We start from the raw sequence: 62,092 nt of genomic DNA on the forward strand, positions 1-62,092 counted from the left end.
ATTGACAGTGTGTCACCCAAAAGACACTGGGGAAATTTTATTGTGTAGTATCAATGAAGTTGTGTTATTACTATGTCTGTAAATGCAACAGACAGCCTTCTGTTCGGAGAAGCTAGAACTATATACCGCCTATTTCCCAACCAGAGTTTCAACATGAATTGAACAGTTTTCAGTGATCTGACTGTATGTAAAGCATCCGTCTAGCAACTACCTTCTATTCCAAACAATTCCTTTGGATGCAGAGATGAAAAACCAAGTCACAGTCCAGCAGAATGTCCGGGCTGTAAAGCATTAGCGTTTCCTGACAGAAATGTTGAGGGCAGGACAGTGCCTATGGCCACACCTACCCTGGGGGAAAGTCTCACAAGATCAGGTGATAATTAAACCATCTCGAAGGCCTAGGAGGTGTCTGTCACGTAAAGAAGGTGGAGCAGGGGTGGTTCCAGGACTATAAAGAAAGGGTGGCATTGTGGGCAGATACTCACTGGGGCCACATTCCAGGTGTGGCTGCTCCAGGAACCTGTGCGTCATTCTCCCTGTGGGGTCAAGAGTGTAAGTGATAGGAAGGAGGAAGGTGTGGAGGATTCTCTGGAAGGAAGGTGAGGTGCAGGTCTGGGAGGGACCCTGTATTCAACGCTGCTCTCAAACCCCCCCGAAGGATTTCAAGCAAGGAAGAAGCAGAGTTAAATTTGTATCTTAGAAAACACAAGTTGCCCTGGCTGCTGTGGCTCGGTGGATGGAGTGCCAGCCTGCAAGCTGAAAGGATGCCAGTTCAATTCCCAGGCAGGGCCCATGTCTGAGTTGCGGGTCAGTCCCCATCTGAGGACCTGTGAGAGACAACCCAATCAGTATGTATCTCAAACACTGATCTTTCTCTCCCTCTCTTTCTCCCTCCCTTCCCCTCTCTCTAAACATAAATAAAATCTTTCCAACAAGCAAACAAACAAATACAAGCTGGCAGTCATGCACCCAAGAGAAAGCTGATGCTGGAACTCACAAAGATGAAGAGGAGCCATCATGTGCTCCAGGGTGTAACAGGGTATAGCCAGGTGAGTGGAAAGCCCAGAGCTTGGTTATCAGTTTGCTTAAGGAGAGCAAGGGAAACATTTCTGTGTCAATGGCAGGAAGGTGAGGACACACTGAGATAGGAAGCTGGATTGTAGACAGGTGGGGTCACAGGTTGAGTCACAGAGTGTCTACGCAGGTGGAGCCTCCGGTTGGCAGTCAGGTGTCTGTGCTTGAAGCTCAGCAGAGAGCCCTGGGTTAGAGCTGGTGACTGGGAAGGTGCCAGTGAGTGAGCATCAGTGAAGCTACACTCAGCATAATGAACAGCTACCAGTGATTGCTTCTTCAGTACCAGGAGCCACAAGAAGGAGGCCGTCATATTCACTATTGAATTTGATCCTTACAACAGTCCTGTGGTGCATATTGCAATCACATTTCACAGCTGAAAATCCAATGCTTGGAGTGGTCATGTCACTTGATTTATCCACATCACAATGCTTACAAATGGCAGAGGTGCAACCCTTATCTTGTTTAGCAACATTTCATACACTGTGCAATCAGGTCACAGTGATGGCCGCTAACTAGGCTTTTTGTGGTGATTGTTTTGCAGTGTGTGCAAATACTAAGTCACTATGGTGTACACCTGAAACTAATATAATGCTACATCTCAATTACATCTCAATTTTTAAAAGCATTTTAACTTATCTTTATAACCAAAGTGATAGGTATCTATTATATTAATGAACTGATTGACAAAGAATGGAGAATAATCAGATGGCCATGCACATTTAGGTGAAATTTCTTTTCATTTATTGAACATTTTCCTTTTGCTGTCTATGAATTTTAAATGGCAGATTTATATGCAGAAACCATCCGTGGCCCAAGAATCAAAAGATCTAGGTTCTAAATACTGTGTTATCTTGGTTACTCACTTGACTTCTCTGGGTCTCAATTCCTTGATTTGTAAAATTAAGAGGTCAGACCGTAGCACTGCTGTGGAAGTCCCTCCCTGCTCTAAGTTCCCTCTATCTGTGCAGGTTCTCATCTTTAAGGCTTAAAGAGGCATTGGCACAGTGAAATAAATAAGGAGAGTGAATTAGGGCATGCTGCACATTCCAGTTCTGCAGCCTTCAAAAAGTGATTAACCACAGTTTCTGAATATAATAATATCCATCCTGCAGACTCATAAGAAAATTATACAAGAAGCACATTCAGTTGTTATTACAAATGAAGTTTACTTTTTACCTCTGACGGGTCCTATGACCTTTCTTTTAAAGAAAATTGTAAAATAATACATAATAGTCTCAAGAAAAGTGAATCTTTGTCAGAGTTTTTCCAGAGAATAAATTCCAGAGAATTTACCCTCCACAGATGTAAGGTTTTATCATTCATTGATGTCTCTAACTTAGTCCCACCCAGGCAGGCAGAAAACCACATTTACTAAGATTTGCCCTCTTGCGAAAAAGAATGTTAAGTTGAGAATTTGGGAGTCCTTTTGGCTCATCAAGTAAAGGGTAGGAGGGGCAAAGAGAATTACTATCAATTGATAATTTATATCTACAATTTCATGACTTTTGTTTCAGCTTCCATTCAAAGAGGCATTGTCATTAAGATTGAGGGAACCAGCCCTGGCTGGTGCAGCTCAGTGGATTGAGCACGGGCTTGCGAACCACATGATCGAGGTTCGATTCCCAGTCAGGGCACATGCCTGGGTTGCAGGCCAGTTCCCAGCAGGGGATTCACAAGAAGCAACCATACATTGATATTTCTCTCCTTCTCTCCTTCCCTTCCCCTCTAAAGATAAATAAATAAAATCTTAAAAAAAAGATTTAGGGAACCAAATGTGGGAAGTGAACCCATTAATCTGATAGGCTATGAGAAGGCTCACCTCAGAGAATTTTGCTATTGATTCAGTGCACTTCTAGAAAAATGGCATGGGAGAAATAATTTTCCCAGATATTTTCCCCACATAGACCCTAAACCCTGAAGTCCCATGCAAATGCAGGCCTGCTCCCTTCTGAATAACCAGCAGCAGCAGGGGTGATGCTTCTACTGGAATAGGGAAAACTAGACTTTTGAAGACAATATTTTTCATTCCACTGCAGAAAATACAGATACAGTTTTTCCAAATTTTGAAATCAAACACTTAAATCAGGACTTTTTAATTCTTAAAAAAAATTTATATTTTATTTTTTAGACAGAGGGGAAGGGAGGGGGAAAAAGGGGGAGAGAAACACCAATGTAAGACAGAAACATTGACTAGCTGCCTCTCGTAGGCACCCTGACCAAGGACCAAACCTGCAACCCAGACATGTGCCCCAACCGGGAATTGAACTGGTGACATTTCGCCTTTGCAGAGTGATGCCCAACCAACTGATCCACACCAGCCAGGGCAAAACTTTTCACTTTTTAATTGCATTGCTTTTACTGAAGTTATCAAAGTACTTCATTATTTATTCCACTCTTATTTTGTTATAGCACTAGCAGAGCCAAATTCTAACCACCAAGAACTGCAGTGGAGAAATATTGGCAATTTTATTAAGAAAGGTGCCACCCAGGAGAATGGGAAGCATGTAGGTTACAAGGTATTTAGGGCAAAATCACAAGACACCTGGGTTAGGGGGTTGGGAGTTGTGCTGCAAGCTGATTGTTCAGAGGTGGGGTAAGGGTGAAGAATCATTTCTTCAGGTCTTGAGGAAAGCTTGGAGGTCACTGCACCTTAAGGCCTAGGTAGAAACTGAAACATAAATTAGGTCAACATGTTATCTTTAGCCTGTCAGAGGTCCGAACCACCTTGTGACCATTGTTAGGTGCCGGCCACTGCCTTCTGCTACCTTGAGGGGTTGCTGATCATCTGGGGCAAAGTTCAGGTCTCTGAGGGGAATAGAGACAGGGAGAAGGGTACAATTTCTAGGACTGGAATTTAAAATTCTAGACTGTACCACAATTATATACAAAGGCATAATTAGGCAATAGTAATAACCAACAATTACTGAGTGTGTTTCTTTGTCAGACAGTTATCTCGGCTCCATATACATATTAAGTCATTTAATCATTACTGGAAACCTACAAGGTAGGTACCTTTTCCAGATGAGGACACTGAAGCATAAAGAAATCAAATCACTAGACAGCAGAGCTAAGCACATGTTCTTCAGCACAGTGTCGGAGGGGCAGCTCCAGCTGACCTGGCCGGAGCTCCATCCCTGCCCTCTTGTCCCGGAGCAACGGGGCACCTTTGAGATAGACCGTGGAAGCCCAAGGGCTGGCCGCATAGAACACAGTTTGAAATTTACAGAGTAGGAAACACACAAGCACATTTGGGGGAATACTAGAATTGAGGATTTCATTTGATGTAGGTTTTCTTAAAATCAAGAAAAATGGAGGGGGGATACCATGGTTTAGGTCGGGAGTTCTTAAACTCCGGAATTTTTATTGAAAAATCTGAAATCAAAGTTACACTCTTGGGCATACGTGTCATCTGAATGCCCCAGATGTTTTTGCCTGTGAAATCAAATTTCCCTTTCATGTCCAATTAACAAGGGCTCGGGTGTCCCTGTTACCCGACGTGTTTGGCTAACCAAAGTCTAGTCTTTTCTGGCTGCCTGGCATGAGGCGCCTTGGAATTTCCAGGCAGCTTTGCACGTGCCACAGATTGTCCCGGTTGTGGCTCAGCACTTCACCCAGAACTGTAGCTCCAGAGCAAAGCGCCTCCCTTCTGCAGATCACCCCTCGCCATTTTATAGGAATAATCGATGAGTGGAATCCTTATCTTAGGGAAACTGGGTAGCTTAACAACAGTGCAAAACATTGTTTAAAGCCACAGGCTCTGAGATCAAACAGACCTGGGTTTGAATTATTAGCTGTAGACAGGTTGTTTCCGTTGGACTAAGTTTCCTCGTCTATAAAGGGAAGATTACAATCTGCACTTAGCAAGATTATAGTGAGAATTAAATTCAGTAAAGCATGCACCTGAAACAAAGTGTACTCTCTGAAACAGCCGCTCTCACTAGATTACTAATCCTTGCAACAGAGACATCTAAAATGGTGCAGAAACCAAAATTCCACAGGACCATTTCTTTTACATGTACATTCAAGAATGCCAAGCCCTGGCTGGTGCAGCTCAGTGGATTGAGCGCGGGCCTGTGAACCACATGATCGCGGTTCGATTCCCAGTCAGGGCACATGCCTGGGTTGCAGGCCAGTTCCCAGCAGGGGGCTCACGAGAGGCAACCATACATTGATATTTCTCTCCTTCCCTCCCCCCTCTAAAAATAAATAAAATAAATAAAATATTTTTTAAAAAAGAATGCCAAAGATAGCCATAAAGTTACATTAGCAAAGGCAATTTTAATTTCACAGAGTTACACTAATTAAGACCAGATAATTTAATTTATGGTGACCTAATATGATAAAGGCCTAGAACTGAAATCCTACAAAGGGTGAATGGTTGATATTTTACTTACACTGTTGTCACCTATCGGTTACCTCCATTGAATGTTTTTGCATGAGTTAATTAGGTGGACTCCAAACCGAACTCCCTGGTGACTTCATAGGGTACAAATATTCTTCATTGTTCACTGAGACTACATCCACAGATTTAAGGTTCCAGATGTGCGCATGGCAAACTTCACTCCTTATTTGGAAATTATGGAGTATGTTTTGCTTGTCAAATAAACAGGGACTTATTTCAATCTTGCAAGGAGGTAGAAAAGAAGGGTATTGAAAGTTCACTTCTGGAGAGCACTTCTCCTATTTCTTTCTAAAATATCACCCAGCAGGACTTTACATTTTCTTTAACACGGGGTAAGAGAGTTTTCGCTTCGTGATAAAAACTTCTGCATTCAATTTTGCAAAGCTCACTCACAAACAATTGGTGATATTTTGGTCAAAATTGAGAAGTTAACAAATTTTTCAAATGACGAATCCCAAACAACTACTAATTTTTTTTTAAGATTTTTATTTATTTATTCATTTTCAGACCCAGGGGAAGGGAGAGAGAAATAGAAGGGAGAGAAATAGCAATGTGTGAGAGCAAACATCAACCGATTGCCTCTCTCTCACATGCCCCCTACTGGTGACCTGGCCCCGAAACCCAGGCATCTGCCCTGACTGGAATCGAATCGAACCTATGACCTTTCAGTTTGCAGGATGATACCCAACGAACTGAGCCACACCAGGGAGGGACCCAAACAATTACTAATCTTGTTAAAAGATTTGGTGAACACTAACCTGAAGTAATCTCAGGTTAGTTTCTCTTCTCTCCCCACAAAGCACAGCAGCTGCAGCAACTGAAAACAATGCTACCAATGGGGCCTGTGGCCTGCTGCGATTGCTCATCAAGTTAATATTTAAACAGTGGTCATTTACTCAGTAGTTCTTATATGTTTCCTCATACTAGTTAAAGTTGGTATAGTATATGTTTTTACTGATAATTCTCAAACATAAGTGTTCCTCCTAAGAAGCAGGTGAGACAGGTCAGATCAAGGCTGCTACAAACATAGCTTAAGCCACTATTACCTGTGAGGAAATTAAGATGCATAAGGTATTCTAGTTCCTCACAAGGTGATAAACTAACGTTGCCATTGTTCCACCCTAAACTGACCTCCGAAAGGCCATAGTGAAAAAAAGAATTGAGTGGACAGTCCACAAAGAGTCTGAGAAACCCCAGGTGAGACAAAGGGGCAGGACCCACGAGGTGGAGCAGAAAACCATGTGCTACAAGCAGAGAACTGACTGCTTGGAACTTTCCTGTGGCACCTTGTTCTGTGCCCCATGTTCCTTGGCTGGATATCGCCAGCCAGGGTCCAGAGCTCTTGTCAGGGGCTGTGACATCACATCAGGACAGCTGAGGAACCAGTTGCCATGGGAATGAAAGGCAGCAGGAAGATAGGCTGCCTTCTGATCCTTGTCCCTCAGCTCTGCCCAGGACACCCCTGGGAGCCAGGAGACAACAGCCCAAGGAGACAGCTTTGGGACAGGGCAATGCTGGACTGAGGTTCAAAAAGGTCCCCTGAGAGATGAGGTAATGGGAGTTGGGAACACAGTAAACAGAGCCTCACCTCGGAAGTCTCCACGGTGAGGAAAGTCCCCCCTTGCTCACACCTTAAATGCACTTGGAAAGGCAAACGCCAGAAGCCCAGCCTTTGCCTCCTTCCCCAGTGCACACAACCAGCTCAGGGCAAATAAACAGCAAGAGGCCTGATGAGCCTTAGGCATTTCTCCCCACTGATCAATTTGTTGTTTATGTGTCTTGATGCTAAATTGATTGGTACACATATAGTTTTATATCTTCTTGAGTTTTTCTTTTTCCCAAGTGTAATGTCCCTATTTTGACACTTAAGATGTTTGTTGCTCTAAGTTCTTAACCTAAAATTGCTACCTTTGGGTCCTTGTTTTCCTGGTATGTCTCTTTTCATTTATTCCTTTCAACTTTTCTGTATTCTTTTTTTTCCTACAAATTTTGTGCATTTTGAAGCATAAGTTTGAGCCTATTAAATAAAATATAATTACTATTGTATCGTTAACCCACACAATTCTGTGATTGTATTTTATATTCCCTATTGATACAGGGTGCAGCCAAGGGGGGGGCCAGAAAAGATTTGGAATGGTGTCTAGAACTCAAAATGTACAGGAATATTGGAGGAAATATTAAGGTATCCTCACCCTCCCCCCCCCACAAGCTGTCAGTTGGGGGAAGGATGAATGGAGCAGGGCCATTGAGAGCTGTTTTGCATAGCAACAGTTTTGCAGCTAACCTCTGGAATGGTCATTTAACATATCTATAGCCTTTAACTGGTTTCATAGATATGTTAAAGAGCTGTGGCCAAGTTTTGGGCCAAGGAGAAGTGAGTGGCTGCCCAGGCTGGAACTGGGGGCTGCTTCTCTGAGAGTGCCTGCGAGAGAGGCATGTGGCTTTAGCAGAGTGAAGACCCCCTCTTGGCCAGGTGAAAGGGAAGACCATGCAGCTTTGCCAGAATGGAGATCCCTGCGGCCAGGTAAAGAAGAAAGACGCGCTTTTGGTGGAGTGCGGCTTTGGTAGAAGAGGCCCACGGGACTTTAGGGTGCTCCCTTTGGCCGAGTGGCCTGGAAACCAGGAGAGACTTTGACTGGAACTTGGTACAAAGAACTCTTGCCGGTGAAAGGTGCCACATGACTTTGGATTAATTGGAGATCCTGCCTGGACAAGCAGGCAACACAGCTCACAGTGCCAGCGACCTGAAAAACGGACATGTGCTCTTTTCCTGATTTACGGTACCCGGAGTTGGGACAGTGGGAGAAGGGAGCGCTGTGCGTGTGTGTGTGTAGGTGTATACCCTTAAAGACTTTAATATTTTAAGGAAGGCATTATTAGGCCTGAATAGCATTAAATAAACATTTTGTTTCCTTTTCACAAATCTCTGGCATTGAGAGATGTCTTTCCAATTGGCGGCGGACAGAAGAGCCCTACAGATATTAGTATACTGTCCTTGGGAGGGGCCCCTGTTTTCTGTAGCAGTTTTTGGCATCCCTCGGTGGGCCAAGTATTGCCCCCCCCTCGGACCCTTTGTTCGGTAACACTATGAGTCATACTTTTTGTTTTTTTCTGTTATACTCCTCATTAGAGAGTTCAAACCTTCTTGTCTTAAAGTTCACACAGTTTAAATCTGTCCACTGAGTACCTCTTATTTTTTAACATTTGTGTTTACATTTATTTTTTTCTCTTTCAATTTCCTTGTCAAGATCTATTCGTTTTCCTACAACAAGTTACTCTTCTCTCCTCTGACTCTGCCCCTATATTTTACTTCTTCCCGTAACATTGGTTTTACTGTACAGTTAACAGGAAAATAATGGAGCAGAATACTTTTGCACACTTAGGGGAGGAATGGATACTTTAAATGAAATCCAAATACTAAAAGTCATATGGTTAAAAAAAATAGATTAACTTACAGTTAAATTTAAGATTTCTTTCCAACAAAGAATATCACAGATAAGATAAATTCATTGGTGACAGATTGGGAGGAAATATTCATGATACCTGAAGTCCAAAAGGGATTTGTGTCTAGAGTAGAGAAGGAATATGGATGAATCAACAAAAGGCAAGAAACACAACAGAAGAATGGACAAAGGATATCATACGATTTATAGAAAGGAAATACAAAATCTAGCAAGCATATAAATACATGCTCAACCCTACCATAAACTGGAGAAATTAAACAAGATTAAAGTTTCTATAAATTAAGATAAACTAAACATCAGGTAGACAAGAGTAGGTAATCCAAACAATGTTAGATTTCAGTAAAAACAAAGGGAAATGAGAATGACTATTACACTCACTGCAAGTGGACGGTTGTGTTTTAGCAATTCAAGGTAGTTCTCAGCAGATGGACAGACTGTGAATGGCAATCCTACTCCTGGGGACATTCCTAGAGTGACCTCCATGGAGGTCCACAGACATGTGGCCTGCGCTCAGGAACACCTGTTCGGACAGAGCAGGAGGCTGAAGGCACTGCAAGTGCCCAGTACTGGGGGAACAGGTCAGCAACATCGGGCATGAAAATGTTATGCGGAAGTCAGAAAGAACTGAATATAATCTTAAAAAACAGAGCATTGAGTTTTAAAAGTAAGGAAAAGAAGATCTCTAGCACAATACTATTTAAATAAATCAAAAACATGTCTATGTAAAATCAGCAAAGTAACTCTTGTAAGCTATACCTATCTGTACATCTAGATTTTGTAGGGGACCGGTTTGTCTTGGCCTGGCAAATGCGACTCAGCTCTGTATGGAAAACCTGCAGATGGTGGGCAGGAGCCAGATCTTCAAACTGAGTTTTCCCGTGGGAATCAGACCTAGAAAATACTTACAGACTGTTATGGCTTGCTCTTGCTAAAACTCCCTCACCCTGGTCTAAAGCAACAAATGTATATTGTTTATCTTCAAGGTAACTACCAAAGCCTGTGTGAGCTCTCCCAAGGACAGAGCTAATCAGCTCATTGCCATCCCCCTCTGCATGCCATTTTTATTTCCTTGATTGTACCTAGAGTGTAGACAATAATGTTCTATGTGATAGATAATAAATCTTTCCATGATATAAGATCCCAGGAAATCAATAAAACCCTGTCTAGGCAAGGGTCGGAGCGCTCCCCTCTTGAGGGAGTGGCCAAGGCACCAGAGACACTCTCCCCTTGAGAGAGCAGCCGTTCCTGTTCCCTTTTTCCACACAGGATCGTTGTCGTCTGTGAATTGATTCTCGTCTTCAGCCACAACAGGCAGACTCTGCTGGACAGGGTCTGCAACAAGATTTACCCAATTTTTTAAAACCAGGTAAAAGTGAAAAAGAACATAACCTAAGCCNTCCAAAGCCTGTGTGAGCTCTCCCAAGGACAGAGCTAATCAGCTCATTGCCATCCCCCTCTGCATGCTATTTTTATTTCCTTGATTGTACCTAGAGTGTAGACAATAATGTTCTATGTGATAGATAATAAATCTTTCCATGATATAAGATCCCAGGAAAACAATAAAACCCTGTCTAGGCAGGGGTTGGAGCGCTCCCCTCTTGAGGGAGTGGCCAAGGCACCAGAGACACTCTCCCCTTGAGAGAGCAGCCGTTCCTGTTCCCTTTTTCCACACAGGATTGTTGTCATCTGTGAATTGATTCTCGTCTTCAGCCACAACAGGCAGACTCTGCTGGACAGGGTCTGCAACAAGATTTACCCAATTTTTTAAAACCAGGTAAAAGTGAAAAAGAACATAACCTAAGCCACCACAGTGAAGAATGTGGTCTATCATACACCTTCCAGATCTGAGCCATTTATAGACAGAGTTCCTTGAATGAAGAGTACCAGAATCATGGAGTATCAATCTACTTCCTAAACCTTCCACAGAGAAGCATTTAGTCCTTTACCAGGCTGACTCAGCAGCTTTACCCAGCTGACTAAGCACCGGGGGGGAAAAGGAAATCCCCAAACTTTGAGGATGTTATTAGACACTGACTCTGAGCTGCCCCTGTAACCAGAACCCCTTGTTCAGGTTTCCTATGTAAAATTCTTAGAAGATGTGTCTATCACATCCCTGTCTTTTCGTGAGTACAGGGAAGATGCAGGAATGTTCGGAACCTTGTTCAGAACCCTCAGTTCTCACTCAAACCCATCTTTTAAACATAACACAACATGGCAGGCCCTTTGACGTCCGCAGGAGCTACAAAAGAAGGAAAAGACGTCAATTCATTCGGGGGACAAATTACTTTCCTGTCTTTGATGTGCCAGGTACTGTTCTAGGTGCTGAAAATACAGAAGTTTGTAAAAATGGACAAAACTGAAGGGAAGAAAGACAATAATCATAAGTAAAGTATGTGGTATACTGTGACTTACAATAAAACAGGCCAGCACGTGCCTTGGGCCTTCTACATGTTTTCAAATCTTACTTTTTAATAAAAAGTAGTGTTTGGATATAATTTTTAAAGTTGGGATTTGTTATAACTGTGTTTTCTGTAAATCCAACCTCTGAGAAAGGGAGCTGTGAAGAGACTATTCAATATACACTAGAAAAAAACAGGGGAGTTGAAGCTGAGAGAAGAGAGAAAGTATTTCCTGATCAAACAACGTCTATAGAATTTTATCTAGGAAACTGTGAAGTCCTTTGTAGGCAGATACAGTCTCTCTTTTTCTGTCTTATGGAAGAAAGAAAAAATCAGTGGAAAAGAATAAGAACCTCTGAGCCCTGGCTGGCGTAGCTCAGTGGATTGAGCGCGGGCCTGCGAACCAGACGATCTCGGTTCAATTCCCAGTCAGGGCACATGCCTGGGTTGCAGGCCGGTTCCTTGCAGGCTGGTTCCTTGCAGGCCAACTACCAGCAGGGGACGCACAAAAGGCAACCATACATTGATGTTTCTCTCCTTCTCTCCTTCCCCTCTAAAGGTAAATAAATAAATAAAATCTTAAAAAAAAAAGAATAAGAACCTCTGAGAATGATCTTAGAGTCAAACTTGGAAGAGAGCTAGAAATACTGCCAGGAATTTCAATATTGAGCAGCCAAAAAGTTGTAAAAAAATGTTGGGAATTTGCTCCTGACTGAGTAGAATTCTCAAAGCCCTGAAACTATCATAATATGGGAGAGTTTGGGGCATGGAGTATTGAGATTTAATAAGAAATTAAAGAAGTATTTTTTACAGTGAAGAAATGAAGAATTGTTATAGACTGCTCTCTGCCTGGTTCTAGGAATTGTATCTGGACCCCTTGTGGCCAAGGGCGAGGGATGACCTTTGGAGTGCCAGCCACAGGAGACAAAGCTTGTCTCTGGTGGCAAATGCTGCCTCAGTTTCCTCTCCCTGCCCCAAAGCTTGGTCGGAAGTCAATGACGGGTAAGACCCCCCACAATGAGGGGCAACCTAAGCCAGACTCGATCACTTGGGAGGCCTTCATGGAAGGACTCAGGGGGACTGCAACAAAGAGCAATGGACTCTCACCCCCCAGCTTTGACATAGCCCAAGTCTCCACGTTCTCTGGGAGAAGTGCTTCCTGGCTCTAATCCCCTTAAGCCTGAATACCTGTTGGGGAGGAGTGCAGCTCCTCGCCTTGTCCTGGGGGAAAATCTAGCATCACCAAGACTTCCTGATAAACCTGCGAAATCTGCTCTGCTAAGAGTGCTTTCATTTATATGTTAAGGATTCAAGCAGGAAACCCTAAACCTCTGTTCCTGACAGACTCTGACTCATAGTAAGCCCTCAGATTTCTTTGAAATGTTATCTACTGTTTGATCCTTGCCCTGTATTCCTGTGTATCAGAACCCAATAAAAGGCTCTGGAGGACGGGGCTTGAGGCTTTTTTTTTCCTCGGAGAAACTGGCCGCTGCTGGCCTTTGTCTCCCCTGAGAAACTGGCCCCCCCTCATTCCCAAGCAGATCACAGAATGTCTCCGTCATAATTACTCTCATCTGTGGCACACAGGGGGACTTGCAAGGAAAGTTGCCCCACAAAGAATGAATGTATAACCAGTACTTAATTAAACTGGTAAGGGAACATTAATTAATTATACATTTATGTTTCTTTGATTCTTGTTCTAATTTTTTAATTATACAGATAGTAATCATGCTATGATTAGGCTTTAGGATTTCCACAGAAACACGACAGAAAGAAGGCAGAATTCTTATGTGAATTTTAGCTCTAATTATTAGAGCTAAATAATAGTAGCGGCGTCCCTCATGAGGGTATAAAATGATTATACCCTCATTTTCACCGGGGGCCACATCAGCCTCAAGGTTGCCTTCAGAAGGCCAAAGATAACATTAGGACTGTATAAATACAACTACTCCTTAACCGTTAAGTGAGAGCTTGGTGCTGTCTCCAGGTGGAAACAAGGTGGAGGGCCGGATTTGGCCTGTGGGCCTCGTGTGTGTCACCTGTGCTCTGATATAATGATTCCTCATTTGGACCAGGAACCAAGGCAAAATTGGTTCTGGCTTCTCATGCTCATTTTTAATAAACACGTACTGTCAGCACCAAACTGGTAAATTCTTGCAAACACAGAGTGAACTTCCAAGAAACCACCAGAGTTCTATGGCTTCTTTCCCTCAAACACTTGACTGATGCACACTAGAGACGGCAGGGGCAAACAGTCCCACAGCGTCATCCCTGCCACACAGCGAGCTATTTTGTTGCCCCCTCTCTTCCCTTCCAGGGTTGACATTCTCGTCCATGTCCTGACCAGCTGCTTCTAGCAGGCCGTCAGTTTTCCCAGAGTCCTGGGACAAACTTTTTCTCTTTAAAATCATAACCAGAAAAACAACCCATGTCCTCAGGATACTGAGTCAATAGACTTTTTTTAGCAGCTGCCAGAACATCTATGTGGGACATTATTCCAAAATCTAAGCTTTGTATCTTTTGGAATGAAAAAATTAAGCAAGTATGAATAAGAGCATTTATAGCCTCTCTTTATCGATATTTATGGCTGATTTTATTTTATTTTTTTAAGATTTTATTTATCTGTAGAGGGGAAGGGAAGGAGAGAAGGACAGAAACATCAATGTATGGTTGCCTCTCATGCGTCCCCTGCCAGGAACTGGCCTGCAACCCAGGCATGTGCCCTGACTGGGAATCCAACTGCGATCATGTGGTTCACAGGCCCGCACTCAATCCACTGAGCTACACCAGCCAGGTGATTTTAAAATAACAAAAAAAGTTCTCCATAATAAGTCTTTCTATCAAACAATAAAAAATAAAACCATCCTCCAGTTCTTGATAAATGAGCCTTCAGTATAAGGATGCGGAGCCTCTCTTTAGAGGCAAAGTAATGGAGACAGCAAATCTTGGAATACTGATGTCCTAGTCCCAACAATTGGAATGGGCTGCCAGTTGAAAGCATTTTTCATTCTATTGTAAACTGAAAGAACAGCTAGGCGCCAATTCAGAAACATGCTAGTTATTCTCAATATCAAAAAATTCCCATTTTTAAAGCATGCTTTAGGTTATTCAGAAATGCTTAACTCCTAGTAACAACAGAGAAATTTTTCCAGTAGTCAGCATAAATAAAGCACATTGTGCAACTTCCCCTCCACCAAACCACAGTCTCAGCCTGAAGACTCACATCCTTAAAATGGAGCAACTGAAAATAATACATTCCAAGCTGGGAACTATGGGAAAAGGGACATGCTTTCTGAAATGTAGCTTATGTATTTTCTGATATGGAATACCTTTTGATAAGTTATAGACATAATAAATAGTAGTCACTTATTGCTTATTATACATGAGACACTGTACTGCTTTATGTTGGTTATCTTATTTATTCTTCCAAAAATTCTATGAAAAAGATGTTATTATTATTACCCTCTCTTCACAGGTGAGGAAAGAGTAGTTTGCATTGCTCATAAATGAATCAGCCAAGAATAAAAACCAGGTCTATCTGATTCCAGGAATAGTGCTTCTGTTTATTTACTTTTTTTAAGCAAATTCTTTTTCCTCTTAACTGTAGGTATTTTCAAAGAACAAGTCCATAGCCCTTTGCTCTTCCCCCTATATATTCCCTCATTTGTTTTAACTACTTCCTTTAAACACCTTCCTCCCAAATGAGCATCTTAGAATCAGGACATTTCTTATCTGCAAGTCTTTCCAGATTGGTAAGCCTGCCTATTCCTCTCTGTATCTTTAAATTCTAGCTGAGGCTGTCTATTCTGAATGTTGCACTCTCAACTCAACAGGTAATTGTGTAAATATAGATAAGCCTTTAAATTTTTTTTTGTCCTCAGTTGTTTTTTTTGGTGGTGGTGGTTGTAATCCTAGAAGGAAGCATATTTAAATGATCCCTAAAGTTCAAACTGCATGATTCTGTGATTCTGTATATAGGACTAAACATTCTCACATTATCCCCCCAATCTCTCTCCCAAATTTACCCATGTCTGTGAATGGACATTTGAGCATAAAGGAAAAACAGATATGAGCTGTCCCAATCTCTATGAAGGAAAAACAGATATGAGCTGTCCCAATCTCTATGATGGACTTAGTGAAGCAGAGTAAACAAAATGTGAAGTTCAGCCTCACAGGTATGTTAAAGAAGCTCTCAGAAACCATTATATCAAACTATATTACAAGGCCACTGTAATCAAAACAGTTTAGTACTGGTGTAAGAACAGGCATATATATCAATGGAACAGAATAGAGAACCTAGAAACAAACCCAGGTCTCTACGGTCAATTAATAATTGACAAAGGGGACATAAGCATACAATGGAGTAAAAATAACCTCTTCAATAAATGGTGTTGGGAGATCTGGACAGATACATGTAAAAACATGAAACTAGGCCACCAACTTATACCATATACCAGGATGAACTCAGGATGAAAAAAAAGACTTAAATGTAAGCTGGGACACCATAAAAGTCCTAAAGGAAAACATAGGCAGTAAAATTTCAGATATCCCATACAGCAATATTTGCACCGATATGTCTTCTATGGCAAGGGAAATAAAGGAAAGACTAAACAAGTAGGACTACATCAAACTAAAAAGCTTCTGCACAGCTAAAGAAAACATCATAGAAATAAAAAGGAATGTTCATAGCAGCACAATTTACAATAGCCAAGTGCTGGAAGCAACCTAAGTACCCATCAGTAGAAGTGGATCAAAAAACTGTGGTACATTTACATGATGGAATACTACACAGAAGAAAGAAAGAAGGAGCTCCTACCATTTGCAACAGCATGGATGGATCTGGAGAGCAGTATGCTAAGTGAAATAAGTTAGATGGTGAAAAGACAAATACCATATGATCTCACCTATAAGGAGAACCTAAACAACAAAAGAAACAAGCAAGCAAAATAGAACCAGAGACACTGAAATAAAGAACAAACTGACAGTACCCAGAGAGGTGGGGGAAGGGGGAATGGAGATAATGAGGAAAATATGGGAAAATATGGGGAAAATATACAGGTTCATCAAGGAACTTGTGTAAAGGACATATGGACAAAGCCAAAGGTGGGTAGGATTGAGGGTGGGAGGTGGGGATGGCCAGGATAACAGGGAGTGGTGGGAGGAAAGTGGAGACAACTCTTCTTAAACAATAATTTTCTTAAAAAAGAAAAAATGATAAAGGAATCAACCATATGGGAAAACATACTTGCCAATGATAGCTCAGACAAGAGTTTGATCTCCAAAATATATAAAAAACTCATATGGCTCAACACTGGGAAGACCAACAATCCAATAAAAAAATGGGCAAAAGACCTGAACAGACACTTCTCTGAGGAGGACATACAGATGGCCTATAGACACATGAAAGTATGCTCAGCATCACTAGCCACCAGACATACAAGTCAAAACCACAACCATTCTGGCCAGATACAACCTCATACTGGTCAGAATGGCCATCATAAACAAATCAACAAAAAAGTACTGGCAAAGATGTGGAGAAAAGGGAACCCTAGTGCACTGTTGGTGGGAATGCAGACTGGTGCAACCACTGTGGAAAACAGTATGGAATTTCCTCAAAAAAACTAAAAATGAGACTGCTTTTTAATCCAGTGATTCCACTACTAGGATTATACCCTAAGAATCCTGAAACACCAATTCAAAAGAACCTATGAACCCCAATGTTCATAGCAGATACATGTAAATACATAGCAGATACATAGTAGATACATATAGCAGCACAATTTATAGTAGCCAAATATTAGAAGCAACCTAGGTGCCTATCAGTAAACGAGTGGATCAAAAACTGTGGTACATTTACACAGTGGAATACTTACTACACAGCAAAAAGAAAAAAGGAACTCCTATCTTTTGCAACAGCATAGTTAGAACTGGAGAGCATTATGCTAAGTGAAATAAGCCAGGCAGCAAAGGACAAATACTATATGATCTCACCTTAAGAGGAACCTAATGAACAAAACAAACAAATGAACAAAATAGAACCAGAGGCATTGAAACAAGGAACAGACTGACAGTGGCCAGAGAGGAGAGGAGAGGAGAGGAGAGGAGAGGAGAGGAGAGGAGAGGGGAGGGGAGGAGGAGAAGAGAGGAAAGAAGGGGAAAGATCTAGCCAGGGAATATGTACAGCAGGGCAGGATATGAACAACATGGATATGAACAACAGGGCAGGGATTGACTGTGGGATCTGGGGTGGGCAGGGCAGTGGAGAGCAAATTGGGACAATTGTAACAGAACAAGAGTAAAATTTGTTTTAAAGTACCATTTCTAAATTTATTTCTAAGCCACTTCTCTCCTTTTTTTCTCTTTCAGGGAAACATGTGGGGAATTATGGGTTACTGGCAATGTTCTGTTTCTTCTGAGAGCTGTTTACTTAGGTATATTCAGTTTTTTAAGATGAATAATTATGTGCTTTTCTGTGTGTATATTAAAATTCACTAAAATTGTTTTAAGAAAATGTATTATAGTTCTTTTCCAGAAGGAGACAAAATTGTATATTTTAAAGATCCTAGACATCTCACTAAAACTATGTGCAAACATAACATTGTCCAGTTATGGTGGTTCCCAGAGAGAAGAGGGTTGGGGGGCTAGGTGAAAAAAATAAAGGGATTAAGAAGTACAGCCCTGGCTGGTGTAGCTCAGTGGACTGAGCGCGGGCCTGCAAACCACATGATCGCGGTTCGATTCCCAGTCAGGGCACATGCCTGGGTTGCAGGCCAGTTCCCAGCAGGGGATTCACAAGAAGCAACCATACATTGATATTTCTCTCCTTCTCTCCTTCCCTTCCCCTCTAAAGATAAATAAATAAAATCTTTAAAAAAAAAAAGAAGTACAAATTGGTAGTTATTATACAAAACAGTCATGAGATGTAAATTACAGCACAGGGAATAAACTGTTTGACATCAGTACCCCAAAAGGCAGCTTTAGAGTAGCAAAACTTTGTTCCCCTCCAAGGGCATGGTATAGAAAGCAAAACACAATGTTGGGAAATAAAATTACTTTTAACTGATGAGCATTTTTAACAAAAATGTGGTTAAAATTAGTAAGAAACATGGCCAGTGGTAAAGGTACAAGGAAGTACATGCATCAGAAGGGAGAAGGGAAAATAAAAACTCGGTGTCTATTTTCCTTCTTTCTTTCGCTTGTTTTCGACATCAGGAAATTCTCATTACCCTCTTGAAAAATCCCCCAAATATAATCTTGGCTTCCTCAGTCTTGAAACAATGACTGATCTATTTAGCAAAGCTTAAAATTTCCTCTTCCCATGATCCAAGTAAGGAAGGAAGCAAAGTGAATTGGACATTGTTGAGCATAATCAACCAGGGATCAGAAGCCTGTTTGCTTCAACAGACAGCTACAGCTTCACACATTGCAGGGATCAGAGTATTGCAGGCCAAGGACTAAGGTACCTCCCTCCCCACCTCCAACCGGTTTGTTGAGGGGAGGGAGAGGGAGGCAGGCACATGCGCAATAGAAGTCAAAATGGATGGGATGGGAGTAATAGGCAGAAAACTGTACTTGAAAAATAATTAAATAAATTTTTTTAAAAAGAAGTCAAAATGGAGCAAGGGAAGGTGCTTGACCATAGAGGCCCCTCAGTCTAAGTAGGGGTAGACCCATCAGAGGCCCACCAAAGTTTGGAAAGTTAGTTATTTTTAAAAAGCTCCTGGTCCTTCCCAAGCAAGCCCAAGGTAATTGAATCCCAGGGGAACAAAGAAGCTCTGTCTCTCTCTCTCTTACTCTCTCAACAGAAATTACAGAAGACAATGCAAGGACAACGTGAGACCATGCCGGAAGAGGAAAGAAAAGGGGTGAAAGGACTTTGCTAGTGGGCCATGAGGAGGCGCCACATGGTTTTGGATTGGGAACTGGAGATCATGGCAGTGACACAGCTGATGGTGCTGGGGACTGCGGGAGACCTGCGCAGTTGAGCACAGATTACTGGCAGGAACCAGGGGTCTAGCCGAGCTATGGACTTCTATTTCTTTTTCCTGAGATACGGTACCCCTGACTGGCCCAGTTAGGCAAACAGGGGATGGGAGGACTTGTCGGTGTTTTACAGGGACTTTGAGATTTTCAACAGTGGCATTCCACCATTACTCTAAACCTGTATAACTTTTGAATAAATTGTTCCTTTCCTTTTTACAGCATTGAGAGCCACAGTTCCTAATACCTGGCGATGGGCAAGACCAACCTAGAACAGAAAGACTCTGGGGGAGAGGGACTTGTCTCAGTAACAGTATCTGGGCTCCCCCATGGGTCCATTTGGTAACAATCCAGTGGCCTCTGAGAGGGTGCATAGTTTTTGCCGCTCCAAAATATTCTTTTTGGAATACTGATCATTTTAAGCTGGTTATTTTTAAAAAAACAAAGACTCGAAAGAAAAAAAACCTTTGAACCACCCCCCCACACACACACACACTTACATGCCTAAAGAAATTCAGATAGAAAAACCTGTCAGGGGGCTAAAGAAGAAAGCTGTCACCTTAGCACCATAATCTAACTGAGTGTGGCAGACGAGGAAGAATCTCGCAAAATCTATTTGACTTCCTTCTGGGTCTCATTGTTTCTAAGTCTCCTAGCAAGAATTCATCTACCAAATGTTTCTCCTTCTCACCCACCTGTGAACTACTACCTACTTTCCCTTTAATGTCTCAGCTTCCTGACTTCCTCTGCTGAGTCCAGAATGGTACATAAGCCTCAACTGCCTGATTTGTCCTCAGGTTTCATATTTTTAGGAAATCATCATAGGTAAATATGTAATAAGTTTGGTTATTTTCTCCTGTTAATCTGTCTCATGTCAATTTGATTATTAGACCAGCCAGAAGAATCTAGAAGGATAGGAGGAAAACTCTTGTCTCTCCCCTATAATGGAATGAGGTGGGAATGAATGTGGTGTCAGATGGCAGGCTGTTGCAGTACCAGAGAAGAGCCTGACACCAACAGGTGACCCCAGGGATGCAGAGAAAGTGGCAGACATGAAGGACATCATTTTCTGGTCTAGTATATTATAATGAGTCACATACATCATTTTAATTTCTCTCTCCCTCTTTTTATACTTAAAGTAGCCACATTAAGTATAAAAAGAAATAAAGAAACAAGTATAATTAATTTTGATAATACATTTCATTTAATCCATTATACCCAAAATATAATCATTTACATGTAATCAGTTTAAAATATTAGCAATGTGTTTTGCTTTTCTTAGCACTTAATCTTCCAGATTTAATTTGTATTTTGCACACACAGTGTATTCTATTTGGACTAGCCACATTAAAAGTGTTCAGTGGCCATATGTAGCCAGTGGCAAAGTACAGACTTCAGAAACCTCTTTAGATGTTTTGCTCTTTCTCATTTCCTAACCTCCAAACCAGACTTGGATTTTTAGATCTAATTCTTCATCTTTAAAGAGTAGATTGTGTTCCCAGTCCATTTTTTCTTCAAAATCTTCCATTTGAAAGAGAATTCTATTTATATAAATGTGAACCAAAGCAATGTTTACAGTGAGTTTTCTAGCTGAAAACTACAACCAGAGCTCCACAGCTCAACAGCCCCCACAGCTCAACAGCCCCCACAGCTCAACAGTCTCCACAGCTCAACAGTCTCCACAGCTCCTCCTCACTGCTGGCCCTTCAACACACACCTTTGAAGCCACAAAGTTGAAAAACCAGATCTTTTGAAGTGATAATGAAGTAATGATTAGAATTTCACACCTTCTAAAAACGAAACTCGTCATTATAGCTATCTAAACTTCTAGGCTCTCATTCAAAACCTCCCTTATTTTTTGACAGAGAAAATGAGAACAATGTTTATCGTCAAAAAATTCTTCTGTCTTTTCCTAGAAATATATAGATAACATAAATTTAATATAATCACAACTAACAACCATTATATAATGAAACTTCTAATTTGTTGGAACTGGCAAGGCTATAAGACATAATCTCAGAACCTCTTCCTCGTGAGATTGGACACAGCCAACGGGAGCTGAAGAATTGAGGTGGGGTGGAGGGTAGGATGTGTGGCCCTCATCCTCATCTAGTGAGAAATGAAGCCCATGTCCTGCAGGGCAAGTTCATGACACTACTCACCCTTCTAATTTCTCCTACCTCAATTTCCAGTTTTCCTGTGTTATCACAACCAGAATGTCTGGTGTTCCAGACACCAACTATCTTCTTCCTGAAGTTGATGATACTAACTCGTTTTCCACTGGATGTTTTCTTTCCAAAGGTCACTGGGGGCAATTTCAGCTGTGTGGCTAGACAGCCAGGTCTTTTCTCACTATCCCAGGCCTGCTTCTGTGTCAGTCTCTAACTCCTTCCTCAGCCTGCTCAGGGACAAGTTCTCCCAAACTGAATAGGAAGATCCAGTTCTGCCCATGTCATCAGCCAACACCTGAGTGAGTAGGAAAATCTATGTGCCCATGGATGGTATTATCCTGAGAAAGGGCTCAGAATCTATCTTTATATTTAATGTCTATCTTGACAAAAACCAAAAACATCTTTTTCAGTTTTGCAGAACAAACAGGATAGTTGTGATGGTTAATTTTAAGTCAACTTGAGTGGGCCACGGTGCTCGGATAGTTGGTCAAACATTTTCTGGACATTTCTGTGACGGTGTTTTTTGGTGAGATTTGCATTTAAATTGTCAGGCTTTGTGTGAAGCAAAACCCCCATTGGCTAGGCAGCAGGGAGGCCTGGGGTGGACGTTACAGGAGACAACCACAGTGGTCACAGCAGATCCTCCTCACACTTTCCTAGGCTTGGCCAGAGAGAGCTACCTAGCATCATAGTCTATTAAGTCACTAGTTAAACCTGTGAAACAGTAAGCATCATTGTATAAGTCAGGATTCCCCATATATCAGAACCAACAGAGGGGGGGGGGGCGGGCTTGGGTGGGGGAAAGAGAGCCAGAGATTGGTTTCAAGGAGCTAGCTCATGTGACTATGGATTCCAGCAAGTCTAAAACCTGCAGGGCAGCCAGCAGCCTGGAGATCCGAGGAAGAATCAATGTGCAGTCCAGGTCCAAAGGCAGTCTGCTGGTAGAGTTCCTTCTTGTAGCAGGAGATCAGTCATTATTCTATTAAGACTCTCAACTGATTGAACGAGGCTCCAATAATGTCCTGGCCGTGCTGCCCATCATGGACCTTCCGGCTCCCGTGTAAGGCTCTCGAACATTCTGTGACGCACCCAGCAAGCCCTTAATATGTTGTGATCATCCAAGGCTTATTTTCAGGCAGTCCCATGAGTCAAGTGCTTTCACCTCCTACCACCTGCCAGTCTCAGTTTCAGCCCCTCTACATAATGAAAGTTAATGGCAGGAAGGTCAAAGTGGGGTGGGCTTGCATACAGAGTGTGCTGGGAGTGAGGGCCAGAGCAAAGAGGATAAAACTGTTACCAGATGATGCTGAAAAAAGAGAAACACTGGATGATTTCTAAAGCACTTCCTCTCTGCCAGGCACTGCCTTACACTCGCACACACTCACTGAATTCTCACCTCTGCCCTGTGATGTGAGTATGACTATTATGCACATTTCACAGATCAGAAAATGAGGCACACAGAGGTATAAGAACTTATCCAAGGTCACAAAGCTATTAAATGATGGGGCTGGGATTTGAACTTAGGCAGTCCAGTTTCCCACACCCTTAGTTAACCCCTGTATTCTCTGGCAAAGAAACTAGGTATATGCATAACTAGGAAAGGACATCTTTTATGGGATTCTGCTGGAGACACACTGAACAATTTTGCATTCCATGTTTTTTCCTGTGTTTTCATTGTAACCATTCCTCTCCTTTTGATGCAGTTAAAAAATTATGCTAATATCTCCACTTAGGTCATTACTAACTTATTCTTCCCTCTCTCAGCCTAAGGGGTAGTGTTGGCTTCATTATATCTCGATCTCAATAAGCAAGCTCCTTTATAGATACAGGAAACAGACTGGTGAAGAGTAGGCAAAATTGGTAAAGGGGGCAAATATACAAACTTCTGGTTGTAAAATAAGTAAATCATAGGGGTGTAAAGTACAGCATGCTGGCTATAGTTAGTAATACTATATTGCATATTTAAAAATTGCTAAGAGAGTAGACCTGAAAAGTTCCATCACAAGAAAAAAGATTTGTAACTATATATGGGGATGGATGTTAACTAAATTCATTATGGTGACCATTTCACAATACATACCAGTATTGAATTTTCATATTGAACACCTGAAACTAATACATTGTTATATACTGATACCTCAGTTGTTTTTTTTTAAAAAGCAACCTTCTGTTATGGTCTTCTACCAGGCTGCTAATGTACTTGACTAAGGAATATGGAGTAGGGGTGCATAGCTTGCAGGTCTGTGGGTGCAGGGGCTATAAAAGGCAAAACTGGGGGAAATGCAAGCTGATGATGCTGATCGATTTGTTACTTACAATCACTGAAGTCTAAGGTAGTAAACATTTTTTTGGATCAGAGACAGTCATTTCTTATTCATCTATAGAAAAAGACATGCTGTTAAATTTTTTGTTTTCTTTTCTTTGCCACCGCTTGGTGGTTGCTAGGAGCCCTGGGTGAAAGTAGAAACTGGTTTCAGGATTTAGCTGTAAATAATTTCCTGATTATTCTTCATCTTTTCAAACAGGACTGGAAACTCTCTGCTGGGTTCTTTTTTTTAAAAAAAATATTTTATTTATTTATTTTTCAGGGAGAGGGGAAGGAAAAAGAGTGGGAGAGAAACATCAGTGTGTGGTTGCCTCTCATGTGTCCCCTACTGGGGACCTGGCCTACAACCCAGGCATGTGCCTTGACTGGGAATTGAACCAGCGACTCTTTGCTTCACAGGCCCGTGCTCAGTCCACTGAGCCACACCAGCCAGGGCTCTGCTGGGTTCTTACCTGAGCTGACAAAAGTTCTATTTCAGGACAAAGGTATAATGCCATTTTTAGTCTCTCTCAGAGTAAATTCCTTCAGAGAGAGAACTATAGCTTATTTTCTTTAAATTGCTGTGGTGGAACTATCTAGCAAATAATAATACACAACTAATGTTTATATGCTTACCCATCAAGCCTGGGGCTAAGCACTGGTCACAGTCACCTCACTTCATCTCTACAGAGATCCTGGGCAGCGCACATCATTCTGTCTCCACGCACAGGTAATGAAGTGGGGGCACAGAGAAGGTGAGTAACTTCCCCGAGGTTACAGTTAATCGTGGCAGACACATTAAACCCAGGTGGTCCAGCTCCAGAAGCTTCCTGCTTATTATTGCACTAGACTGTCTGTCTCATAAAGTGTCTGCTGACGGACGGCCTAAAGGACAGGCTGTCTCGCTCACTCCTAACCTGCGGCTGTAACAAGATGAACACACTTATCCATGATACATTTCCACGTAGGGAAAATTTTTCTCTACGTAATTTGAAATTGTGCCTTAGTCTGTTCCGGCTTCTCTAACAGGATACCATAAGCTGGGTAGCTTATAAACAACAGAAACTTATTTCTTATAGTTCTGGAGCCTCAGAAGTCCAAGATCAAGGCACCTGCAGGTTCAGTGTCAGGTGAAGGCCCACTTCCTGGTTCATAGAGAGCCGTCATCTTCTCACTGTGTCCCCACACAGTCAAAGGGCAAGGGAGCTCTCAGGGGTCTTTTTTATAAGGGCTTCACCCTCATGACCTAATCACATCTCAAGGGCCCCAGCCACAAATACCACAATTGTGGGAATTAGGACTTATATGAGTTTTGGGAGACACATTCAGTCCATAGCAAGTAGTAAAAATTATGTTTTCATTTGGATTTTTAGTCTGAAAAAATCATGCATTCTTCATTCACACACTTAACATATTTCAATTCTATTTAATGATAGTCTGGTGGCAAGTTCTCATTAAAAGTTAACTTTAGTAAAGGACAATGTGAGGTAGTGGTCCTGAACTCAAATGCCTACAGAAAACAAGAAGGCAGCATAAATTAAGCAATGTGTGTAGTACTCAAGACAGTGGCCTCTGCTTCAGCTGGGGAACTGTGGGCTCTAGAGAAAATTTTCATTTCTGTACAGTTAAATTTTCTGAGCAAATTTTACTGACATTTGGGATCTAAGCCAAAAGAACCACCATGGACTGAATTTAAGAATGACTACCAGATAGGAATTCCAGAGAGACTTACCCCCTCCCAAGTCCTGCGTGCGTGTGTGTGCACACATGTGTGTATGTGTTTTATGTCAAGGAGAAATGAGGACTCTCACTCCTCCCCATCCCGGGACAATGGAGGCATTTCCTGGGATGTAAAGCTGGATACTTGAGTCTTGTCTTCCCTCTGGAGAAAGGTATTTTTTTTTTTTGCATCTGCCTGCAGATTACAGATCTGTATATCTAAATGTTAAACGAAGATCAAGATGGAGAGAAGCCTTAAGCTGAAGCCTGATGAACCAGTGCAGTTCCAGGTTCTGAAACCAGGCGGAGTCTGGGTATGTAAAAAGCAGCAAGAGGGCCCTGGGCATTAGGGTGGTGAAGGAAAGCCCTTAGACGAAGAGGAAGAAGCCCCAAGAGAGGAAGTGTGAGCTACTGAAGACAAACTGCCTGCTTCTCCATGTTGCTTAGTCCTTTTTTAGTAACAAGTTTCTCTGGACCAGTGTTTCATGTGATGTTAAGAGTGTTTTCTAGAAGAACATGGTTGCAGTCCTTTATGAGACTGACCACACGTGGCTAGAAATGATTGGGTGGGCTCCTTTGGTTGCAAGGACAGAGACACTCAGGTTACCTTTAGTGACAGGTGAGTCTGGTGAAGCTGTGTGGGAAAGTCAGAAGAGGAAACAGTCACCTGTGAGCTTGTCTTCTGGGGCTGCTGCTCAGGGTACACGAAGTGCTGCCAGGTTTCTGGCGACAGCTGCAGCTCCAAGACATGGCGACTTGTTTTCTCCTCAACAGGGTTCTTCTTTGCTTACTATTCTAGTGTCCTACTTCCTGTCCTTGAGTTGGCGGTTCTTCTTTCCTCTTTCCCCCCTTCCCCTCAGCCATCTTCCCTTCCACTGTGGTTTACATTCCAGCTCTCTGAAAGAGAATTTAGTTAGATTGGCCTGGCACTGAGTGAGAAAAATTTCACCTCAGTTAATGGAAAACCAAACTGCCCGTGGCTTAAATTAATAAGACTTTATTTTTTTGTTCTATACCAATAGTCCAGAAGTAGGTCGTTGAAGACATTGGCACAGCTACTGGAGGCTAAAATCAACACCTCAGGCTTATCTTTCTATTCTTCCATTTAGCTGTTGATATTTTTATCCTCTATCATGTTGCCTCCGGGTTGCAAGATGGCTGCTGCAGATCCAGGCAGCACGTGTCCACATTGAAGGCAGGAAGATATGAGAAGGGGTAAGGGCAGCAAGCTCTCCGATTGTATCTGTTGCACATGCAAACATGCACGCAGGAAGACTCCTGCTTAGGTCTCATCCACTAGAACTGTGTCATAGGACTATGCTTAACTGCTGTAAATACTGAGAAAGTGAGTACTGAGCATTTAGAGCCTCTATAGTGAGAAGACTGCAAGGTGCAAAGATAGTGAGAAAGGTTATTAGTGGTCACCTAATGGAAAGTGTCTGTCACAGTCATTATCTTGCACATGGCATCTATCTTCGGCAGTGCTCAAAGATAAGCCATGTACGAGAAGACTTTTTGCAAAATATTGAACACTCATTCAATATTCATGGAATGATTAGGCCCTTGTCTAGGTGCAGTTGTTCTCTTTGGGTAATGCTGACTGCGATATATTACAAAGATACCACACATACTTGTGAATGATAGTAAGTGCTATGGCAAAAGGAGAGCTAAGAGAGGGACAGTGTGGAGGTATGGATAGAGTGAGAGTGGAGGTCATAGAGAGTGAGAGGGGAGTATTGGCTATAATTTATAGAACATCAGAATTTAGAGCTAAATGGCACAGACTTTTCAATCTGCCTCTCTTGAAGGGAAACTAGCAGGCATTTCTGCTCTAGTGAAGAGGAGAAGGAAATGCACAGCACCAGGAGACAAACATACACAGTTTTCGCTGCACACCCAGACCTGTCCCCATTCGAACAGTTGTCCTTTCAACGTCTTTGCTCTGGGCTGTGTTGAGTGTGGACTACAAACTGTAGCCTTGCCCCTGAGCGGCGCTTCAGTTTGCACGGCTCTGGAATTATCCACCCCTGACCCCACGCTAGTTTGTAAAAACCCGACAGAGGATATAGTAGGACCAACATATATTGGAATGGTCTTTAGCCGTTAGGCACTGGGTTTTTACCAAGGAAATGGGCACTGCTCATTTGCCTTCTGTGCAGTTATATAAAATCTATATATTAATATTTAAAATACATTTTACTGATCATCCTTCTGCCTCTCTTACTAGGTTACGACCCCCACCCCTACCCCTCAGCTTTATCCAGGCTAATTCTCCCTTATCCTTCACCTTATAACATAATTGTAACTGCCTTAAGAAAGAATTTTCTTAAAACTTAGACTAAGCTAAGTCTCTGTTTATGCTCCTGTAAACTCATTGCCCTCCTTGATATCAATGACCACACTCAATAATTACTTGTGTAATAGTTTGATTAATGCTTGTTTAATCCCTCAGTAGACTGTAAGTTCTAGGAGGGCAGGGGTTTATCTGTCTTGTCCAGGTCTGTACCTCGGTATGCAGCAATGTTGGACAAGCACACAGTGGCACCCAATAGTACTTAGTGAGTTAATAAATATCTTTAGTCTACAAGGGACTAGCACAGTGCTTCAAAAGGATAGTCTGCTGTGGGAGGGGCTGATTGTGAAGCTCTGCCCAGACCCCCCTTCAGAAATAGAAGGCTTAGCCTCTCAACTCCCCATAGTTGGCAGAAACCCTCAGCTCTCAGCACTCTTTGGAGAATGCCTCAGTTAAAACAAAGAAAAATGGACAGCCCCAAATCATGTCCACGCTCAGGAATGATTTGCATCCAATGTCTAACCAATGCTGGCAGTTGTAGGCCCAGCTAGTCATAGCAACTCAAGATACCTCTGAAGGGCCATTGCAGGCGCACGGGCCTCTAAAGGCTTTGCCGCGATGACAGTTCAGCTTCTTCCTCTGCCCAGTCCTGTCTCCTCCACCTCTCTTTCAAAAGGCCGCCCCAAAGAGCATACATAGGCATGTCCTGTGTCCTAATCTCCCCTGCAGACTCTGCTTCCTGGGCCACCCAGGTTATCCCATGGCGGCTACTACAAAAATGTTGACTGAACTGAACTGAGTATTATGTTCCATCCTACTCCACAAACTCCTAAACAGCAAAGATCAGCTCTTATTTATCTGTGCATCCTTACAGTGACTGGAAGGGCCTTTCCTATAGTGAGTGCTCTGATGACCCAAAATTCAGATGTTGAAATTCTAACTCTAGAAGGTGATGGTATTAGGAGGTTGGACCTCTGGGAGGTGCTTAAATCATGAGTGGGATTTAGTGTCTTTATAAAAGAGGTCCTCGAGAGATCCCTTCTTCTTCCATCATGTGACGTTACAACAAGAAGACTGCTACCTAGAAGAGAGCCCTCAGCGGTCCATGATAGCACCCTGATCTCGGGCTCCTAGCCTTCAAAACTGTGAGAAATAAAATTCTGTTTTTTCCTAAGCCACCCAATCCATGATATACTGTTATAGCAGCCTGAATGTACTAAGACAGTGGTATCATAATCACATCTGGCAAAATATTCCCCCAAATACAGACTAGATGGAGCCAAGGTCTTCCGATTCAAAGTGTGGCCCTAGAACCAGTGACATTGACAACCCCAAGTATCTTGTTAGAAACATAGTGTCTCAAGCCCCAACCTGAATCAGACCTGTGCAACCCGAATCTGCATTTTAACAAGACCCCCAGGCAGTTCACCTGTACACTGAAGTTGGAGAAGTACTGAGCTAAGGGATTTATTAACAGAAATAAAATGATCTAGCTAAAAATTCCTCTCGAGTTTGCGCAGTACTTTCATATGGTTTTTCTCTCTAAAATGTTGCTTAACGCTGGTGTATCGTGCATTCTTTCATCCAACAATTACTTATTGAGTGCCAACGGTTTCAGTCCTATAGATCCTGAGAAAATAAATATCAATATGCATATTGTAGACTGCAGGGGAAGGTACTAAGTGCCGTGAAAAAATTAGTAAGCCAGGATAAAAGGAAAGGAAGGTGGCCTGTAATTTCAAATTTTTGCAGAAGAGCATGATAAGCAGAGACGAAGCAGGTGAGGAAGTTAGCTTTATGCACATCCACTGTGGCTGGATAAGAATGGGAAAGACGGGTAGTTAATAGCATATGTGAACGCGGGCAGATCTCATGAGAAGCTACTGAATAAATTGCTATTTGATATTTAGTTGCTGCAAAGATAAATACAAGCTGTTTCCTGCCACTCTTCCCCCCTACTCCCCACCCGGGCCAGGAATAATGTAGATTTTGGCCAAGCCAAATTGACTTGGGCTGTGGAAGTTTGCACAAAACATTTCACCAGTGAAGCTTCAGGTTCCTCAAATACAAATGCAGGGATTAGAGAAGGCACGTAAACTCTTTCTGTTGTAAACCCTCGGGTTCCCAGATGCGTTGACGGTTACATCTAACGCAGTACAATGATTGTGGCTGGGTTGTGTGGCCTAGAACAAAGTTCTGCAACCCAAGGATACTGAGGATATAGGAAGTCGAATCTCAGGACGCGGTGCCAAGATGAAAAAAACCTTTGGACCCACGTTCCGCACAATCCCGTCATCCCAGGAGGCCAGCCTCTCATTGGGTTCTGGTTCTACTCTCCCGCCCACGATCCAGTGCGGTCCGCCCAGCCTCGCCCAGGCTCTCCTCTGGCTGCTCCTCGCGGCCTGGCTGCTCCTCGCGGCCCCGCCCTCGCCCCGCCTCCCTCCTACAACTGGCCTGCGGGGGCTAGTCCCGCCTCCGGCTTCACTGTCCACCCCCTGGCTCGATGGGGAGCTCTAGTCCTCGGCGGCGGAAGTGACGTAAGGCCCAGGAGAGAGGGCCGCGCCGGTGGACCGCCGCTCCAGGCAGCTCCCGGCGTCTCGGGAGCAGGATGGCTCTGCTTCTGCTCGTCTGCATCACTCAGGTCCTGAGCTTGGCTGAGATGAGCGCCGCGCGTCCGAAGCTGTCCCCGGGTACTGTCTCTTGCGGCAGGGCCGTGGCTGGATGGGGGCGGGGAGGGGAGCGAGGAAGCCGCCCTCGCCGGGAACCCCCGCCTGGCGGTGCCGCACCCGCACTGGCCGGGTTCGCGGACGCTCTGGGGCGTCGGGCCCTGTGGGGGCGGCGGCCGGGAAGGCGACTCCGGGTCTCTGCGGTTTGCACTCCTCAGTTCCCTCTGGGCTCTTCTGTTGTTGCAGAAACAACAAAATACGCCTCTCTCGGTTCTTCAGTTCTTCTCATTTATTTTTTAAACGTGTGGGTTTCTTGGTCAGCATTTGTAAACTGTGGCCACAGGTCTTGACTTGTGGCCACAGGTCTTGACTTAATACTACACTCTTAGGGGGAACCCAGAATCCTTAGGGATGGTAGCGAAGTGGTTCTTTCGCTGGCTGAGAGTTAAGTGGCTGTCACTGGCCATCCTTGCCTACAGTGTGAGCCGGACTTGTCAGGTGGTAAGTCTCTTCGCGTAGCTCAGTTCCTGGAAGCAGTTTATTTCTGCCTACTTATTGAGATTTCCCAGGAAACAGATGCTGAGAATACGCTTTTCTAAAGCTCGGTGTAATGGTGATTTATTCGGACCTCTAATAAAATCAGTAAACCCTTCAGCAAAAGGAATAAACCTAAAATATTAGAGACTCCATTAGTCTTGAGTGTCTCCTCGGGGTCCACAGATAGCACTGGTCCGCAAGGGGTCAGGGAGGCCCACCTCCATCATTCTTAGCAGACTGGCTCTGAGGCTCTGTATTCGAACTTACTCCGTGAGCTCCTTACTGTGTTTTAGGTGTGCCGCATCTATAGCCAGCTCTCCTTTGGCTTGTTCTTTAAGAGTCAAGCAAACACATAGTCATAGTCTTTGGGGAACGCATTGCACCAGGTATTGGGAATACAAAAATGGGAGTTGCATAATTTGTTTTCAAGGATCATCATTATTTAGCTAGCGGTTAAGTGCTAGCTAGGCACTATTGTTTTCCTCGCATCTCATTTTCAAGGCAACCCTATAAAGAAGGCGCTCTTGGTATCTCCATTTATGCACTAGAAACCGAGGCACTGAAAAGTCTACCCAACTTGTGGAGAAGTCACCTATGCACAGTGGGGAGCCTGGCATTTGGGCCCCAGGCTCCAGGTTCTTAACTACTCGGCAAACTGCTATTGACAGTCAAGTTCGTCATCCGTAAGAGTAGCTGTACTACGGAAGAGCTTGAACATACAGGTACCTGGCTCTGACCAGGGGAGTCAGAGAAGACAACCCCAGAGTTGGACCTGGAGATTACAGAGAGGCTTGTTGTGCAGAGAAAGAGGTGTGAAACAGCATGTTGAATTAGTGGAATATTGAGCATTTTATTGAAGAATATGTGTGTGAGGTGGAGAAGTAGGAACCAGTTAATGAAGTGCCTTGTCATGGTCACGTGTAACAACAAGGGGTAGAAACACAGCTTTGCCTGACTTAGGCAAAAAGAGGAATTGATCAGCTCAGGGGTTCTAAGCAAGAATTTAACAGAAAGGTAGAGATGCCAGCCAGGCCTCAGAAAGCTGAACCAGGAAATCGAACTGCCAGGACTCTCTATTTCTTATTACTGACTCTCAGCATTGACAACTTTCCCTAGTTGGCAGCAGTCGTGGATGTTAATAGCTTTTGAGCTTTGAAATTTTGCAGCTTCTTCCACCCTAACAAAATCCCAAGCAAAGGCTGTGATTTGCCCAGCTTGGGTCAGGTGCCACCTTAATCAGGAAGTACATTGTTTCAGAGGATGGCAGTAGGGGAGTTCCTAGAAGAGAAGGAGTGTTTCTGAGAGAAGTACAGGTGCTAAACTAACAAAAGAATATGCTCAGTATACCTTGGTCAAGTCAATGGGCAGCCATTGGGTTATTTTAAGAGGAGAAATGATTTTTGTGCAGGATTAGATGTGCCACTTAGAAAAACCATTCATCTGGTAAGGGAGTTTGAAGGCAGAATCAAAGAAGGGAGTCCAGTTTGGTAGCTGCTTAAGCCTGGGAGGAGTCGATTAGAGGAGCAGTTGAAATGGAGAGGACAGTTGGGCAAACATATAGCAGAAGGCTGAGCCAGCAGGACTCAGTGACTGGATGTGCAAAAGAGGAAGAGGGTGACTCAAGTTCCTGGCAGAGTGTTAAACCAACTGTCAGGCTCTCCCTTCAGAATATAGGGCCTTCCTGAGCATGGTACCTCTCGTTAACTGCACTATTTCGACATTCTTGAAGCAGGCCCTGGGAGTAGAATTGCCTGCCCCTCCGCCATGAAAAGATCTGCTGTAGCCTTCTGTACGCCAGCATTTTGTAAACACCGCTGTTTCTCAGTGCATTTCCAGTACAGTCTCATCTGGTTTATCCAGTGCATTTCTCTAGGTTCTATTGTGTTCTCTCTGCTTTTAAAGTTAGTTTAAAATGCAGAATCTTCAGAGTATAGGAGGAAAACCCACAGGGCCGACCTGCATCAGCCTCACAGCCTCACTGACTCCTCAGTGCCTGGAACTTAACACACACTCAGTGTGTTAATTCTTATTAGTGCCAAGTTTGACTGTGTTTGGAAGTTCATCTTAGATGAGGGAAACTGGTAGGAAGAGGGAAACAAGCAAGGGATTATAGCCAGAGTGTGAAAAATCCAAATGGCTGAAAATATATTACAGTTATGGTCTTTCGTTAATATTTCTTAAGTGCATTTATAGGGAAAGTAAGTCCGTGTGTGCCATGTAATATCTAGTAGTACTTCACTTTTCAGACACTTTACATACTAAAGTAGTGTATATATTTTAAGTGAATCAGTGCCTCCTAGTGGTTAACTTCTTCCAGTTTGATCTCCCGCTCTGAGTATTATCTGAAGACACTGCACTTGAGCATGAATGCGGGACTGTTAACTCACCTTTTCCACTTTCTCAGTTACGCTTCTACCCAGTCTCTGACTTGAGGATAATGCTCTGCATGTGTTGAAATTTTTCATTACTTTCTTTAGATTCTGTTTTTATTTATTTCAGAGATTCGAGATATTTAAGATAATACATTTTCATTATACTTAATGAACAAATACTACTAATAATTTTCTTTCTCATTTTATTCTAATTCATGATTCATATGGACTTTGCAGTTTCCACATTTCAGTTCTATATAAATAAATACCTAAAGAATTAAAGAGAAAAATAACCCATTTAAAGAGCTATCTTGTAAAATTTGGCAGCACACAGCAGTAATGCAGTTGTTGTATGAACTAGATGAGTAATTAATGGTTCCATTGTAATGAATGAGAATGAGAGTTGAACCAGAATTAAATGAATTTCTGACAGGAAGAAGTCAGTTTACTTATCATTTTCATATTAAGGAACTGTCCATTCTAAATGTGCAGTCTAAAGAAATGATTTAATTTAATGCACTGTTCAGATTTTGCAGTGGCCACCATTTAATTGAGATAGTACAATAAATTGGGCAAAATTACTTGGAGCAGGTGCTTGTGAAGTCATCAGGAAACAACCATCTCCAATTCCTGTTTGTATATGGAGGTTATTTCCTCCTTACTTTATTAGACTGTCATAAAAATAACACTTAAGCAGCTTTTTTTCACTTCTCTTTCCAATAGCAAATATATTTTAATATAATGTTTTAAAATTATATTTTACTGATTACACTGTTACAGTTGTCCTAATTTTCCCCTTCCCCCCAGTACCCCCCTCCCTCAGGCAATCTCCCCACCGTTGTCCATGGGTTATGGTATAAGTTCTTGGCTACTCCATTGCCTATACTGTAGTTTACACTCCCATGGCTATTCTGTAACTACCTGTTTGTACTTCTTAATTCCCTCACCTCCTCACCATTCCCCCACACCTCCCTCCCATCTGGTAACCATCAAAATACTCTCTGTATCCATGATTCTATCTTTGTTCTTCTTGTTTGTTTATTTTTTTAAGATTCAATTGTTGATAGATTTGTATTTTTTGCTACTTTGTTGTTCACAGTTTTGACCTTTTTCTTTCCTTATTAAAAAATCAATGAAAGTTTACATATTGTCAAGACTTTTTGTAACTTCTCTAAGCCTTTGTTTTGTCATTGGTAAAAAAAAAAAACATGTATAATAATATTTCCCTCATAGGGTGGCTGTGTGCTTAACTGAGATGACGCATAAAAAAGTTGAGCACTTCCTTTGTCATGTAGGAACTTTCAATAATATGCATCATTATTTTCACAAATATATTTTAAAGTATTAAATTATTTAGTTACATCTGAGAAATTGTGTTGAAAAGAAACCTCATCCAAATCAATAGGAGAAATTTAAATAGTCTCAGCAGCTAACTTGTTCTTCTTCGTTTTCCTTCCATAGACTAAAAAGGCCTATTTTATTTTTCTAGTTCCTAAATTATTTCTCAACTTAGAATGACTTAGTCCAAATTAGTCTTGAGAAATGACTTACTGCCAGAGACTAGGTATGTCTCTTCCAGTTAGAATTCATTAGCATGCCAAGCAAACACAAGCAGATGAAGTTGAACAAACAGGCAAGAGTAAAACCCTGTGGTGTGCTCAGGTCAGAGTGGATGAGCAGGTGTTTACTGGGTAAGCCTCCCTTGGTGGTGGTTTGAGTGAAAGGTCTGGGGGGATGGGGTTAGTTAAGTACAAGTTCACTATAACCCACTATCCCATATGCCTGTCTCTTTAAAAAAAGAGAGAGAGAGGAAAGAAAGTATTTCATTCACATCTGTTGCATCACATCTGGGCTCAATATTTTAAAAGATGGAATGAATGATAAAACCAGAATAGGTCCCCAGACAGACAGGAGTAGGAGAAGACCGCCGGGGGACTGTGGTTCTTGGCCCAGCTGAGGAACTCTTACATAGAAGGTGAAGTAGACTTGAAGGCTTTTTGGTGTCCTCACTCAGAGCCTTAGTTCTGAAACTTCTGCAGGTACAAGAAAGTCATATGGGGGTGTAATCTACAATACGATGACTGTAGCTAACACTGCTACATGGTCCATTAAACATTTTTGGTTTGGTTTTTTAAATTTTTTTGTTTTTTTTAAAGATTCTATTTATTTGTCTTTAGAGGGGAAGGGAAGGAGAGAGGGAGAGAAATATCAATGTATGGTTGCCTCTTGTGCGTCCCCTGCCAGGAACGGGGAACTGGCCTGCAACCCAGGCATGTGCCCTAACTGGGAATCGAACTGCGATCGTGTGGTTCGCGGGCCTGCGCTCAATCCACTGAGCTATACCAGCCAGGGCCCATTAAACATTTGTTAAGAAAGAGAATAGATCCCAGATCTATCACAAGTTCTCATCACAAGGAAAACATCATTTGTTTTTTCTCTGCCTTCTTGTAGCTGTATGAGATAATGGATGTTAACTGAACTTACTGTGGTTACCATTTTGCCATGTATTTAAGTCAAGTCATGTTGTATGTCCTAAACAATGCCATATGTCCATATATCCCAAGAAAACAGAAAGAAAAAAATAAAAAGAGAAGAAGTTGGGAAGCATTAAGAAAAATAGCCATTTTACCAACATTATAAAACCATTCAGGAGGTAGATTGTGAAAAATATATATTCTGAAAAAAGCGAAATAGTCTTGATTTGATATTTTTCACTTTTTTTTTCATCTGGATTTCTCATGCCATTTCTCGGGTTGCACTGTAAGAAGAAATCTCTGTGGAAATATCCATGGCCCTGCATCTTCAGTTTGGGGGTGTTAGGTTTTTTATCTGCGAGTTACTCATTCAGGAAGGGGTCTGGATGCTTTAACTTGGAGCATTTATTTTTGAGTTGTGGTGTCAGGTGACTTCAAATCCACAAAAACAGTTTACTCACTGGCCCCTTTATTCTGGCCCTTCCACTTCTTTTTACTGCTCAGTTTGTCCTTCCCATAGAAAGGTTGGTAAGCCAATTGTGGAATGTCGTACTCTGTCTATAGAGTACAAGGAGGGACCCCCCCCAAAACCTTGCAATTTATTTATAAAAAATTGCATACTTATTTGTACGTGCTTTAAACTTCTGTCGCCTACAAAGTACTCTCCATTTGGTGCAATACGTCTCTTGAGACTTTTTTCCACTGCTCAAAACAGTTCTTGAATTCGTGCACTTTGATGCCTTTCGGTGCTTCTACTGTTTCTTGTTTCACCTTTTTCACATCAGCAAAATGTTTCCCTGTGAGGACTTTTTTTCATCTAGGGAAACAAAAAAGTAACTCCAGGAGAGATGAACAAGATCAGGTGAATAGGAAGGGTGGGGCACCAGGGTCATGCCGTTTTTGCTCCAAAACTGCTGAACACTCAGCATGGCAGGGGCAGGTGCACTTGTAAATCACCCATCATGACGTGGGCAAACACTTTGAAAGTGTCTTCAAAATATTTTCGCTGAAGTTGAACACAGCCTCTCACAACAACACCAACAGGTACAATGATAGAGATGGATTCCTAGAACACTCACCTAATGGGAGAAGCCTGTACTACAAGGGGCCTGCCCTCCAGAAGATAGTTCTGTTTTTTTGGAGTCCCCCTTTGTATATGGGCAAAATTAACACCTTACCTGACAGATGAGGAAATCTGAAATAACTAGGAGTATAGCAGAAAAGAACACAGATTTCTTAATGCCTCACCAGGGCGTATTTCTCTTATTAGAACCAGTCCACTTGATATAAACCTGAGTAATCACCATTATCGTCTAAGGTGCTTTAAAAAGTATGCTTGTAGCTCTCAGAATTTCTGAGGATGATAAGTTATGTTAGGAAGCCACTGAACCTCGGCCATGTTGCCATTCGTTGATTTACTTTAATTATAAGTAAATCATGTTTCATAGAGTTTTCCTTTTTGTATTACATTAGTAACTGTATCTAATACCTTCATGTTTATTCATATAGAAAGGAAGGAAGGGAGGAGAAGCAGAAGGGGAAAGGAGGAAGGGGGAGATGTGTGTATGTATGCATTTTCCTAGGATTGGCGGACAATAACCTTTTACACTGACCAGGAGGCAATGGGTACTTTTAATAACCAGGTTACAATTTTGGTGATGTCTGATGAAAAGATGTTCAAGTGACTTAATATGGCTCACATCTTACTAATCTAAGTTTTCTGAAATTGTGTAAAAGAGCACATGGATTTGTTTTGTTAAAAACCCCGCACACCCAGAGAGCAAAATGTGGACGAGATAGGAACGGGCAGGGGCTCCTTCAGTCAGTCTGTAGGTGTCCCTTCTTGCACCATAGAAAAGGTACTGAGGGCGTTTCATAGAACTGGGTGTGGGGTTGAGAGCGGAGGAGGTGATGGTATTTTAGAGTAAAATTAGCCATCTCTGGTGTAGCCAGTTCTTCTCTAGACATCGAATACAGCCTGTGGCATCATTTATAGAAAATTCTAGTGATTGAGGATTATTATTACAATAGGCAATGCATTTCTACATGAACAATGGTGTGGGAATTGCCTGAGGGAGTTGGGGTGTTGGGTGGAGAGGGTTAAAGGGGGGAAAATTGGGACAACTGTAATAGCGTAGTCAGTAAAATATAAAAAAGGAAAAAAGCTTCTCTATGGACTTTGTAAAAAAACAAACAAACTCCTAAAACATAGGAATTTATTACTTCATGTTAGATTTGTGTTCCTCTTATACTACAGTACTGCTTCAGTAATTTAAAATGAGTCAGAACTTTCCTATACCTTTTTCAAAAAATTAGAAATCTCCCAATTTAAATACTTTTTTATTTCATTTATTATGCCATTACAGTTGTCCCATTCCCCCCTTCATTCCCCTCCACCCTGCATATCCCCTCCAACCCACATTCCCCCCCTTTAGTTCATGTCCATGTGTCATAAGTCCTTTAGCTTCTACTTTTCCCATACTACTCTTGCCCTTCCCCTATTTTCTCCCCACCATCTATGCTACTTATTCTCTGTACCTTCTCCCCCCTTCTCTTCCTCCCACTCCCCTGTTGCTAACCTTCCATGTGATCTCCATTTCTGTAGCTCCCATCCTGTTTTAGGTATCCACTTAGTTTGCTTTTGTTTTAGGTGTGGTTGTTAATAACTATGAGTTTGCTGTCCTTTCACTGTTCATATTTTTTATCTTCTTTTTCTTAGATAAGTCCCTTTAACATTTCCTATAATAAGGACTTGGTGATGATGAACTCCTTTAACTTGACCTTATCTGAGAAGTGCTTTATCTGCCCTTCCATTCTAAATGAAAGCTTTGCTGGATAAAGCAATCTGGATGTAGGTCTTTGGATTTCATGACTTGGAATACTTCTTTCCAGCCCCTTCTTGCCTGTACAGTTTCTTTTGAGATATCAGCTGAGAGTCTGATGGGCACTCCTTTGTAGGTGACTGTCCCCTTATCTTTGCTGCTTCTAGGATTCTCTCCTTCATTTGAATCTTGGTTAATGTAATTATGAGGTGCCTTGGTGTGTTCCTCCTGGGTCCACCTTCTTTGGGACTCTGAGCTTCCTGGACTTCCTGGAAGTCTATTTCCTTTGCCAGACTGGGAAGTTCTCCTTTATTATTTGTTCCAATAAGTTTTCCACTTGTTGCTTTTCCCCTTCCCCTTCTGGTATCCCTATAATTCGGATGTTGGAATGTTTAAAGATGTCCTGGAGGTTACTAAGTCTCCTCATTTGTTTGAATTCTTGTTTCTTCATTCTTTTCTGGTTGGATGTTTCTTTCTTCCTTCTGGTCCACTCCCTTGATTTGAGTCCCAGTTTCCTTTCCATCACTATTGGTTTCTGTGCACTTTACTTTATTTCACTTAGTGTAGCCTTTATTTTTTCATCTAATTTGTGACCAAAATCAACCAGTTCTGTGAGCGTCCTGATCACCAGTGTTTTGAACTGTGCATCTGATAGGTTGGCTATGTCTTCGTGGTTTAAAAGTATTGACTCTGGGACTTTGATTTGTTCTTCTGATTGAGCCATTTTTGTCAGGTATGAGTGGCGGAGCCTTAGGTGTTCACCAGGGCGGGGCAACCCAGTGGCTGGGTTGTGATGCTGTATGTGAGGGCGGGGTCAGAGAGGGAGGGCTGGCGCTTGTTCTGCACTCTCTTGAATTTTAGTCCCCTCTGCTGCTTCCCGCGAGCCAGCACCTTTTCAATTGGTGCTTTCAGGCTTTATTTCCCATTGCTGGGGCCCTGGGTTGTGCGTTCTGTCTTGCTGCCCGTTTTTGCTTAAGTGTTTACCAGGGCAGCACAACCCAGTCTCTGGGTTGTGACGCTGTATGTGGGGGCGGGGTCAGAGAAGGAACAATGGTGCTTGCTCCACTCTCACTTGGATTTTGGTCCCCTCTGCCGCCTCCCACAAGCAAATTGGGCTTTTCTGGTACTGGTTCCTGGGTGAGTGGGCTTATGAACGTTCTAGGACCTTGTGGGTCTCTCCAAGGAACTCTCTTGTGAGGCTGGGAGCTTCGCCTGGCACCTTGACCCCTGAAAGTTTTTTAAGACGGTGCTTTTGGGCTTTATTTCCCTGTGCTGGGGACCTGGGCTGCAAGGTCTGTCTCACTGACAGTTTTTTGCCTGGTTTATCTGCACAAGAATGTGTGTTTGTGGTCAGCCAACCACCTTGCGCGTCTCATTGGCTTTGCTCAATTTGTCCCCGCACTGGGTCTGCCAACCACCGCCTCCTGCTGCCGGGACCCCTCTCCGCTGGCTGCCAACTCCACCCCTCTTACTGGTCTGGATGAATGGTTCCTTGTTGTCCGACTTTGGTACAGTTCAACTTTCTGTCTGTTCTGGGTGTGCTTTTGTTTCTAAATCTTTGTTGTCCTTAAATTTAGTTGTGCTAGGAGGCACAGTGTCTCTACCTATGCCTGCATCTTGGGTNGGGCTTTTCTGGTACTGGTTCCTGGGTGAGTGGGCTTATGAACGTTCTAGGACCTTGTGGGTCTCTCCAAGGAACTCTCTTGTGAGGCTGGGAGCTTCGCCTGGCACCTTGACCCCTGAAAGTTTTTTAAGTCGGTGCTTTTGGGCTTTATTTCCCTGTGCTGGGGACCTGGGCTGCAAGGTCTGTCTCACTGACAGTTTTTTGCCTGGTTTATCTGCACAAGAATGTGTGTTTGTGGTCAGCCAACCACCTTGCGCGTCTCACTGGCTTTGCTCAATTTGTCCCCGCACCGGGTCTGCCAACCACCGCCTCCTGCTGCCAGGACCCCTCTCCGCTGGCTGCCAACTCCACCCCTCTTACTGGTCTGGATGAATGGTTCCTTAAAAATGTATTTTTGTGTTTGGTTAACATGGCTTCTTATAAGGTTTGCTAATGCTAATGTTAATCTCTTACTATTGTTTACTTAACTTTTTGAATCTCTTACAGTGCCTGTGCCAACCAATGTTACTATCGAGGCCTATAACTTGAATGCTTCTGTGTACTGGGATTACCCCACTGTGCTGCAGACACCAATTTTTATGGTACAGGTTAAAACCTACAGGTGAGTATTACTCTCTTATTCTTTTCATTCTGTTTCTGTGTAGGTCTTTGCACATTCCATAACTGTCTGTGCTCCCTTCCAGCATCCTTCCTTCTCATGTGGCAAAACTTCCTGAACTGCTTGTAGATTTCCGGAAGTGCTCACTAAGGATGCAGATCAGTTCTCTTCAGAGTGCTTCTTGCCCCTTAGTTCTTGCTGTGAGAATTGCGGTAGACAAGTAGCACTAACTTCCCAGATTTTAAAGTACAATAAATAAAGCTTAGAGTTCTGTGTTAAAAGTAATGTCATCTTACTTCCTATGTAGTATATACTTATTGTTGAGTAAAAAGATAAAAATTTCAAAAAAAAAATGTTGACAAGTGTCAGGAATCTTCGTGATGTGTTGGGTTCTATAATTAAGTAATGATGTATGTGCAGGGAAACTGCAGTTTAAAAGAACAGACTCTTTTTTAATCCTCACCCAAGGACATTTTTTCCTTTGCTATTAGAGAGAGAGAGCGGAATATTGATGTGAGAGAGAAACATTGATTGGCTGCCCTCTTGTACACACCCTGACTGGGGACCAAACCCACAACCTCGGTAGTGCCCTGATCGGGAATTGAACCTATGACCTTTTGGTTTATGGGACAAAGCTCCAACTAAATCACACCAGCCAGGGCTAAAGAGCAGATTTTTAAAAATTACATGTGGAATGTGGTTGTACAGATCTTGTCATTTGAATTGAGCTGCTTAATTATAAAGAAATGTGTAGTATTTCCAACCAAAGAGTAAGGGTTTCCTTCCTCCCTGTCCAGCTTCTCCGTCCTGTTCTTATTTAGCTCTTTCTACCAGCTCTGTGCTAGGAACAAAAAGCAAAGCATAGACAGAGATGTGTGTCTTTATTTTCCTTCATTTTAGGACAGGAAAATGGAACACTGTTTGCAATACCTCTCATCATCAATGCAACATCTTTCCTATGATTGATGATCCAATAATTTCTGCCTGGGCCAGAGTTAAAGCCAGAGTTGGACAAGAAGAATCGGCCTTTGCAGAGTCAAAAGAATTTATTTTGTGTAGACAATGTGAGTAGAATGTATACACATCTAAATTTTAAATTTGAGAGTACTTAGACATGTCTTCCATATATATATATTTGCTTTTATTAGCAATTGCTAAAAATTTATTATAATGTCCAAGAAACATTTGGAGCAATTTAGGGAGTCCTCATTTTCCTCTTGTTTCAAGCCCCAAAAATAGGGCTGAGGTGCCCATCACTTTGCCCCTATTAAATGATTACATTTCCACTCCATATAAATATGCATATCAGTGCTGTCAAACTAGACTGCACTGCCCTTCCCCTCCCTGTCTGTCATTTCTAAATTATGTTCCCTGAGGACTTTGGTAGCTGCTCTTAGCTTTCCTCTCTACCTTAAATCCTCAGGGCCTATGGGGATTTTAATACCAACTTCATACATTCAAAAAGTATCAGAACTTTATAATCTCTTCAATCCCAGTAATTTTAAGCTCTTCGTGCTTCCAGCATCCCATTGCCATAGTATACCCAATCGTTATCATCACTTCAAGCTCCAGAGTCTTCAGGGCTAGTTCCCCTTTTCTGACTAACATCCTACTTTGTGGCTCTTAAATACACCCTCATTCCTGAGTAAAAGAAGCCTTCAGTCACCTGCCTCCCCCCAGGCTTCTCGTCTCTCAGTGCCGTGCCCTCCAGCATCACTGCCTTCCTTGTTCTGCCTTGCGCTTCCTCACTTCGACCACTACCTCCTACTGCTCCTGCTTTTTGGACTGTGCCTACTTGGTCTCTTCCACAGCCCTTTCTGTACTTGCCCTTGAAATAGTTTTATTCCCCAAGGTCACGCTTTTGTCATCTGTTAACTATACCCTTTGCATGTCATGCTTTCCCCACATCGATTTGTTAAAGGCATACTGTATGCCAGAATATGATCTAGGCCCTCAGGACACATTAATGAATAAAAACAGACTTTCCTGGCACACAGTAGGTATACAGTAAATGTGTGAAGAACAGTAAAATGATTCACTAACAAAGTCCCAAAGACACATGATAAATATTTGTTGAATGAATGAATATCTAATTCTGATTTTCACTATATAAAATTGAATGCACTTAGCGAACTTTTATACAGCCTTCATGCCAGCCATTCATAGGTGCTGGAGATAAAAAGCAGTTCTTTGAGGGTTTAAAAATAACTAAAATGCCTTTTCAGAAATGTTTCTTAGAAAACCATTTTTTAAAAATCTACAGAATCAAAATGAAAGAAAAATAATTTAATAGAGCTTCTAGTGTGTCAAGGTTTTGTTTTGTTTTTAACCAAGATTCATGACCAGCTGTCTTTCTATAGGATTCAAAATGAATTTAAACTGTTAAAGAGGAGTTTATATTAGATAAGAATACTTCATGACTGAAAAGACATAGTAAGCATTTTTTTATTAAAGATATTTAGTATATCTTCCAGATCTTTTTTGAATGGTTTAAATATGGTGCTGCTTTAGAACAGCAACAAAAAGGGTGGGTTGATTGATTTTGGTAATCTTATAAAATGTACTATAAAGTTCCAGGGCCAACTAATGCTACTTTTTTTCTCTTCCCGCCCCCACCAGGGAAAATTGGACCACCTAAACTGCGCACCAGAAAAAAGGGAGACCAAGTCATTGTTGATATATTTCACCCTTTAGCTAGTAACTATGAGCAAGAGCTGGAAGACGACGAATATGGAGGGCGTTGTGACACATTCACGTACAATGTGTATGTGACAGTGAATGGGACTGTGGTATGTTTTCATTTCAACTTTTTCACACTGGAAATTTTTCTCTCATTAGCATAAGTTGTTTATGGAGTGTAAGAAAGTCAAATGCGTGTGAAGTCAGGTAAGAAGTCACGATCCTAGGTTTTACCCTAGGTTTCACTCGGTAAGAAAAGTGAAACAATGTATGTAAATGCCGTTGGATGGAATTGGTGGGGGGGTTAATCACTAACACTGCCCAGGTGAACGCCTTTACGTGTTTTTTTTTTTTCTGTGCCTCTTATAGCAGCATAGCCCCAATCTAGGATATTAACCTGCATATTTTCATTTCTTAACTGGTAAGCTGAGGATAATTTTAATCTTCCTCATTGGTAGTAATACAAAATCCCATGTATTTTATTAAATATATAATATATTAAATATTAAAGATATATATTAAATATATCTAATTGGAATCAGTGTTTTTGAGAGAAAAAGCTAATGGTAGTGCTGTGGGTATATCATTACATCCTGGCACTGGTTATGCAGACCATACTTTTATCAGAATCATTATGTTCCATCCGTTTGCCGTGGTGCTGCCTTTCCTTTATCTAACAACACCTGCTGAGCGTGTGCTCCGTGCCTTCTGGGCACCAGGAGAGAGCGGTGAAGAATACAAACAAAACTCCAGTGATAAGTGCCATGGAGAAAAAAAGCAGGGAAGAGAGTTGGGCAGTGGGGTTAGGGGCACAGTGATTTTCTGTAGGGTGGCAGGACAGACCTCCCCTGCTGGATGAGGCCTTACTGGAGCAAGGGCTGGCGGAGCATCATGGATGAAGATGGATGAAGATGAAGGAGAGTGGTTCAGACAAAGGGCGTGGCAAAGGGGCGCTGGGCATGTGAAGGGAGCAGCAGGTCTCCACCAAGTGTGGAAGCAGATGTGCTCAGAGAGGTCATTGGGGGCCCCATCTCTCAGGGCACTGGGAGGATTTGACATTTAAAATTCTAAGCAAGATGTTGCTTTGCACCTCTGGAAAATTTTAAGCGGAAGAGTGACATCTGATTTAGGTTTTAAAACATCACTCTGATTGCTAGCAGAGTTGTTCCTAAAGTGAATATCTAACCACATTACATCACTGCTTAAAACCCTTTAACAAATCACCATCAGCTGCAAAATAATGCCTAAATTCTCCTTCCTGTTAAGGCCTGCAGGCCTTCATGCCTTGGCCTCTTGCATCCTTTCCAGCAACCCTGTCTTCCAATTTCTTCCAGTTTTTATTTTCATTCATGCTTTGGTGAACCACTTCCTGTTCTTAGTTCCCTGTAAGTAGTGTGCTCTTCAGTAGAATGTCCTTCTTCACCTTCTTTGGCAGATTTTTACTCATTCAGTGCTCACTGGAGTATCACCTTCTCTTTGACTTCTTTTCTGATGCAGTGCACTGTTTCCTTTCCTATGGTCTGGTTATGCGTACATAGTTCCATATAGTTGCCCTCTCGCAGTACTCAGTACTCTATTACATTTCTTCCTTATCTCTTCCTTATCTCTTCTGCACCGTATAGTGAGTTATTTGAGGTCAGGTGCCACTATTGTGCCTTTGAGTTTTCAGGCCCTAGCACAGGTGAGCCACACACCTCGGCTGGGGAATGAGGATCAGCTCCCGGAGATTGCTTCTACCCCTTCTTCATATTACTGTCATGAGATTCTACAGCCTTTGCATAATACCTTTGTTATTCTTCCTATACGATGCTTTTCTCTCTCAACAGCTGAGTTTTTAGCATTATAGAAATAGGACTAATGAACATTTGTTGACTTAACTAACGGCAAACATTCCTGGTAGTTGTATTTAAAATTTATAATCCCTGTAAAGAACATTTTGATGGACTCATAGCAGCATGCTATGTCGAAGTAACAAATTGACTTACTATTGGAAACCAGCACTGTTTTCAGACTTGCTCAACATTCATCACATGGGTGTTTTTTCCCCTGTGTTCGGACAACATGAATATGGGGACTGTTTTTTCCAGCCTGAAAGAGCCATGTGTTTTCATTGATTCCTTTTTCCACACAGCTCATTCTGAAGGAAGATGATTGCAATGGGACTTGGTGCCACTTAACTGTCCCAGTGTCCTCACTCACTCCCAAGTACTGTATTTCAGCAGAAGGGATCTCCGAGGCGGAGCTATGGCCCCTTAAAACGGAAAAGTCCAGAGAACTTTGTTTCTCCATTATTGATCACAACAGCGTAGGAGGTAAGTTCTTGCCATTTTTGCCTAAATATAGGGAGTGATAACATAGGATAGTGTAAAAAAAGGAAATTTTCAATTTCAGTAATCTCTGCTTTTCTTACTGATTTTAGAGAGATAGGAAGAGAATGAGAGAGAGAGAAGCATCAGTGTGAGAGAGAAACATCAATTGGTTGCTTCCTGTATGTGCCTCCACTAGAGATCAAACCTGCAACCTAGACATACTCCCTGACCGGGAATTGAACCCACAACCTTTTGATGTACGGAGAGATGCTGCAACCAACTGAGGAACCCAGCCAGGGCATAATCTCTGCTCTTTTAAAAATAGTTCCATTCCTCAGAGAAGTTCAAAATTGCAAATAAGGATATTTGTCAGTCATTAAAAGATACAAAACCAGTTTAGAAAGCCATGTGATAACCTTTTCATGCAAGAAAGATAAAGTAATAAATACATAAAACTGCGCATAAATGTCTACATTTCAGGATTATGCATATAAGTCAATCTTTTCAATATAGCAAGATGGTATATGTTAGATCCACCAACCGCGAGAACAAATGTCGGAGACTTTCAGGGATTCAAAGATGTTAATTTATCGGCCAAGTTTAACCTGCGCAGGGGCGATCCCTCCAGAGACACTGCCCACTGCGGTCTCGTCTGGGATTCGCGCCTAGCGCTTACAGCTAAGTCTTTATATACAGGTCATCAAGCAGGCGTTTTTTGCACAGAGGCAGATTATTGGCTTACAGGGCCCACACGCGAGAAAAAGGGTGGGGTCTGACTCAACTGAAAGGGAAATTTTGAAACTAAACAGATGGCAATCAACTTACAGGTCTCTTCTAGGGTTTCAGGCTCCTTGGGGCTGAGGCCATTGTTCTTGTTCCCAACATTCCCCCGTTTTCTTTTGGGGGGTATGTCAAACCTTTGATTCTTCATCACTCGGGAGGATGGTGTAGGGTTGGGAGAGTACCATTAGCTTAACTATTTCTATTCTCTCCTTGATGAAAGCAAGTACTTTATTTAAGATAATAGGTCCTATTGTGACCACTAATAAGAGCACTAGGAGTGGTCCAGCAATGGCAGATATAAGGGTGGTTAGCCAAGGGGACGTTTTGAACATAGATTCATACCAATTAGAACTTTCTTCTTCTCTATTTCTATCTTTTAACCTTTTGGTGAGTGTTTTGATATTTTCTTTAATTAGTCCAGAGTGGTTAGCATAAAAACAACACTCTTCTAATGCAGCACATAACCCACCTTGCTGGAGGAGGAGGAGGTCTAGTCCTCTCCTATTCTGTAAGGCTACTTCAGCAAAGGAGTCTACTTGGTGTTCTAGATACATTATTTGATCTTGTAGGAGGGATATGTCCTTTGAGAAAGTTTGGGATAATTGCCTGAGGTTGAGCTCCCCTTGTATGAAAGCCCCCGCCCCTACAGCAGCGGAACCTACAATCCCTATAGTGGCTACAATTGGGATAAGCAGTGGGGCTCGTTTGGTGCGCTTAGGGGAGGCAACTAGAAACTCAGGATTTCCTCCATCCAAATATACTTGAGGAATAATATAAGCACTAACACAGAGCTCAGGGTGAGTGGGGACAATGCATTTAAAAATGCCTTGGGTACAGACAAACCATAACCCCTCAGAAGCTTTGGTTATGAAGGGGTTCCCTGAGGTTATTTGCAGGGCCTCTTGATTAAGACAGTAGTCACTATAGTTTGGATTTTTGTCTAGAGTGGAATTTGCTTGGAGGTAACAGGTTCCCCTCCCATGGAACTCCGCAAGGGTGAGGGACCCTTCAGTAACACAGTCCTTCATCTGGTCTTGATCTCGGTCTATGTCATTTGTAAGAGTGACTGTCTTAGGGGCTAATTCTCCTCCTCTGGAGGTGTTGGCTCCTAATCCTATATAAAAAGGCGGCCGGGGACTTAAACATAGCCAGCAGGACTCTGTAATTTCTGGCTGAGTGTTGTTGAAGAATGGGAAAACTTTATCCAATAAATCTAAGGCATAGATTTCTTGGTGATGCGGTCTTTCTAACGGTGGATTAGGAGTGTAGAATGGTGGCTTAGGGCTCTGGTCTTCTAATTCTTCTGACTTTTCAACGGGGGTTACAGGCAACCTGCTCTGACTGGGAGAACTTGTGGTGGATCGTGGTGGCCCCCTTGTAGTGGGCTGTGGTGGCTTTGGTGGGAGACCACCTCCTGCCCCCTTTAGGAGTGACTCAGTTTTCGTAGGGAGCTTCTTTATAGTAAACAGGGTTCCTGGATCCTGTCCAGTAACATATAATCTTAAACCCCAAGTTCTCCCTTTAATCCATTCAGGGTCTTTTGGGTTCTTAATAGTAATGACTGTTGGGTTACACTTATTTTTTCCACAGTCTTGAGGTTTTCCCCATTTACTTTCCCTATCTAAGTTAATATGGGGATCTTTTCCTCCTCCTGGGACCCATCCTCCCTTGCTGACTAAAGTCTCACAACCCCAACTTTTGCAGTAAAAATCTCCTTCCCATCCACAGCCACGGGCTCTTTTCCTCTCCGGTTGTGGACACCCGTAGGCTCCCGTTCTACTTAATTGTTTATTTAAAAATTCTTCTTCATCCACTGGTATGGGTTTGGGGGGAGCCCCTCCTCCAACTATCCCAGTGGATACATAAAGGTTTGAAGTCCCTAACCTATCTGACACTGAGGAATCTTTAAGAGTGTCTCCAAAAAATTTAGAAAAATCAGCTTGTAGGGTTATTGGGCCCACATCCCAAGTAAAATTTTTAGCAATAGCACTTCCATCGGCTGTTCGAATTAGTACCCATTCTCCTCCTTTTAACCCCATATTTTGACCAAACAGGGAACAAAGAATCAGTAGTCTTAGTTGGCAGAAAAAGTCAACTTCAAGGGTTCCCCTGGTTTTCTTTTGACTTGCCATCTCCGGGGATCCTCGTCAGGGGGGTTGGCTGGTTTCACATGGGAGAGATGGATCCAGTAGGGTTTCTCTGCCACTTTAATAGCCGTTGGCGTGCTTAAGAGTACCTGGAATGGTCCATTCCATCTCGGTTCCAGGTTACCCCGCCTGTGATTGAGGATCCACACCCACTGTCCAGGTTCTGGTGGTTCAGGTATTCGGGTGCCACGATCAGCGTCTGATAGAGCTGTCTTCTGAAGGGCTCGCACCTCGCTCCGGATGTGCTGTAGTGCCTGTAAGGACTTGAGGAAGTTGTGGTTAGAAACTTCTATCTCTTCTCTAGTTAACTGAGGCACAAGAGGTATTGGTTGTCCAAATAAAATTTCGTAAGGGGCCCATTTCTTAAGGTAAGGAGTACACCTTGTTCTAAAAAGGGCGAAAGGGAGTAGCTCAACCCAGTTTTCGCCGGTCTCTTCCCTTAATTTCATTATGGTTTCTTTCAAAGTCCTGTTCATCCTTTCTACTTGTCCTGAACTCTGGGGCCTATAGATGCAATGCAATTTCCAATTGATATTTAACTTTGTAGCTAATTCTTGAGATATCTTTGAGACAAATGCAGGTCCATTGTCTGATCCTAGGGCTATGGGAATGCCATATCTGGGTATGATTTCCCTCAATAAAACTTTGCAAACGGTGGAGGCAGTCTCTCCTCGTGTGGGGAATGCTTCTACCCATCCCGAGAAGGTGTCTACTAATACTAATAGATACTTATAACCTGATTTCCCAGGAGTCATCTCTGTGAAATCTATTTCCCATAACTCTCCAGGAGCTTTTCCCCGATACCTTACAAGGGGAGGCAATTTCTTATTCTGCGCATTTACCCTAGCACAAATGCTACATCTAGAGACAATGGAGTGAATAATGTCCCTAATGTTGGGCCCTAAATAGTATTTCTTGACAAGCTGTTCCAACTTATTTTGCCCTAGGTGGGTACTTGTATGAATATCCTTTACTATCTCTCTTATTACTCCTTGTGGCAGGTAGAGTCTGGAGTCGGGAAGTTCTATCCATCCCTGCTGATTTTTCTGCCCCTTTAGTTGTATCCCTTCCTGCTCTTCCTCGGGGGAATACTTAGGATCCGGAGGTAGCGTTGGCTGAGGCAGTAGGGGGAGGAGGTTTTCTTGTTGTCCCGTAGCTGCTTCTTTCGCAGCCGAGTCCGCCAGGCAATTACCTTTTATAACAGGGGAATTCCCCTTTTGATGTCCTTTGCAATGAATGATGGCAACTTTGGTGGGTAACCAAATGGCGTCTAGGAGGGCAAGAATTTCACTGCGGTTCTTAATGTCCTTTCCCCCTGCTGTTAGGAGGCCTCTCTCCTTATATATGGCCCCATGAATGTGGGCTGTGGCAAATGCATAACGGCTGTCAGTGTAGATGTTGGCCACTTTTCCTTCAGCTATCCGTAAGGCCTCGGTCAGCCCTATCAGCTCTGCCCTCTGTGCAGAGGTCCCTGCAGGCAGTGCCCTTCGCCACAGGACCTTATCTCCTGTGGTCACTGCTGCCCCCGCGTACCGCTGTCCATCCTTGATAAAACTGCTCCCATCAGTAAAGAGGGTCGGGTCTGCCTTTTTATATGCCTGATCTCTTAAATCCGGGCGGGAGCCAGTCACTGTGTCAAGGATTTGCTTGCAATCGTGGACTAAAGTGGAATCCGGTACTGGCAGCAGGGTCGCCGGGTTCAGGGCAGCTGTTTTAAGGAACTGAACAGACGGAGGGTTTAATAGTTGGGCCTGATACTGCGTTAGCCGTGCGTTAGTTAGCCACCTATCTGGGGGCGCTCGTAGCACTTGCTCTACGTAATGTTCCCCAATCACCTGTATGTCCTGTCCCAGGGTCAACTTACTGGCCTCCTTGACCAGGGTTGAGGTGGCAGCAAGTGCCCTCAGACATGTTGGCCATCCTGAGGCCACGGGGTCAAGCTTTTTAGACAAATAGGCGACGGGCCTCTTCCATGGCCCAAGCTCCTGGCTCAGCACCCCTAGGGCTACCCCTCCCTTTTCTGCTACAAACAGCTGAAAGGGCTTAGCCAGGTCCGGCAGGGCTAAGGCTGGGGCAGTCACTAGGGCCTCCTTAAGTACTTGGAACGCTTGCCTCTCCTTATCTGTCCATGTGAACTGCTCTTCTTTTCCTCTGGTTAGTTCATGCAGGGGTCTAGCTAGTTCTGCAAAGCCTAGTATCCACAACCGGCAGTATCCTACTGCGCCCAAGAATTCTCGTACTTGCCTTTTGGTGGAGGGCTCAGGAATCTGCAGAACTGCCTGGATCCGCTGGCTGGACAGAGTTCTTTGTCCCCCCTGCAAGTTATACCCCAAATAACTTACAGTCTGAGTCACAATCTGGGCCTTCTTAGCTGAGACTCGATACCCCATCCGCTCGAGATCCTGTAACAGATCTATGGTGGCCTCTTCACATTCTCTTTTATCCTTGGCTGCTATGAGAATATCATCTACATACTGGAGCAGTACGATCGACGGGTGGGAGGAGCGAAAACCCTGCAGATCCTTGCCGAGGGCCTCATTGAAAATGGTGGGGGAGTTCTTAAACCCTTGTGGTAGCCTAGTCCAAGTGAACTGCCCCACCAGTCCATTTTCTGGGTCGTTCCATTCAAAGGCAAAGATCTCTTGGCTCTGGGGCGCCAGGGGAATACAAAAGAAGGCATCCTTCAAGTCTAGGACTGAATAATAGGTATGGGTCGGGGGCAATGAGCTCAGCAGGGTGTACGGGTTGGGCACCGTGGGATGAATAGTCTCTACCCGCGCATTCACCTCCCGCAAGTCCTGCACCGGGCGGTAGTCCTGAGTCCCTGGTTTCTGGACAGGGAGTAGTGGGGTATTCCATGCGGATTGACACTCTCGGAGTATGCCTGCCTCCAGCAGGCGTTGCAAGTGTCGTGCAATGCCCTGTTTGGCTCGGGCTGGGACTGGGTATTGCCTAATTCTAACTGGGCTGGCGGTGCTCAGCAGCTGCACCAGGGCAGGCGGCTGGTGGATGGCCAACCCTGGTGGATTGGTCTCTGCCCATACTCCAGGTATCTTGGTGAGTAGGGCATCAGGGACCCCTGCTCCTTCCTCCTTACCTCCTTGTACAACGGCAAGTAGGTATTCTTCAGACAGTGGGACAGTTATCTCCAAGCTGACCTCTGCCTCCTTGCCCTTGTTCCTCGAAGGGCTCTCCTCACATCTGAAGGTAATGGTGGCCTGAAGCTTCTGCAACAAATCTCTCCCAAGCAGTGGGTAAGGGCAGTCTGGGATAACTAGGAAGGAGTGGGTGATGGTGCCTCGGCCCAAATTAGTAATTCTAGCGGTAGTCCATGGATAGGCTTCTGCTTTGCCAGTCGCCCCAACTATTTTGGTGGTTGCCTTCTGAATTTGCCCCTGAGGTTGTTTCAGGACTGAAAAAGTGGCTCCCGTGTCGACCAGGAAGTCTATTGGCTTACCTTCGACTGTTAAGGTGACCATGGGCTCCTGAGAGCCAACGGGAATGGGGCCCTGGCCCCGTCAGTCTAAGGTTTGGAACAAGACTTCAGGGCCTCGTTTTTGTCCCTGATTGTCTGCCTTCATAGCCTTCAGCTTCGGGCAGTCTCGCTTCCAGTGTCCCTTCTCCTTGCAAAAGGCACATTGGTCCTTGTCTATGTCTGTTCGCCGTCCCTGGCCCTTTCGTTGTCCCCCTTTTCCTTTGGGAGGAGGCTTCTGAGCGGCAATCAAAATCTTGGCAACTTCCTTTGCTCTGCCAACTTCCGGATCATCCCTACTAACATACACTTTCTGTGCTATTTCCAGTAACTTGCTCCTATTCTCTCCTTCAAACCCTTCTATCTTCTGAAGCTTTTTTCTGATATCTGATGCTGCCTGAGTCACAAAAGTTATATTCACTAGCCTTCTGTTCTCCTCCGCCTCAGGATCTAGAGGGGTATATATTCTGTAGGCCTCCATGAGTCTTTCTAGGAAGGCTGCTGGGGACTCCTCCCGCCCCTGGATGACCTCACCGACTTTGCTAAAATTAGTCGGCTTTCTAGCTGCTGCCTTCAGCCCCCTGAATAGAGCCCGGCGATATTGGATGAGCGAATCCCCGCCCCCCCCCCCGCCCCGCCCCATGTTGGGGTCCCAATTAGGAAATTAGGAGGCTAGGAAGGGAGGATACTCTCTATTTCTCTCCTTCCCGCCACGGTGGTGTCCCCTTCCTCCCCTAGGACTGCCTTTGCAGCCTCCCTAATAATCCTGTCTCTCTCCTCTGAAGTGAAAAGGGTCTGCAGAATCTGCTGGCAATCATCCCAGGTGGGTTGATGGGTTCTAAATATAGTTTTGAGGAGGGAGATTAGCCCTTGGGGTTTCTCAGAGAATGGGGGATTCTGATGTTTCTAATTATATAAATCACTGGTGGAAAAAGGAACGTAGATAAATGGAGGAGGTGCTCGCAGTGGAGCATCTGGTGGGGGCGGTGCCTCTCCGAGGGGCAAGATAGTGGAGGTTCCCGCCAAAGGCAAGGGGGCGGGTCTCTCTAACGGGGGCAAGAGGGTGGACGTTCCCGCCAAAGGCAATATCCCCTCCCCGTAGAGTGCTGCCCTGCCCCGCCCCGCTCCAGATCGGNCCCGGTGTGTGACCGGCTCATGGACTCGCCAGCATCCCAATGCAAGGAATCAGGTTCCTGTTTGCGTGGGTAAGGTGGAGGAGCATTCACAGGGTCCAGGATAAAGCCTACGCTGATTCCGGGGCTGTCCGCCCCGCCCCCTTTTCTTTATTCCCTCCGGCCAGGAGACAAACGGCTCGTCTGCCCCGCTGATTTCCTTTTAAAAATTTCCTAATATATCCAGGCCGCTCAGTAGCGATATCCACCCAGATATCTTTGTACAGGTATTGGTCGGGGTGGGGGACTCTATAAACGGTAGCCCGGACAGCAAACAGGGTTGGGAGCTCGGAAGTGCCCTCCGTGGGGCATCCTACATTGAAGGTGGGCCATTCTAGTTGACTCAAGGTTCAGAGGAACTCAGGGTCCGGTGGCGAGCCACCATATCCTTGGGCTCGCCTCTGAAAAGCAGAAAAATTTTTCAACAGGCAATCAAGCGGAGAACCGGGCACAGATTCTCACTGACCCATCTGAAAGACCTTAGAGACCTCAGAGGTCAAACCAATACACTAAATAAGACAAAGACCCGACAACCAACAGGACCGTACGAACACACAGATTATCCGAGTCCCTAGACATACACACTTGCAAACACACCAAGCACACTCGCAGCGCCGCTCAAGGAAATAGAAACCTAACGGGACAGGTCCCAGTCTAAGTCGTCAATACCAAATTTCAGAGAGCGGCGTCCTGTCTCTGACAATCCCTGGGTGGTCTTAGCGTCCTGTCTCACAGCACAGGGTCTTTAACTCCGGAGGACAAACACTAAGAGGATCCTAACCAATAACTCAGCTGAAGTCACCCATCCGGTCTCCGAGGAGGGAAATCTCGGTGGGACCTCCAAATGTTAGATCCACCAACCGCGAGAACAAATGTCAGAGACTTTCAGGGATTCAAAGATGTTAATTTATCGGCCAAGTTTAACCTGCGCAGGGGCGATCCCTCCAGAGACACTGTGCCCACTGGGGGCTCGTCTGGGATTCGCGCCTAGCGCTTACAGCTAAGTCCTTATATACAGGTCATCAAGCAGGCGTTTTTTGCACAGAGGCAGATTATTGGCTTACAGGGCCCACACGGGAGAAAAAGGGTGGGGTCTGACTCAACTGAAAGGGAAATTTTGAAACTAAACAGATGGCAATCAACTTACAGGGTGTCTGCTAAGGTTTTAGGCTCCTTGGGGCTGAGGCCATTGTTCTTGTTCCCAACAGTATATATTCAAGATACACTGTATATTCATATATATTAGCACGGTAAGTTTAAAAACTGAATAGTGGGAATGTTAATGGTTTAAAATTTTGTGATGTGTGAATTGCACGAGCACTGGAAATTAATATTAAAAAATAAATATAGTCCTGACTGATGTGGCTCAGTGGGTTGGGCATTATCCCAAAAACTGAAGGGTTGACAGTTTGATTCCCTGTCAGGGCACATGCCTGGGGGACATGTGAGAGGCACCAGATTACAATGTTTCTCTCCTATATTGACCTTTCTCTCCCTTTTTCCCCTCTTCCTCTTTTCAAAAAAGTAAATAAAGTCTTAAAAAATATATATAGATCTATTTAAATAATGGATTGTGGGTCATTTTTATAACATTTTAAAATAATTATTTCATCCTTTCATTGCATGTGGTGGGTGTACATAATAACAGGACTTTGGAACTGCCGTTCTCAGGGGGCAGGTGCTATGACAAAAATTGGGGCCTTTTTGACATTTTGAAATTTAAGTATTTATTATAGATAGTTTATAAAATATAAAAAGCCAGAAGAAAACAAAGTCACCTGTAGTTCTACCATCGAAACATATACTTAGTTCTCATAGTTCGGTGGGTTTTTCCCATCCTGTTTTTTTCTATATAACTATGATGATATTATGTAGTATATATAATTTGGTATACTAGTTTAATCATATATTATAGGTACTTTTTCATATTATTTCACATACTTTATTAATATTATTTTCCAATATATAGAATATTTCTTTCTTTTATTAGATTGTATTATACTTAATGTTCCCTAATTTTTATACTTTTTCATTATTTATACATTTTTCTCTATAATCATGTTTTGATGACTTCGTGTATATATCTTTTTTTAATTGTTAGGATATTTTTAGAATGTATTTTCTAGATTAAAAATGTACAAAAGATTTTATGATACAAATATATCTTTTTAAAATGAAAATCTAGGCTTAAGAATCAGACCGAACACCTAGAATGTAGTACTAATAATACCTTTAAGGCCTTTATACAAGGATTTTAAATGGGTGACTTAAAACAATGCAGAACATTTTATGCCAGTTTGCCTAATGCTATTTTAAAATACTAAATCTAAATATACACAATTTGAAAAGGGTGAAAATGACCCAGACTTAACTAAGAAAAAAAAATGCCTAAATGGTAAACTGGGCTGATATTGCAGCCACACAGTAGCACCATCCCTGCCTGCCTGTCCGTGCTCCTGAGCCCAGTGCTAGTTTCGTTATATAGTTGTTTTTCGTCTTTTTACTGCTATAATGCTTTGTTTTCACATCCTGTAACAGGTGTGCTACAAGCATTCATTTAGTAGTGACTTCCAGAATTAATTTTTCATTACAGGTAGTGAAAAGCTGTGAAGGAGGCCAACCACCCCCATGACATGTAGAGTGCTGCTAATTTGTGAGGGGAAAAGTGCTGAAAGTAAAAGCAGCCTTAGAAAAAAATACCGAACAGTAGCTATAGACATATGGGCTCCGAAACGAGCCTTCTGAGGAAGAGAGTGGGGACTGTGCTCCTGTGCAGCTTCCTGTCTGGGTGTGCGCGTGCATACATCTGTGTATCTTTGTGAGTGTTTGCAGTCTTCAATATAAAATGTAACTAAATTCTGTGGAGTGGGACTGGATTATTTTCAGAGTTATAGACATTTTATAGAATGATATTTTAATGATTATAGAAGTATATTTTAAAAATTCTTCTTTTGCCTCTTTGAGATGAAAACGTAACTCTGGAAACCTACATTGTCACTGTAGGGACATTGTTAGGGAAAAAGCTATTGTAGCCACACGGTGCCATGACAGCATGGTCCCAGAAAGTCGAGGGCTGCAGAGCTGGGGAGAAGATGCTGCTGTCGAGGACGGGGACGTCATCTTTCACTCTTCTCTCCCGACTTTGGTGCCAGCACTGCTACCACTCTGACCGTGCTCTGACGCCCCTATGTAAAGAATCGCTCCAAGACTTTATAGTTATTTGATGATAGCAGTAATCCATCTTCATTCCAATTTGTGGGGTTTTTCCTTTTTTTTTTTCCAGATTCTCTTTGGATCCCAATTGTTGCTGCTGTCCTACTCTTTCTGGTACTTACCCTGGTCGTTGTGTGTTGGAAAATAAATCCATTTAAGAGAAAAAGCATCATGTTACCCAAGTCCTTGGTAATGCATTTAAGTATTTTTTAATTATATACACTAAAATGTTGATTTGAACATTTTTTATACTTTTAAAAAAATATTTAGAAGTAAAATGATGTTTAGCAGCATGTCACCTATGGAAAAAGTTACTTAAAACCACCACACATTCAAAACCACATACTTTTCACCACACACCAGGTACATTTTTGTACATGTGGCAGAAGTACAGTTAGACAAGTCCATTTAAGGAACTTAAAGTCCAGTGGGAGGAAAAGATAAGTGTTCAGTGGGCGTGCAGTGTGACAGGTTTAACAAAGCAATTATGTATGTGCCATCGAGGACTTTGTCCAGGGGCCGTGCTGCTGCAGTGTTGAGGGACAGGTAGGAGTTTATCCAGGTACCAAGGAACAGTATGTGCTAAGGTCCAGCATCAAGAAAGCCTGGCCTTTGAACACCTGCAAATACAGAAACGTTTCATTGTGGTTGGAGTGTAGAAAGCAATATGGTCAAAAGTAGATTAGAATAGAAGTTTGACATTCTAATGTCTAACATTTAAAATCCTTTGTATGATGAAAAGGACATTTAAATACTAATAATTACAGCTTTCTGAATCAAATACAATAGGAATAATATCTGTGACATTCAGAGGGCACATTTAAGTTTATTATGAACACATTACACTTAAATAAAGTAGATAAGAACCATCAACAAGTAGTAGACAATTCACATATTATAATATTCATTCTTCCTAGTAATTAAGCACACAACAATCTCATATTATGCCATTTTACACCCATTGGAGAAGGAAAAACAAACCTGAATATCCAAGAGCAGTATAGTTGTACTATATGATGTTAAAAGGTCGTATAGTCCTGGTGAGAAGATAAGCATACAGTGGATATATAGCGTTGTAGTTCCATAAACATTCCACACTTTTGGACTTAGTAATTCCACTCTTAAGAATTTTTTCTGAAAGATAGTTTTATAAATAAAAACATACGTAAGAATATTTATTTCACCATGTTCTGTAAATAGTAAAATTTGTTAACACTTTAACATCTACTGTTGGAGAAATTATTAAATCATCAATATAAAGAAATTATATGAGCCAATAGAAATTATATCTATGAAGGTACATGGTAAAGATACTGTGTAAGTAGCAGCTGGACTCCCATTACAAATGCAATGGGCATACATGTGAAAGGTAATACACCAAAATCAACATACACTGTTGAGATAGTAACTTTTAAAAAATCATTTCTAATCTTAAACTAGTATATTTTCATTAAAAAGAAAGAAAAGGCCACCATCAGATTTTATTATACTGTTATTCTAAACGTGCCATTTAGTGGTATATTTAGTTGTCCGTTAACCCTTAGACCATATTTTTGAAGATGGGTATTATATAAGTTTAACAGCTGTTATTTTTAATCTGATTCCTCTTCCTTAGGTATCTGTGGTAAAACATGCCTCTTCAGACGTAAAATCGGAGTCAAAGTATTTATCACCCATCACCTATGAACAAATTGTCCCTGAAAGTGAGAAGGTGGTCTGGGAAGAACAGTGGTCTCCAGCAACCATTTCAAGTACACAGACTGAAGACGACCCAGAGAAAGGAGAGCCCAAAGACCTTTCTAGTGAAACAGAAGTGATCGCTGAAGAAACCCCTTCCGACATGGCCCCTGGTAGCCCTCTGACCCCAGCAAGGAAGGCGGATTCTGCCCATTCAAGCAGTAGTAACCAGTCTGAGCCCTGCAGCATCGCTTTAAACTCTTACCACTCCCGAAATGGCTCTGACAGTGGCGTTGTGGAATCGATCAGCTCCTTATCTGACTCAGAATTTCCTCCAAATAACGAAACTGAAGTAAATACAGGAGAACCAGAGCCCGTAGTGCTGAGAAACACTACTGCCTCCTTTGGTTATGATAAGCCCCACGTGTTAGTGGAGCTGCCTGTGGATGAAGGTGGCAAAGAGTCCTTGATTGGTTATAGAGTCACAGCAGGCTCCAAAGAATTTTGATAAGATCAACCAAGATGCACCAACCCGAAAGGTTCTGCTTGTCCTGAACGGTTTTTGGTTTGATTTCATGAAAAGATCATGAGTTCAGAAATTGTGTCTTTGTTGATATTAACCAAGGGGAGCGCCTTGGTTTAGGTGAAAGTGTAAAGAGCCTGTTTGGCACTGTTGCCTAGATCTGAAAGCTGCAGTGACTTTAAAAAACAAACCAGGTTGCGCGTGAACCTTTCCGTGTGTGACAGAAGGGTTAGTGGTAACAGCGAGTGCTCTCTCCTCATAATCCTGCTTCCTGGCACAGGAAGCGATTCCCCAGGGCCCTACCCACTTCAACAGACATAATGGAACTTTTCCTTTTCTCTGGTTTTGTGCAGTTTTATTTCTGTTTTTATTTGGAGGTTCATGTACAGTGTATAGTATTTTTAAATGCTTACTTTCAGAAGAAATCCTGGAAGCTTTTCAAAATTGCATTTAAAAGTCCAATTCAAACCAGGAAAAGTAAGAAAAATATGTAAATATTGTACAAACGTGTATAATTTTTATGGAACAATGCATTTAAAAGCTTTTAAATAAAGATTTTAAAATTTTATTTTGTTTTCACTTATTCAAGCACTTAGGCAGTTCACCTGGAACATTTTTAATCCATTTGCTTGTTTCCATGCATTAATGCCAGAGAATCGTTTTCTAATTATTCATGTCTAATCTGTAAATTAGCTCTAAAAACAGCTTAATCCATAAAAAGATGGTCCTTTTGTGTCTATTTCCATATTTACCTAGTTTGCAGAACATTGTTCCAAGCTCTTTGGCCGGGGGGAGCACATTTATTTCCAGAGCATGTGGACTGAGGAATCTCGAACGTAGACATGGTTATCAGAGCCATGCAAGTGGGTGTGGGAGCTCCCAGAAGCCTCTGCTGTGAACGAGGAATTCTCCATGAGGGGCAAACAAGAACTAGTTACTGTCTCTACATCATACAAGGAGTTCTTGGAAATACCGAGAGGATAGGAATTTTAATACTACTCTAATTAATTAACTAAAAATTTTAAATTGATATAGCTTAGATAAGTAAATAAGCTTTGGAAAACAATTTCTCCTCAAAAGTGAAAATTAAAATGAGGTCCTGTTTTTGTCTTTCTTGAGTCATGGCAGTGGCATTCAATTTCTCCTGTCACATGGCATTCTTCCCTTTGTGTCCATTTCCAAATCTCTGTAAAGACTAGTCTTCGGATCAGGGCCACACGGATCTAGTGTGATGGCGTCTTCATTTGGTTAGATCTGCAAAGACACCATTTCCAAATAAGATCATGTTTATAGGTACCAAGGATGAGGATTTCAAAATATCTTATTCAGGGAACACAATTCAACTCATACTTTAACAAAATCAGTTGTCCCAATAGGATTAAATCATCCCAGCACTTTTCTGTAACTCATACTTTAACAAAATCAGTTGTCCCAATAGGATTAAATCATCCCAGCACTTTTCTGTGTTGGTTTCAAATGCCACATATGCCACATTCTCAGTACTCCTGGGACTGTGTTTATTGTTGTCTTGTATCAGTATCACACTGTTAGTTATCATGGCTTTGTACTGGAATATATTTTAACTTTTGAGGCCCTTTATTTCCTTTGCACAGTATACTAAACTGGCCAGGAGCTCGTAACTGGATCAATTACATAGCCTCATGCGAGTTGTATTAAACTTTCTCTACCTTTTGGCTCCTCTTATGTTAACTAATAAGGGGATCCTCTTCCTGACCGTTCTGCTTCTGTAGTTAAATTCTTTCCCTAAACTAACACTGGAGTTAACTACATCAGTTCATGCCGAGTTAAATTGCCTAAGATTCCTGTCTGTGTCACATTTAAGGTAGAGGACCGGTTTTTAATGGATGAGTTGGATAATAAACTCCAACTTTGTAGGGTGATTAGTTAGCTTCATCTATGAGATACCATACTTACTCTCTATTTTCCCCTCCTGTGTCTTTACACTGTGGGCCTTGGATTCAGCCACTCTCTATGAGAGCTACTGACCAGGAATGAATGAATGAACAGAAGGACAAATGTATAATTATTGAACTTTCTGTTCAATAATTAGTTTTTAGAAATACTGCAGCTCAAATCATCTTTACAACACCCTGTGAAGAAAGGTGGCTATTCCCGTTTAAAATGAGGAATCCACGAGTCAGCAAGTTAAGTGACTTGTCCAGTGAGTAGTGGAGTGGGGATTCTGCCTCATCTCTTTTTTTGCCTGCAAATCTCAGCTGCCGCTGGTGGTTATTTGCATTTTTGGTGGTAAGAGAGATGGTACAGAATGTGTTCCGGGATGCTTAAGCACTGGTAAGAGACTATAAAAGTAGGAATATTTTAGAGGTAGTTAAAAACTAAAGGGGAGGGAGAAGAAAGTAAGGGGTTAGAGGAAGATAAAGCCAGAGAGAGAGAACCTGATGATTATCCACGCCGACAGGATGGAAGGATTGCTGGGTTGCAGTGTGTTCCCCATTGAAGACTAATGCTCAGGTTTGGGAGATACTTGGAGGTTCTCTGGAACGCTCTGTAACCCAAGAGCTGAGGAATAAACAACACCAACATTCACTGAGTCCTTCCTCTGCCAGGCATTACGCTGAGTGCTTGCCTTGAGCTACCTCATTGCTACATCTCTGTATTTCCTGTTTTTTATAAGTGAAGAAACTAAGGCTTGGAGAGGAAGACTAACTTCCATCATGTCAGTAGCTGGTCAGTGCAAAGCCACGTGTTCAAAGTGAGTGTGATTGGGGGTTGCCAGGCTAGAAGCTGGAAGGGGAGGGGAACTAGAGCACCCACCGCTGAGCTGATTGAGAACCACTCTCCTGCTGGTAAGAGAGGTCGTGAATGGCACGTCCTCGGGAGCATGCGTAAGGGTCAAGTCTGTGAGCCTGAGCAATGAGACGTCACTTCCTGATACTAACATACCCTGGCTTAAAAATCACAGCTGGGGAAGGGGTGCTTTAAATTCAGAATCTCAGATGGGTCAACTTGAAGTGATTGTGTGGTCTATGAAATCTCTCTTTTCTAAAAAAGATTCTATTTATTTTTCCAGAGAGGAGAAGGGAGGGAGAGAGGGAGAGAAACATCATGTGTGGTTGCCTCTCTTGTGCCCCCTTCTGGGGACCTGGCCTGCAACCCAGGCATGTGCCCGGACTGGGAAATCAAACCTGCAGCCCTTTGGTTAGGCTCAGTGCTCAATCCACTGAGCCAAAGCAGC

General features: G+C 42.7%; 1 protein-coding gene across 2 annotated transcripts; it reads left to right on the forward strand.

Annotated features, from left to right (window-relative positions):
- Window positions 1-30,317: 30,317 nt before the first annotated feature.
- IFNGR1 (interferon gamma receptor 1) lies at window positions 30,318-59,045 on the forward strand. 2 transcript variants are annotated; one of them, XM_037045665.1, is made up of 7 exons: window positions 30,318-30,497; window positions 40,789-40,903; window positions 41,801-41,964; window positions 43,520-43,689; window positions 45,711-45,891; window positions 56,746-56,864; window positions 58,291-59,045. In XM_037045665.1, exons 1-7 carry the CDS (start codon window positions 30,416-30,418, stop codon window positions 58,858-58,860), a joined length of 1,401 nt encoding a protein of 466 aa, XP_036901560.1. In that variant the 5' UTR covers window positions 30,318-30,415; the 3' UTR covers window positions 58,861-59,045. The 2 variants fall into 2 exon arrangements, with proteins under 2 accessions (XP_036901560.1, XP_036901561.1); XM_037045666.1 differs by having other exon boundaries at window positions 30,324-30,497; window positions 40,789-40,907.
- The last annotated feature ends 3,047 nt before the right edge of the window (window positions 59,046-62,092 follow it).

Source organism: Sturnira hondurensis, unplaced genomic scaffold, assembly GCF_014824575.4.
Source record: "Sturnira hondurensis isolate 20B ecotype Veracruz unplaced genomic scaffold, ASM1482457v3 Scaffold0004474, whole genome shotgun sequence".
In the NCBI taxonomy this organism is placed as follows: domain Eukaryota; kingdom Metazoa; phylum Chordata; class Mammalia; order Chiroptera; family Phyllostomidae; genus Sturnira; species Sturnira hondurensis.

What these genes read in the sequence shown, in the direction of transcription:
- IFNGR1 (XM_037045665.1), top strand. Translation starts at nt 30,416, where the DNA reads ATGGCTCTGCTTCTGCTCGTCTGCATCACTCAGGTCCTGAGCTTGGCT. An exon ending in GTACAGGTTAAAACCTACAG is followed by an intron (nt 40,904 to 41,800) that starts GTGAGTATTACT and finishes CCTTCATTTTAG; the next exon opens with GACAGGAAAATGGAACACTG. An exon ending in TCATGTTACCCAAGTCCTTG is followed by an intron (nt 56,865 to 58,290) that starts GTAATGCATTTA and finishes CCTCTTCCTTAG; the next exon opens with GTATCTGTGGTAAAACATGC.